This window comes from Lolium rigidum, chromosome 5, assembly GCF_022539505.1.
Source record: "Lolium rigidum isolate FL_2022 chromosome 5, APGP_CSIRO_Lrig_0.1, whole genome shotgun sequence".
In the NCBI taxonomy this organism is placed as follows: Eukaryota; Viridiplantae; Streptophyta; class Magnoliopsida; order Poales; family Poaceae; genus Lolium; species Lolium rigidum.
The window spans coordinates 19849518-19921606 of NC_061512.1; the positions used below are offsets into that span (position 1 = coordinate 19849518).

Below are 72089 nucleotides of genomic sequence, written 5' to 3' on the forward strand. Positions count from 1 at the left end.
CATGTGTAGCTCGTATATGACATCCAGCTGAGCATCGGTGCTTGCAAAATCCGACTCCACGAAAGCTGTGCTGGATGTCGTCCAACATCAAACTGGTCATTGAGTTGGCGCCGACTGCAGTTTCTGCTGCTGAACACTTTGAGGAACCAATCACGCTGAGCTCCAGAGCAAGCGTTGGCTAAAGCGGTCCCGTGATGGCCGTAGGCGCACTCCGATTGATCAGGCATGCCAACACAGAGTCGTCTTCGTCCCTGTTGTGGTTGAGGCCTCCCGTCGAGCAGATGGTGGGCATCGGTGCAGCACCACCAATAGTGAGTGCAGACACCAATGAGGCGGCTGTTTTGCTTGGGCAACTCGTGGAACTGGTGGTGGGCGTCCGAGCAGCGAGGCAGTTAGAGTTGGTGGAGGAGGGTGCAGTAGAAGTGGAGGCTGCAGTCGAGGCCGCGGAGGTGGCGCTCAAGGCCGTGCAGATTGGACCACGAGGAGGCCGGGCCGGAGTCCTCACTGACGAAGCCCTTGGGCGATCCATGGCGTTGGCGACCGCTTCCTGGATGGCCTGATGTCCAGCTACGGTGCCGCATCAGCAGCAGGGCCTCCTCGCTGCTCCTCCGTTGTCGCTACGAGGGGGCTGAAGAGAGCGGGGAGGCTAATTGGAAGGAGCCAGCGCCGGCCACGATGTACGTGCGTGCGTGCAGAGGTGCCATATCCGCTACGGGGGAAGACAACCACGATGCGAGTCTCCGCCATGGGAACAATGAGCTCGGTCGGGGATCTCCACCATGCGAGTCAATCAGCTTGGGTGATCTGGAGGGGGAATTTGAGACGATGGAGCGCAGGCGAAGAACTTGCGGCCACGAAGGGGAACAGGCGTCGTGGGCCGGAAACGGGCTAGCGGGCCGAAACCGGGTTTTCTTGAGGCCTTTGGTGCGGGACGCGAAATTAACCGTCCGCGTTTTTTTCTCTCGGTGGATTAGTACCACATCGGAAGTTTAGATATATATCCCGACCAGTTTATAAGACGAATTCCAGCAAACTCTATCGCCACCAGGGGAAGGTGCACGGCTGTCAGCTGAGAAAGATGCCAAAGAGCACAAAAAAAAGAGGCACAGCCCAGCCGTGATCATGCACAGATAAAATGTGTTCGCATGGCGAAAAAAATATTGCAGTGAAAAGATCTTCCCCAGATAGCGGGATGCACAGTCGTAAAAAAAATAGCGGAATTGGGCCTGGCTTTTTTGGTTCAACTTATTTTCTGCAATTTCTTTTGCTAAAAAGGACAAACGAAATTCAAATGCCACTACTTCACTAACATAAAAAAGGTAATCCCTCCGGCCCGAATTAATGGGCGTGGCGGTGTTTTAACTTAATTTTACAAAAAACCCCTTACTTGTTTAAATTCATTTCAAAATAGGTCCAGACCAAAGGGTCTTCTTCTTCCTTGCGTCGGGGCACACGGCACGCTGCTGCCGTCGGCAACTCCCCGGCGAGACGGAGTCCGCGCGGATCCGCTCGTAGTTGGGAGGCTCCCGCGGAGGAGTCGCGCTGGCCGGCCGCTTCCCATTTCCCTGCCCAGGCCGGCCGCTTCCCCTGACGGCACCCTCCAGCATCGAGCACGGCCGCCGTCGGCCATCGAGCTCCGGCTTCCTCTTTCGCTCCGCCGTCGCTACGCCTCCGTCGGACGCACTCGCTGCGCCCCATCCGTGCCCATCGGCGCTGCCCCTTCCTCGCCCCTCTGTGTTGTGTGCCGTGGTCCAGGACATCGCCCTCCTTGGACACGCCTTTGCCTCCCGCTCTACCGCTGCCTTTGTGTCGTGGTCCTCGATGAGTCATTTGCTCAAGCATGTAGTCATTTGCCCTGTGTAGGAATTGTAGGAATTGTAGTCATTTGCCCAGCACCTGTATTGACTCCAGTTGAGCCTGTTGCCACCATAGACTGTAGAGGATTGCCTGCAGTTTACCATAGACTGTATTGACTCCAGTTAAGCATAACTCAAATTGCCTGCAATTTATCATAAATCTGAACTTCTGAAGGAAATTTAGCTACCCAGGCAATCTTGAACAGAGATATATTTAGCTACACAGGCAATCTTGAACAGAGATATACACAATTGATGCCTGTATTAACGCCTGAATTGCAATGTACATCTGAATTTCCATTTATTAGTCATCTTGAACAGAGATATATTTCAGCAGTTTTAAGTTTTAAGTCTATGGCATTTGCAATTCCTGAAAACACAGCCAACTATGGAGCTAAAAATGCATAGTTTGCAACCAGAGACACACAGATCAGATAGCAGGAACAAGATGGCAAGAAAAACTGCGTCGTATGAGTGGGTCCAGATAGTTTCTTACAGCATCCTTCTTGGAGCAGACTTTTTGTGGGAAAACATACTCTGCAGTTTTATATACTACAGAGTGTCTTATGTGCCTCGTACTGGTAATAAACCAGCCCATGACCTAGCTGCTTTGGGTCTGGCTGGAGGTATGGGTTTCCACCGGGTTTGGGTGGAACATGCCCAGCCGCCAACGTTGCTACCCTTCAGGTTCCTTCCTCGGCGCACTGCCGCTATTGCTCCACCAGAGGTCCAGTGTCCGGAAGCGAACGAGGAAGAAGGAGAGGATACTGCGAAATACTCGTACGATGGCATACAGGTACAAGGAAAAATAAATACTACCAAGTTATTTGATTTATTCGCACGCAAGCCCGTCCGCCCAGGACGCATGCCCAGCCCGCGTCCCGCTCGCCATGTCTTATCTTCGGCTTCCCTTGTAGCCTTTTTTTTGGAATTTGGCTTCCGTTGGAGCCTTATCTCTCCACTGTTATATATACCCCCTAAGATCAATCAATAGAGTACATAATTTTTCTTCCCCGCCGGACCTGAGGTATGAAAGTGACTAGAATGCATCCTGGGCGCCGCGTGAACCGCACCCGCATCAGCTATGGATCACGCACTGCGGCAGAGCCGCCAACGACGCCTCGCGACTCTAGCTGGTAAAATCTCGATCTCAATCCGCCTTCGCTTGCATTCTCGATCCGGCCCGTCGTCCAAAAACCTTCTCTTATCATGTGGTCGCAGGAGGGACTGGACTAGTCTGGAGTTGGGCCGGCGATGCTGATCGCGGAGCGCCTCCTCTCTGACGACGTGTCCGACTATGTATGCTTCCGCGCCGCGGACCCGCAGGATAACGTCATGGACAACAATTTCTTGTTTGGGAGCCAAGGCCATGGACGTTTAGGAGCATGGTCCAGCGACGTGGGTAGAAATTGTTGTCCATGACGTTATCCTGCGGGTCCGCGGCGCGGAAGCATACATAGTCGGCCACGTTGTCAGTGAGGAGGCGCTCCGCGATCAGCATCGCCGGCCCAAACTCCAGGCTAGTCCAGCCCCTCCTGCGGCCACATGATAAGAGAAGGTTTTTGGACGACGGGCCGGATCGAGAATGCAAGCGAAGGCGGATTGAGATCGAGATCTTACCAGCTAGAGTCGCGAGGCGTCGTCGGTGGCTCTGCCGCAGTGCGTGATCCACAGCTGATGCGGGTGCGGTTCATGCGGCGCCCAGGATGCATTCTGGTCACTTTCATACCTCAGGTCCGGCGGGGAAGAAGAATTATGTACTCTATTGATTGATCTTAGGGGGTATATATAACAGTGGAGAGATAAGGCTCCAACGGAAGCCAAATTCAAAAAAAAAAGGATACAACGGAAGCCGAAGATAAGGCACGGCGAGCGCGCTCTGGGCGCGCGGGACGCGGACTGGGCGTGCGTCCTGGGCGGACGAGCTTGCGTGCGAATAAATCAAATAACTTGGTAGTATTTATTTTTCGTTGTACCTGTACGCCACCGTACGAGTATTTCGCAGTATCCTCTCCTTCTTCCTCGTTCGCTTTCAGACACCGGACCTCTGGTGGAGCAATAGCGGCAGTGCGCCGAGGAAGGAACCGGAAGGGTAGCAACGTTGGCGGCTGGGCATGTTCCACCCAAACCCGGTGGAAACCCATACCTCCAGCCAGACCCAAAGCAGCTAGGTCATGGGCTGGTTTATTACCAGTACGAGGCACATAAGATAATCTGGATACAACAAGACAATGCTAGAACGCATGCTCTGCCAGATGATTCCGCTTTTCTGGCTGCCGTTAAAGATACTGGATATCAAGTTGACTTACCAACCTCCAAATTCACCTGACTTGAATGCTCTAGATCTTTGCTTTTTCAGTTCAATTCAGTCCCTAGCATTTGAGAGTGCACCTAACACTCTGAAATAACTGATAGAATCTGTTGAACAAGCTTACGATGCTTACAAGGTGGATACACTTGAGAAAGTGTTTATAACCTTGCAATCTGTCTTGCTGGAGGTTATGAAAGACGAAGGTGGAAACAAATACAAGCCACCCCACATGGGCAAGGACAAACTCAAAAAGGAGGGAAAGTTGTCTGACACACTAGAAGTTGACGACAAACTCTATCAAAAAACCTTGGAGCTGATAGCCAACTATGAGCAACAATGCACACTACAAAACCGTGTGGCAGCATTGGCTCAACAAGAGGAGCAAGAGGAGAGGATCAAAGGAAAACAACCAGCCAAAGCATCAAAGAGAAAAGCACGCAGGACTGGCCCCCAAGTAATTGTGGATGATCACATAATTATCCTAGGAAATACATATGAGACATGGTTGAATGACCCATCAAGCCTTGTCCGTCAAAGGCGTCGAGTCGAGACACATAAAATTAACCTCATCCGGGAAACCAAAATAGGCGAATTCCAAGCTTCAATACAGGAGAAGCTTGGATAAGGAGGGCGCAAACAAACAGTCCTAAAATAGCTGGCATAGAGTACTGTACAATTGAACAGAGGAGAAGCAGGGTATATTGAACAAGGAGCAAACAAATGTAAAGTAGAAGCATGGTATATTGCAAAAAAATGTAAAGGTGAAGATGGCTGTATATAATTGTGTTTACTGTAATTGTTTGAACTCAAGTCATTATTCTACATCGCTACCTTCTAATCAAGGCATTATTCTACAACTGTATTTACTACTGTTCATATATGTACTTGATGGCATATACTAGTACATTGCAATGACAGAGACAAGGAGTAATAGATTGATGGAATATACTGGCAAGATCTTACACATAGTGCTTATAGAGGGGAATCTTTCCCCTCTATGTTGCTATAAGATATATAGAGAACTAGCTGGGACATTTTGTAAGATATATAGAGTTTAACACAAGGCTGGGACAACAATACACTGGGTGAAACCAAGGAGACCTAACACAAGGCTGTACTATATGCAAGGTTTACTTCTCTGTTGTATATGACATGTTTCTGATTGTATATGAGGTTCTGAAATTTAATTGGCACTGTACTACGATGTTGCAACTGAGCAACAGACAGGATCTAAAACTTTCTGAGCTAGGATGGGTATGATATTTTCTCCATACACCCTATGTTATTTTACAAAACTCCCAGTGTCATGGAGCCTATATGTTATTTTTCAACCATGATAGAAGAACCCAACTACTAGCACAGATAATGTAAAGTGTAGTGTCTACCATACATTTATTTTATAATCTGGATACATATGTAATGCTTCCTTGACAGAACCACGGTTCATCAGTAATATTGGGATCAGCACAAGCTTCCAACAAGCACTTGATGCAGTCAGCTAAGCCATCCGTTACAGCTATTGGTAATGGAGTTTCAGGGCTACCAGCATTGACATCAGCACCGGTAGAAGGGACTAGGAGAACCAGCTGCAGTTTACTCCAGCTCTTGATGCTACCGAAAATACCTTAATCCGAAAAGAAGTGAATTAGTATTCAGAGTACATGTTCAGTATGCAGCAATCTGCATTTCTTCAGGTTAGAAGTTTAATGTGTAGCAATCTGTGTCGCTGGGCTCTTTGCAAGCACAAATGAATCAAACTAAAAATCAAAGGCACTTGGTAGTATGTGTAGATACATCACGAATTGACCAGAGATAATTCCCCAAGATTCTCTTCTTTTGGCAGCAATTGGCTTCATATACTAATCGAAAGGCAAGAATAAAAGAGAGATGCGGCGGCTCCTATCTTACTTATCATGACGGAGCAGGCACCGAGGATGACCAGCAGCTAGCTCGTGGAGACCCCCAACTTCTTGTCCACCTGAACCAGCGACCCACCGGCGACGCAGCTGGCGCATGGCGTTCGGGCTTGCGCCATGGCCTTGCCGCAGGAGCTGCAGACGGTGGTGTGGCGGCAGGCCGTGCCGTAGAGGTCGGACGGAATGACCTTGATTTGGGATCAGCTCGGAGAGGAGGGGTGAGCGGTGGCGTGCTGGGTCAAAAGCAGAGCACGGATTTGAACTCATTCTAGCAGATCTAGCGGAGACAGTGTGGGAAAGCATGGCGGCGGTGATGTCTTGGGCGGGGAAAATCCAACCTTTCCCGGCGGCTGTATCTTCACAAGCGGCAACAGTGCGGGGACCAAGGCAACGGGGGAGAAAGGAGGCGGCAGCGCAACAGAGGTAAACAAGAAGGCGGCTTCGGGCGGAGGTGGGAGGGGCGGGGGCTGAGCGGCGCGAGAACGGCGTGAGAGCCAGCCACCGGAGCGAGAGAGACGGCCGAGGAAGACAACCGGACGCGATAAGCGGTGGGAGGATCTCCAGTTGTGTCGGAAATTCATTAAGGTGATTTTTGCAAAACAACCGTCGCGTCAACTAATTCGGGCCGGAGGGAGTGTTTGATGCCATTTAACAAGCGTAGAGGTGTCAACTTGTTTTTCAAACGCCAGGTGTCAACTTGTCATATGATACTGAAGAACCATATAAGCTTTTCCCATGAGCAAATACTGATTGTGAATAAGAGAAGGTTAAGACAATGAACAACAAAGCTATACACCAAACTCACCAGGTTCATCAGCTCGGATACTTTTGTGTGCTTGGTAATTTGCGACGACTCCTTGTTTCGGAGATCAAAGATATAACATACTCGTGTGAACCATTTACATAAACCAGCAATGAAACCTCTTCACCTCTCGTGGCATTGGCGACTGCATCCATAGAGGAATTATCCTTCACAAAAGCAGTGCTACCTCCTTTTGCCTGAAAGAAATGAGGAAGTACAAAGCTAAGCCTTAATACACTCCCTGGTCAATTCCCTTAGAAAGGATCATATATGCACAGTGGAGAAGAAACCAAACCATAAACAGAACCTAAACAACAAGAAAGTAAATTCAATGCTATCTAAGAAATAACCTGCTTGTTTGATTTGAATAATAGAACAGCTAGGTAAGAGCCTCCTCATCTCTCATAAGCGAAGGAAAATGTTGGCAGGGCCCATATTACCGAAATCATGACCCAAACCTATCCTAGGATGAGGTGGCCCCTTGATCCAAACAACCAATAACAGCGTGCATTACAAACCAAGAGGACAAAAAGATTTCACTTCTACTATATACATAGCACTTCAAAACTAGCTGGATTGAGATATAATAATTTAACTGAGCTCCATAATCGGGTTGTCAGATACAGGAAGTATAATACGTAGTACTAAAATACATGAAGTATAAAATGTACTATAACACTTATCATGAGGTACATACAATTTTCATGTAAATTTGGTATCACAATTTTGTACCTTCTGCAAAAAGGGTGTAAGACCATTGCATGGAAAGATTCGACGCAATCCACACAGCAACCTGTGGTTTTGAACTATGATATAGAGACATCAAATATGTCGATGTCCAATGAAAGAAAATTTGAGAAAGGGCTGCACATTCAAAGGTAAGATATATCAAAACACTACTGTAAGTAGAGCATGAAAATAGTAAAATACGGATAGTGCTTCTGCAGTTCTGTAATCACATCAACAAGGCATTGTTATCAGGGTCCCATAATGTGATGACACGCTCAGCTGCAACTGGAAGAACATTTGCCAAAAATTAACAAATAAAATAATCACTCTCTATATCATGATTATACAGGTCAGCAGACAGTTACAGCAAATACAATCATAAGCATTTAATATAAACAAGTATTGCTTAGAAGAAATCATATTCAACTCACTTGTATGAGCCAACTGATTGGCATCTCCATCCAGATTGACCTTTTTCATCACTTGATTGTAAAGACGAACTTTGGAACCACACCTACACATCAAAATATACTCAGGGAAATAAGGAGAGAATAAAAGAGGTCATCATCCAAAAAGCTGCCACGACAGGCATACCTTGAAATTGCCACCAAAAGAGAGCTCACGGCCATATTTTTCCTGGGCGGCAACAGCAGAAATCCCGGCAGCGCTGTATCGACAATCAAATATACGAGTGAGAGCACGTAGTACCACTATATATCTATCACAGCCCAAAATAATCATGTGCCTACCCGTGAAACTCAAAAATGACGGTGCACAAATGAAACTGTATGACACAAGACACATAGTTCCAAAATTTTAGTGTAACAAGGCCACCTAATTCTTCTTCAGGAAGCTGACATCCACAGTGCACACAAAATCACCAACAATGGATAACAAAACTAACGAAATGCACATCTATGGTAAGGAAAAAAGAAAAACATGACAAATTATGACCAAACATAAATGAATGACTTATGCAGGCACAACGGATAGAGAATAGTTTATGCCAGAGAACCCATTGAAAGAAAACTATAATACTCCCTCCAATTCATATTACTTGCCACTAGTATGGATGTATGTAGTACTAAAATGTGTCTAGATACATCTATATTACAGGCAATTGATATGAATCGGAGGGAATACTAAATATGACACAGGACGTGTATCAACAACATTTAGAGGATTGCAGCAGATTATTTGGTGTTTTCAAACATTATCATGAATAAGATACAAACATAGCCATAAGAAGAAAGATGAGTAACATAAACATAAAGAAGGATATAATGAAGATAACTTAAGTTATTTAGCATTGGCGGTATGGGACAAAGGTATCGCACCATAATATCATCAACAGGCTGAAAGTTCCTGTCGCAAAGTTGCACCTGAAGAGGTTAACAATATTGGGGTCAATCCTATTAGAATGTTCCATGTATTGCTGACAGAGTGACAGTAGGGAGGAACTGATTCTGCTGATAACTGAACTTGCTGCCTGGATATGTGCATAACCATGTAGAGCAGCATAGTCTATGGTGTACAACTGAATTTTATCCTGAAATAATTTGTTGTCCGATAGATCTGTTGTAACTGGAGTATACATAAGGTGACATGACAGGAAACCTTGCAATGTGCAACAACGAAAGCCCCTTGCAATGCCTGAACCCCATTGTTCCATTGGTCCCTTCACTGGTTAAATTTCCATAGACGAGTACTCGGACGCTGCAAGATACTTGGGGTGAAAAATCTTCAAAAAACCAGAGAAAGATTCCAGCAGGAAGTCCTCAGAGTGCACTGTTCTACACGTTTTGCAGGATATGCAGGAGCACAAGGAGGAAGACGTTCCATGTATTGCAGACAGAAAGGGCCAGCACAGTTGAAATGGTGCAGAAGCAGCTCCACGGAGATGTTTTGACAGAAACATTTGCCTATCCCATTCTCACTCAAACAGACAATTGAATAAGAAGCTAATGCTTTAGTATTTGCACACCCCAACTTCTGATGATAGCCATGACTGCCAGATAAATCTGCATCCAATCGCTTAACACATGCATTGCAAGCGATACCTCAGCTAAGTACAGAATCCCTTGATACCCCTTTGAGTGGTGACCATTGTTCCATTGAAAACACTGCTCCTAGTCTGCAGTTGCAGTTAACAAGTACCCTCCGCCATTGGCAATTCCAAGCACAAGAACATAAACCTCCAGGATCCCATATTTTCTCGTGATGAAAACCGTTGATCAGTTTGCAACTGTGCACTGGAGCAGAAGACATGAATTCACTGTAACTCGTGTTATTTTCTACCATGAGCCACCAATAAGTTCCAGTAATACGACAACATAACCAAACTTCAAGTGAACAATCATATTCGTACAGCAACAGTTCTAACCAAGACTGGAACCATGCATTTCTTTCACAGGCAGGTACAAACTCATGTATAAATGGAGGTCGTGGCCATGGCTTTCTCACAATAGCAGGAGACCACCCTTCACTTACAGTTGATGTACCCACCTTGCAAAGTACTTGATTCCTTGGTAGCCAGGAGCTACTACCTCCATTGACAACACATGAACGATGGCCAAGGAAGTGGTCACAGTTCATCTTCACTGCCAATAGAACTCGTGCATGCCACCCTGTAAACCTTGACTGGGCATCCATGTGTAGCTCGTATATGACATCCAGCTGAGCATCGGTGCTTGCAAAATCCGACTCCACGAAAGCTGTGCTGGATGTCGTCCAACATCAAACTGGTCATTGAGTTGGCGCCGACTGCAGTTTCTGCTGCTGAACACTTTGAGGAACCAATCACGCTGAGCTCCAGAGCAAGCGTTGGCTAAAGCGGTCCCGTGATGGCCGTAGGCGCACTCCGATTGATCAGGCATGCCAACACAGAGTCGTCTTCGTCCCTGTTGTGGTTGAGGCCTCCCGTCGAGCAGATGGTGGGCATCGGTGCAGCACCACCAATAGTGAGTGCAGACACCAATGAGGCGGCTGTTTTGCTTGGGCAACTCGTGGAACTGGTGGTGGGCGTCCGAGCAGCGAGGCAGTTAGAGTTGGTGGAGGAGGGTGCAGTAGAAGTGGAGGCTGCAGTCGAGGCCGCGGAGGTGGCGCTCAAGGCCGTGCAGATTGGACCACGAGGAGGCCGGGCCGGAGTCCTCACTGACGAAGCCCTTGGGCGATCCATGGCGTTGGCGACCGCTTCCTGGATGGCCTGATGTCCAGCTACGGTGCCGCATCAGCAGCAGGGCCTCCTCGCTGCTCCTCCGTTGTCGCTACGAGGGGGCTGAAGAGAGCGGGGAGGCTAATTGGAAGGAGCCAGCGCCGGCCACGATGTACGTGCGTGCGTGCAGAGGTGCCATATCCGCTACGGGGGAAGACAACCACGATGCGAGTCTCCGCCATGGGAACAATGAGCTCGGTCGGGGATCTCCACCATGCGAGTCAATCAGCTTGGGTGATCTGGAGGGGGAATTTGAGACGATGGAGCGCAGGCGAAGAACTTGCGGCCACGAAGGGGAACAGGCGTCGTGGGCCGGAAACGGGCTAGCGGGCCGAAACCGGGTTTTCTTGAGGCCTTTGGTGCGGGACGCGAAATTAACCGTCCGCGTTTTTTTCTCTCGGTGGATTAGTACCACATCGGAAGTTTAGATATATATCCCGACCAGTTTATAAGACGAATTCCAGCAAACTCTATCGCCACCAGGGGAAGGTGCACGGCTGTCAGCTGAGAAAGATGCCAAAGAGCACAAAAAAAAGAGGCACAGCCCAGCCGTGATCATGCACAGATAAAATGTGTTCGCATGGCGAAAAAAATATTGCAGTGAAAAGATCTTCCCCAGATAGCGGGATGCACAGTCGTAAAAAAAATAGCGGAATTGGGTCTGGCTTTTTTGTCACTAACATAAAAGCGCAATTACAGAATGAGCTGCGGAGGGCAATCCCTAAATAAGACTACAAAAAGAACTCACATTCAGCAAAGATGAACTGCAAAGGGCAATCTCAGTTCTTTTCACTCATTTGTGACGGGTCTCTTCTCCAGCAATGATGCAAACAAAGCAGATCACACTTTCGTGAGAGGCGGAAGAACGTGATATGATCCGGTGAATATAGTTTCCAAAGGTCTCTTTGACACGATAAACGGACATCTGAAACCTCTTTCTCCATTTTCAGTTTTGGGAGTTGGCCATAGATAGAACCATAACCAATTCGTGCTGCAAAAACAGAGATGAGAATAAGTACATTTTCTACAGGTTCTAGAGCGGCAAAGAAAATTGCTTTCACAAGGCAGAAAGTAATGATATTCAGAAACAGCCTCTTTAAGGTATGATACTGTTTAACAAGAGAAGAGTTGTCAACTTGCCATGTGATATTCAAGTACCATATAAACCGTTCTGCTAGCAAATACAGATTGCAAATGAGAGCAGGTTGTGGCAATCAACATCAAAGCCATACAACAAACTCACCAGGTTCCTTGAATATTTTTTGCTGTGCGCTTGCTAATTTGAGACTCCTCGTTGTCTCGGGGATCAAAGATAACATATTCATGTGAACCATTTAGATAAACCAGCAATGAAGCCACTGCACCTCTCATGACATTGTTGTATGCATCCAAAAAAGGATCATCTTTTACAAAAGCAATGCTACCTCCTTTTGCCTGAAACAGAAAAGGAAAAGGAAATCATAATTTTGCATCAATACACTCCCTGGTAAATTCCCCTTACAAAAGATAGATCCACCCAGAGAAGAAGAAACTAAACCAAAAACAGCAGAACCTGAACAACAGGAAACTAAGCACATGGTGGGCTAGCAGTGTGGCGTGGCGATGAATGGGCCATTGAATGCAAACTATGAACATAACCCACTTGTTTGTTGGTCAAGAGCCACCTCAACTCTCACAAGCCTAGAAGAAAATTTTAGGTAGGGCCATCCCACCAAAATTCAGACACATTCCAGACAACAACCAGTGGATAGATGAAGCGACCCGACATATTACAACGATAGTAATATGCAAGTCTTCGACATATTGCAAGGGAAGTGAAGTATCTCGAACAATATGTCGATCAGAGTAGCACAGATAAGCATTGCAGTGGTCCATAGTACAAACTTGTATTACAAGATTCAAACAAGATCCAAACTGTGATATAATACAAAGGATCTGATACCAAGTACTACAAGAACTCCAAAAGAACAAGGAAATATAAAACTGGGTTTATACTACAACGGTACTCTCAACCACTCTCTTATTGCAATCTACACCACCAACTCTATGGATCAACACCAGGCTGCTCATTGAAGTTCATGTAGTAGTTGACTCCTTCTCCTTGGATGGTTTCCTTCTTCTCGAACTCCTCCTCCTGGACATCTGGGTAATCCACTCCCGCATCTACCGGTTCACAATCTAAGAAGGGAGATTTTGTAGGAGGGGATGAGCACACGAAGTACTCAACAAGTCCAGGATATATAACAAAACAGTTTTCATGCACAATCAACTAGTCGGACCAATGGTCCAGCAACTCACTGATTTTCGAAAACATTTTTAGGAAAGAGTTCAAGTTTTATTTCTGAAACCTATGATCTTCTTGCCTCGCGAGCTGTAGAATCCATGTGGATTCCTTTCTCGCCACGTTCGCAGCTCCTTCCTGGAACAGGGAGTCACAATGCCACAATTTTATACACTCTGCAGAGGTGCGTTACTTTACCCACAGACGACAACGGTTGTGTTTCCGAGGTAGCTAGCCCCATTCACACACCCATGGACACGAAGCCTTTTCACCCAACTTCTTTGACATATCTCACATCGTAGCTGGCAAAACCAGCTACCTGCCCGGTCAGTTTAATGCCTTCAGTAGAGGCCTTTAGTTTGTTTAGACAGTTGGTCGCCTACAGTAGAGGTCACACCCCAACTGCCATCCCTGGGAGATATGCCATAAGATGGAATTACTTCAGCTTCGCCCTTCCCAGTCAGGGTCATGTGGTCAACGCGGTCACTACGGCGCTTGAGCTCAAGAAGGCAGTTGTTGATTAAATCCTAATGGTGATATCCCTTGTAGTCGAACCCGCCTTCCAATGGCTTCACAGCGTCCACACAGGGTTCGACTACCAGCCATAATAGTTCACCGGCTGCTCCATCAGCCAATCAACATGCATGTCATATTATTTATAAGATACATTTTTGTTTGATGCAGATGATATACAATAGTAGAATGGCAAATACTTTGATAAAAATAAAGGATATGCAAGAATGGACTTGCCAGATGTAAGATAAGAAGTGCAGTTCAATGGGTTGGCTTCTGTTTCTGAACAAATCAATAAGTCCAATAAGGACTAACTCCAGAAGATTCAACATGAATGCAATGATGATGATGATGAGAAGATCATAATGGTAAAGATGTATGCATTTTGATTTAGTTTCAAGTCAGTTGCAGCTATAGATACCCCCTCAAATATTATTTCAGTTCAATAGCATATTCCAGTTCATATGGTTCAGGAGAATAATTGGTGAATGAGTCTCAGGTTTTTCCTTAGCTTTCTCTCGCTGACAAACAATTGGGTAACAGAGAGCATGAAGTACTTTGATTCAGCAATAAAGCTACAGCCAAGTAGAGGAAATAGTCTGCTAATTATTCATGTGACTTAACCAAGCACACAAGTTATATTGGTTCTGGCGAAGTGTCAATTTGTGGTTCCAGAAATACACAGTTCAGTAATTGTGCAAATTCGTAACATGGAGCTACAGGAACCAGTAAAACATGGCTTGTCACTTCTGATACCACACTACAGGTTTGGTCGCTGCAACAAAACTACTCTGAGATGAACAACAAGTGCATGTCTAATATGTGCTAGCTAACGAATTCAATTTCAGCTCCCAGGTGTTTGCTTACTGATAGTTAATATGTGTTGCCAGGCTTACTGAACAAGCATCATAATAGAGTACTAGCAGAATACCCAAAACAGAGCAATACTACAAATGTTTTCAGCTTCAGATTATGCCCCGTTTAGTTCTCAGATGCAGAGATGTTAACTTCCATAGTATACTAGGTGAAATGCCCCAGAGTTATACTATGGTTCAGCTTTAGCTCTCCTTACTCTTGAGAAATGAACAAGCAAGCAAGCATTGATTTACTAGATTTCATACTGTATTTGCATAGACAAGCCAACGCAGTACAGCTACTGCTAGCTGAAACTGTAGTATAGGTTGCTTTCTCCCTGGTTCCAGAATAGTGATCTTCGATTTACCCGCTACTCTGAACTTTATTCAAACAGGAAAACACTACAGCAGTTTCAAATTCTAGAACACGTATTTACTACATTTTCGAAGACAAACAGTAGTAATTATCAGAGAATGAGTACAAACATTATTCACTGATATTGTTGGGACATGATTCCTATGGTCTCTCTCTCATCTACCCATATGGAGATACGACAGCAACATAGCCATTTGAACTACAGGACAGAGTACACCTTGGTTTAAAAATTCAGAGTATAACCTAACATGATACGTACTTGTTATGATCTTAGTGGTGTTGCTAAGCATACACACTAACCAAGCTTTTGTTTATATCGCCTGACCACAACTCTCAGCATATACTGTAATTTCCAAGCTCCCTCAGATTCTCACATGAGTATGACCTTATACACTACTGAAACCTGATTAAAACAGCAGTGTATGTGTGAAAGCATAAATGTTCAGATGTCCAAACTGAGTGTGGAGATAGCACTAGCAAAGACCCATGAGTATGCCTAGCGGGCCCAAACCGGGTTATCCGGAGGCCTTTGGCGCGGGACGCGAAATCTACCGTACGCGTCTTTTTCTCTCGGTGGATTAGTACCATACCGGAAGTTGAGTAAAATCGTGACCAGTTTATAAGACGAATTCCAGCAAACGCTATCGCCCACCACGGGAAGGTGCACGGCTGTCAGCTGCGAAAGATGCCAAAGAGCACAAAAAAAAGAGGCACAGCCCAGCCATGATCATGCACATAATAATATGTGTTCGCATGGCGAGTAAAAAATGCAGTGAAAAGATCTTCCCTGAGAGCGGGATGCACAGTCGTAAAAAAAAAGCGCAATTGCATCTTCCTGTGGTGGCATGCCCTAGACATTAGGGCCTGGCTTTTTTGGTACAATTTCTTTTGCTAAATACGACCACACTGCCCTCTCAGGTGGATGTTTTTGCATATCTGGCAAATGATAGTGCAGTTCCCTGAACATCTATCGATGCTACCTCTTCTCTTCATTATCATTACGCCCTGTGTATTGACATTCGCAACTGGCAAATACTCCATTATATGGCCAGACAAAACTTCAGTTCTTCTCAGTCGTTTACCACCATTATATGGCCTGACAAAACATCCGAAAACCTCTTTCTTCATTTCCAGTTTGGTAAGCTCACAATAGATAGAAGCATAACAGATTCATGCTGCAAAAACAGATATGAGAATAAGTATATTTTCTACAGATTCTAGAGAGGCAAAGAGAATTGCTTTCACCAGGCACAAAGTAATGATATATGGTAACACAAAAAAAAGGTATTTCATGCCATTTAACAGGCACAGAGGTGTCAACTTGTCATATGATATTCAAGAACCATATAAACTTTTCCCCTTAGCGAATACTGATTGTAAACAAACAAGCAGGTTAAGAAAAAAGCCATACACCAAACTCACCAGGTTCATCAGTTTAGATACTTTTCTGTGTCCGCTTGCTAATTTGCGGCTACTCATTGTCTCGGGGATCAAAGATAACATACTCATGTGAACCATTTACATAAATCACAATGAAGCATCTTCACCTCTCATGGCATTGGTGGCTGCGTCAATAGAGGAATTATCCTTCACAAAAGCAATGCTACCTCCTATAGCCTGAAAGAACAAAAGGAGAAGGTAATCAAAATTATGCATTAATGCGCTTCCTGGTCAATCCCCCTTAAAAGACATACACAGGGGAGAAGAGGCTAAACCAAAAACAAAAGAACAGAACCTAAACAACATGAGACTAAGCACGCGATGCACTAGCAGTGCTTGTTAGAAGAGCCAAACGGCGAATGGAGCATTTAATGCTAACTACAAGCATAACCCACTTGTTTGATTTCAATAATAGAATGAATTGGTCCTCATCTCTCATAAGCCTAGAAGAAAAATGTTGGCAGGTCTAGCGACCTGACATATTACAAGGATAGTAATATGCAAGTCTTCGACATATTGCAAGGGAAGTGAAGTATCTCGAACAATATGTCGACCAGAGTAGCACAAACAAAGCATTGCAGCGGTTTCAGCGGTCCATAGTACAAACTTATATTACACAAGATTCAAACAAGCTCCAAACTGTGATATAATACAAAGGATCTGATACCAAGTACAACAAGAACTCCAAAAGAACAAGGAAATATAAAACTGAGTTTATACTACAACGGTATTCTCAACCACTCTCTTATTGCAATTTACATCCTCTAACTCTATGGATCAACAAGCTCATTGAAGTCCATATAGTAGTTGACTCCTCCTTCTTCTTCGGTGGTTGCCTGCACATCCAACTCCTCCTGGACGTCTGGGTACTCCACTTCCGTATCTACCGACTCATAATCTAAGAAGGGAGATTTTGTAGAAGGGTATGAGTACACGAAGTACTCAACAAGTCTAGGATATATAACAAAACATTTTTTTATGCACTATCTACTAGCAGGGGCGGATCTATAGGGTGGCCAGGGTGGTGCATGGACCACCCTGGAATTTCTACTTGGTTCAGCCATAAAGCTACAGCTAGGTGGAGGAAATAGTCTGCTAATTATTCATGTGACTATACCAAGCACACAAGTTATATTGGTTCTGGTGAAGTGTCAATTTGTGGCTCCAGAAGTACACAGTTCAGTAATTGTGCAAATTGGTAACATGGAGCTACAGGTACCAGTAGAACATGGCTTGTCAGTTCTGATACTGCACTACTGGTTTGGTCGCTGCAACAAAACTACTCTAAGATGAACAAGTGCATGTCTAATATGTGCTAGCTAACGAATTCAATTTCATCTCCCAGGTGTTTGCTTACCGATAGTCAATATGTGTTGCCAGGCTTCATCGAACAAGCATGACAGCAGAGTACTAGCAGAGTACCCGAACAGAGCAATACTACAAATGTTTCCAGCTTCGGATTATGCACAGTTTAGTTTTCGGATGCGATGATGTCAACTTCCATAGTATATTAGGTGAAATGCCCTTGAATTTATAATATGGTTCAGCTTCAGCTTTACTTATCCTTAAGAATAAACAAACAAGCAAAGAATTGATTTACAGGATTTCATACTGTATTTTTCTTAGACAGGCCAACACAGTATAGCTACTGCTAGCTAAAACTATAGCAGAGGTTGCTTGCTCCCTGCTTCCAGAATAGTTATTTTCAATTTACCCACTATTCTGAACTTTATTCAAACAAGAAAAAAGTACATCAGTTTTAAATTCAGAACACATATTTACTATATTTTCGGATATGAACAGTATTAGTTTTCAGAGAATGAATGCAAAACATTATTCATTGATATTGTTGGGAATAATTCCTATCGTCTCTCTCATCATACAACAGCAGTGTATATGTAGGAACAGCAACTATGAACTCTGGGTGAATAGACAACAAGAGATGTGTGAAAGAGAAGCTAGTGAATCATTCAAATTGGCAGAGAAATGATTGCCCCATCTATAAGACCAAATGTCATTACCATCCGCATTCCTAGCAGACCTTGTTTGTTCGATGAGGTGGTTAAATTCATGGAAATCCTCAAAAGCTTGGTTTGATAAAGGAAGGTGGAAAGCATCAATGGGGTCACTCAGGTCAAGGATGTTCTTAACTGAGGCAAGTTTGTTAATAGCAAAGGAATGGAGCCTAACCTTCAGTACAGAGTAGTATGTGCATAAATCCTAGCAATGAGATTCTTGACTGCAAAATCGATGGTATAAATATTTAGCACACTACTAAAATGTATATTAGCAGCAACTAATTTTACTTTCCATAGAAATAAATTACTTATAAAATCTTCAAGGTTAAATTAGTTCGGTTCCGCAGCCGGTTTCCATTCGCCCTCACGACTACTGCCACACATGAGGCAAAATTATATCGATGGAATAACTCATATCGTAATATAGTTTTTTTTGCAAATCTCATATTCTCGAGCGTGTGTGCTCGACGCTCACACCAAAGTAATTGCCCCTTCAAATGCCCAAGTTTCCTATCTGCAACAATTAACACTCCAGCGAAAAGTGATTGATAATAGGTGAAATTTATTTAATCGAATTCTTCGACTTTTATTTACTTTTGCGTTGCTTTCATGTTTTTTACTTGAGTTTAAATTTCTTATGCTTGTATGAGATCCATGCAATGCATGATGCACAAACAGATCTACAGCTAGCCAAGGACGACGTGTAAATTAACCTAAGAGCCTATCCAAGGATGAGGTGGTCTCTTGATCTAAAGAAACTATATTTCACTTCTGCACAGTCTATCTTTATTGCATTTTACAACTGGCTGGTCATGAGATATAAAACTGAACATACCTTCTGTACAGAGAAGGACGATACCAGGCTCGAATTTTCTGCATCGAATAGCAGTATTGCACTGTCTTGCTCTGCTGGTGTTCCTCCTTGAGGACAGCTTAGAAGAGAAAGTTCACTCTTACTTGAAGAACAACATGAAGCTGCCAAAGGCACAAACATTAACATGAGAACAAGATTAAATATGGTTGCTTGTCCAAGGACATAGACCATCAATTTGAATCATTACTGCGTGCAACCGTTTTGGTACGAGGAACCAGCAATTTGAATCATAACATGAGAACTAATTGGCATCTCCATCCAGATTGACATTTTTCATCGCTTAAGATGAACTTTGAGACCACACCTACAGGTCAAAATATACTCAGGAATCCCAGCAGCACTGTATCGACAATCAAATATACGAGTGAGAACATGTAGTACCACTATATATTCATGTGCCTACCTCTGAGACTCATAAACGTCGGTGGACAAATGAAACTGTCCAGCACTAGACACGTAGTTCCAAAATTTTAGTGTAACAAGGCCACCTAATTCTTCTTCGGGAAGCTTGACGTCCACAGTGCCCATAAAATCACCACCAATGGATAACGAAACTAACGAAATGCACATCTATGGTCAGGAAAAAAGAAAAACATGGCAAATTATGACCAAACATAAATGAACGACTTATTCAGGCACAACAGATATAGAATAGTTTATGCCCGAGAACCCAATGAAAGAAAACTATAATAGTCCCTCCATCCCACGAAACATGTCGGAAGTTTGTCAAAATTTAGATGTATCTACATACTATTTAGTGTCTAGATACATCTAAATTTAGACAATTCTCAGACAAGTTTCATGAGACGGAGGGAGTACTAAATATGACACAGGACATGTATCAACTACATTTAGAGGATTGCAGCAGATTATTTGGTGCTTTCAAACATAATCACATGAAAAAGATACAAACATAACCATAAGAATAAAATTGACTAACATAAACATAAAGAAGGATATAATGAAGATAACTTAAGTTATTTAGCATTGGCAGTATGGGACAAAGTTATCGCACCATAATATCATCAAAAGGCTGAAAGTTCCTGTCGGAAAGTTGCACCTGAAGAGGTTAACAATATTGGGTTCAATCCTATTAGAATGTTCCATGCATTGCTGACAGTAGGGAGGAACTCATTCTGTCCATAATTGAGCTTGCTGCCTGGATATGTGCATGACCATGTAGAACAACATGGTCTATGGTGTACAACTGAATTTTATCCTGAAATAATTTGTTGTGTGATAGATCTGTTGTAACTGGAGTATACATAAGGTGACATGACAGGAAACATTGCAATCCTGAGTGCAAATGAAAGCCCCTTGCAATGCCTGAACCCCAATGCTCCATTGGTCCCTTCAACGGTTGAATTTCCATAGAGGAGTACTCGGACGCTGCAAGATACTTGGGGTGAAAAATCTTCAGAAAACCAGAGAAAGATTCCAGCAGGAAGTCCTCAAAGTGCACGTGTTCTACACGTTTTGCAGGATATGCAGGAGCGCAAGGGGGAAGAGGTTCCATGTATTGCTGACAGAAAGGGCCAACACAGTTGAAATGGTGCAGAAGCAGAGCCACGCACATGTCTTGACAGAAACATTTCTCTATCCCATTCTCACTTGAACAAGCCAATTGAATAAGCAGATACGTTTTAGTATTTGCATACCTCAACTTCTGATGATAGTCATGAGTGCCAGATAAATCTGCATCCAATTGCTTAACACATGCATTGCAAGTGATATGTAGGCTAAGGACAGAATCTCTTGATGCCCCTTTGAGTGGTGACCATTGTTTCGCTGAACTCACTTCTCCCAGTCTGTAGTTGCAGTTAACAAGTACCCTCCGCCACTATGAATTCCAATGGAGGTTGTGGCCACGGCATTCTTTCAATAGCAAGAGACCACCCTTCACTTACAGTTGATGTACCCACCTTGCAGAGTACTTCACTCCTTGGTAACCAGGACCTCCTACCTCCACTGACAACACATGAACGATGGCCAAGGTAGCGGTCACAGTTCATCGTCCCTGCCAATAGAACTGGTGCAGGCCACCCTGAAAACGTCGACTGGGTCAGGCAGCCGTGTGTAGCTCGTATGTGACATCCAACTGAGCATCAGTGCTTGCAAAATCTGACTCCACGGAAGGTAGAGAGCTGTGCTGGATGTCGTGTCCAACATCAAACTGGTCATTGAGTTGGCGCCGACTGCAGTTTCTGCTGCTGAACAGTTTGAGGAACCAATCACGCTGAGCTCCAGGGCAAGCGTTGGTTAAAGCGGTCCCGACTCCCGAGGTATGATGATGGCCGTAGGCGCACTCCGAGTGATCAGGCACGCCAACACAGAGTCGCCTCCGTCCCTGTCGTGGTTGACGCCCTCCCGTCGAGCAGATGGTGGGCGTCGGTGCAGCACCACCATTGGTGTCGGTGGCCTCATCATCTACCACAAGGTTCAACGAGCTCTGGGACGCCGCTGCCAGAAGTCGTAGGCGAAGTTGGTGCTGGGGCCGAGGTGAGTGCAGACGCGGCTGCTTTGCTTGTGCAACTCGTCGAACTGGTGGTGGGCGTCCGAGCAGCGAGGCAGTTAAGAGTTGGTGGACGAGGGTGCGGTAGAAGTCGAGGCTGCAGTCGAGACCGCGGAGGTGCCGCTCGCGGTCTGTGTACATGGGCGTGCAGATCGGGCCGCGAGGAGGCCGGAGTCGTCGCTGAAGAAGCCCTTGGGCGATCCATGGCGTTGGCAGCGGCCGCTTCCTGGATGGCCTGGTGGTGCCTCTCGAACGCAGCGTGTAGCCACACTCGCTGCCGCTGCTCCTCCGTTGTCGCTACGCGAGGGATTACGAGAGCGGGGAGGCGACGGCGCCAGCGCCGGCGACGATGTACGTGCGTGCAGACTGCAGAGGTGCCAGATCCGCTACAACCTACGAGGGAACACAACCACGATGCGTGTCTCCGCCGTGGGTACCATGAGCTCGGTCGGGGATCTCCGCCATGCGAGTCAAGCAGCTTGGGTGATCGCCATCGTCGTCTAACCTCGATCTGGAGAGACAATGGAGCGCAGGCGAAGAACTTGCGGCGACGAAAGGCCGGAAACGGGCCTAGCGGGCCGAAACCGAGTTTTCCGGAGGCCTTTTGGCGCGGGACGCGAAATCCGTCCGCGTCTTTTTGTCTCGGTAGTTTAGTACCACACCGGAAGTTTAGATAAAACGTGACCAGTTTATAACACCGAAACCTGCAAACGCTATCGCCACCAGGGGAAGGTGCACGGCTGTCAGCTGCGAAAGATGCCAAAGAGCGCAAAAAAAAGAGGCACCGCCCAGCCGTGATCATGCACAAATAATACGTGTTTGCATGGCGAAAAAATAATGCAGTGAAAAGATCTTCCCCAGATAGCGGGATGCACAGTCGTAAAAAAAATGCGCAAATTGCATCTTCCTGTGGTGGCATGCCCTAGACATTAGGGCCTGGCTTTTTTGGTTCAACTTATTTTCTGCAATTTCTTTTGCTAAAAAGAACAAACGAAATTCAAATGCCACTACTTCACTGACATAAAAGCGCAACTACAGAATGAGCTGTGGAGGGCAATGCGCAAATTGCATCTTCCTGTGGTGGCATGCCCTAGACATTAGGGCCTGGCTTTTTTGGTTCAACTTATTTTCTGCAATTTCTTTTGCTAAAAAGAACAAACGAAATTCAAATGCCATTACTTCACTGACATAAAAGCGCAACTACAGAATGAGCTGTGGAGGGCAATCCCTAAATATGAGTACAAAAAGAACTCACATTCAGTAACGATGACGCTGCTATCTCCGCCGGGTGGTTGTTTCTGCGTATCAAAAGAACTCACATTCAGTAACGATGACGCTGCTATCTCCACCATGTGGTCGATTCTGCGTATCTGACAAAGCGTTGATGTCAATGATACTGTTTCTCAGCAGCTTCTGAATATGAGTTTGTGCTATCGCTTCTCTTCATTATCATTTGGGATTCACATTTGCAACTGCTAAGAGCTTGTGCATTGACATTTGCAAGTATAACATTATACGGCAGCACAAAACTTCAGTTCTTCTCACTCATGGGCTACACGAGCCCCGGCGAAGCAGATAAAGACCTCCGAATCTTTTGTCACTCTCGCAAAGAGACTAAGCTTTCGAGGCCATCTTGGGAAACCAAGATCCCAATTGTAGTAGTGGAGTAGCGTGATCGCCGGCGGGAGATCGGCATGGGCACCGGTGATCGGATTCACCACCCAGATGTAGTCGGTCTTCTTATTCAGCAGGACGAGGAGGCCCGTTCGCGTGGGCGCGAGGAACGTGCGTCCGTCCAGCCCTCGCATCGTCATCCGGATGGTCTTGCCGGTGGTGATGTTCTTGAAGCGGTTGTAGCCACGGCCATGGACGTTCGGGAGCATGGTCCAGGGACGGTGGGTAGAAATTGCTGTCCATGACGTTGTCCTGCGGGTCCGCGGTGCATCGACGCCACGATCTACAAGCAGCGCTGAAGCATACATAGTCGGCCACGTCGTCAGTGAGGAGGCGCTCCGCGATCAGCATCGCCAGCCCAAACTCCAGCTAGTCCACTCCCTCCTGCGGACACATGATAAGAGAAGGTTTTTGGACGACGGGCCGGATCGAGAATGCAAGCGAAGGCGGATTGAGATCGAGATCTTACCAGCTAGAGTCGCGAGGCGTCGGCGGCAGCTCTGCCGCAGTGCGTGATCCACAGCTGATGCGGGTGCGGTTCACGCGGCGCCCAGGATGCATTCTGGTCACTTTCATACCTCAGGTCCGGCGGGGAAGAAGAATTATGTACTCTATTGATTGATCTTAGGGGGTATATATAACAGTGGAGAGATAAGGCTCCAACGGATGCCAAATTAAAAAAAAAGGCTACAACGGAAGCCGAAGATAAGGCACGGCGAGCGCGCTCTGGGCGTGCGTCCTGTGCGGACGGGCTTGCGTGCGAATAAATCAAATAACTTGGTAGTATTTATTTTTCCTTGTACCTGTACGCCACCGTACGAGTATTCCGCATATCCTCTCCTTCTTCCTCGTTCGCTTCCAGACACCGGACCTCTGGTGGAGCAATAGCGGCAGTGCGCCGAGGAAGGAACCGGAAGGGTAGCAACGTTGGTGGCTGGGCATGTTCCACCCAAACCCGGTGGAAACCCATACCTCCAGCCAGACCCAAAGCAGCTAGGTCATAGGCTGGTTTATTACCAGTACGAGGCACATAAGACACTCTTTAGTTGTTGCGGTCAGAAACCCACCGGCGAGCAGCGACGGGCAACACAGGAGAGCCGGGAGCAACTTAGGGCTGCGGCTGGCCCTGGTCCCTCCGAGCGACGGCCCGCAAAGACTCCGGCACGCACGTCCGATGCTTGGTGCAAGGGCGTGCCACCCGACCTATACATCGGTCGAGAAGGTGATGGAGATGCCTCGCTTAGTTTCCTGCATGGCATACACGTAAACATTAAATACGAGCCTCGATCGGCTCTCGAGTTGTCTCGTGAATCGGCTCAAGGAGCCGATCCACCCATGATTCGTACGAGGTGCACGAATATATGGTGGTCCTGCTTGATCAAGATAAAGCTAAAGCAATCTACTACGATTTAGGGTTTTCACCGCATAATCGGAACATCCTACTCACGATTGGGCCTCGCGGCCACGCACGGTGATCGTAAGCCGATCCTAGACAGGGCCTAAAAACCAACACGAGGTTGATCCCGGAACATCCCTGTCTAGGGCTAGCAAACTACATCCTACGCGCCGCTGGATCCTCCAACCCTTTGTAAGGCCTAACTATTGCGAGATATTAAACTAATCCTTGAAGAACAAGGAGCAACCGTAACGGATCGGATCTACTAAATAATGATCAAGCGGGGTGCCGCCCCTACGCCTAAGATAGGCGTAGGGCGGCTAGATGTATAAGGGTTGCACGACGACGACGATATGATACGAAGAACAATGCTAACCCTAACACATCTAAGATAACTACGTTGCTCGCCATCAAAAAGGCTTCAAGTACGAGCAACGCATGAACAACAAATAAGCTTGTGCTGCCTAGATCGCAAGATGCGATCTAGGCAGCATGATGCTTACCTGGAAGAAACCCTCGAGACGAAGGAGTTGGCGATGCACCTAGATTGATTTGTGGTGAACGTTGGTTGTTGTTTATTTCATAAACCCTAGATACATATTTATAGTCCGTAGACTTTCTAACGTGGGAATAATCCCAACCGTGCACGAGACAAACTCTAACTAACCGACACGTATCCTACTATGTTACAGATACACGGGCCAACTAGCCCAAACTTTGCATATAAAGGCCGATTCACGTATTTCTTCCATGTATATTTCTTCAAGTCCATCTTGATCGCGGCCCACCTCTGACTCGGTCAAATTCTGGTGATAACAGTAGTATATAATCTAGATACAATAAGACAATGCTAGAACGCATGCTCTGCCAGATGATCCCGCTTTTCTGGCTGCCGTTAAAGATTCAGGACTGGATATCAAGTTGACTTACCAACCTCCAAATTCACCTGACTTGAATGTCCTAGACTAGATATTTGCTTTTTCAGTTCAATTCAGTCCCTAGCATTTGAGAGTGCACCTAACACTCTGTAAGAACTGATAGAATCTGTTGAACAAGCTTACGATGCTTACAAGGTGGATACACTTGAGAAAGTATTTATAACCTTGCAAACTGTCTTGCTGGAGGTTATGAAAGACGAAGGTGGAAACAAATACAAGCCACCCCACATGGGCAAGGACAAACTCAAAAAGGAGGGAAAGTTGTCTGACACACTAGAAGTTGACGACAAACTCTATCAAAAAACCTTGGAGCTGATAGCCAACTATGAGCAACAATGCACACTACAAAACCGTGTGGCAGCATTGGCTCAACAAGAGGAGAAGAAGATCAAAGGAAAACAACCAGCCAAAGCATCAAAGAGAAAAGCACGCGGGACTGGCCCCCAAGTAATTGTGGATGATCACATAATTATCCCAGGAAATACATATGAGACATGGTTGAATGACCCATCAAGCCTTGTCCGTCAAAGGCGTCGAGTCGAGACACAGAAAATTAACCTCATCCGGGAAACCAAAATATGCGAATTCCAAGCTTCAATACAGGAGAAGCTCGGATAAGGAGGGCGCAAACAAACAGTCCTAAAATAGCTGGCATAGAGTACTGTACAATTGAACAGAGGAAAAGCAGGGTATATTGAACAAGGAGCAAACAAATGTAAAGTAGAAGCATCGTATAGTGCAAAAAATGTAAAGGTGAAGATGGATGTATATAATTGTGTTGGCTGTAATTGTTTGAACTCAAGTCATTATTCTACATCGCTACCTTCTAATCAAGGCATTATTCTACAACTGTATTTACTACTGTTCATATATGTACTTGATGGCATATACTAGTACATTGCAATGACAGAGACAAGGAGTAATAGATTGATGGAATATACTGGCAAGATCTTACACATAGTGCTTATAGAGGGGAATCTTTCCCCTCTATGTTGCTATAAGATATATACAGAACTAGCTGGGACATTTTGTAAGATATATAGAGTTTAACACAAGGCTGGGACAACAATACACTGGGAGAAACCAAGGAGACCTAACACAAGGCTGTACTATATGCAAGGTTTACTTCTCTGTTGTATATGACATGTTTCTGATTGTATATGAGGTTCTGAAATTTAATTGGCACTGTACTACGATGTTGCAACTGAGCAACAGACAGGATCTAAAACTTTCTGAGTTAGGATGGGTATGATATTTTCTCCATACACCCTATGTTATTTACAAAACTCCCTTGTGTCATGGAGCCTATATGTTATTTTTCAACCATGATAGAAGAACCCAACTACTAGCACAGATAATGTAAAGTGTAGTGTCTACCATACCTTTATTTTATAATCTGGATACATATGTAATGCTTCCTTGACAGAACCACGGTTCATCAGTAATATTGGGATCAGCACAAGCTTCCAACAAGCACTTGATGCAGTCAGCTAAGCCATCCGTTACAGCTATTGGTAATGGAGTTTCAGGGCTACCAGCATTGACATCAGCACCGGCAGAAGGGACTAGGAGAACCAGCTGCAGTTTACTCCAGCTCTTGATGCTACCGAAAATACCTTAATCCGAAAAAGAAGTGAATTAGTATTCAGAGTACATGTTCAGTATGCAGCAATCTGCATTTCTTCAGGTTAGAAGTTTAATGTGTAGCAATCTGTGTCGCTGGGCTCTTTGCAAGCACAAATGAATCAGACTAAAAATCAAAGGCACTTGGTAGTATGTGTAGATACATCACGAATTGACCAGAGATAATTCCCCAAGATTCTCTTCTTTTGGCAGCAATTGGCTTCATATACTAATCGAAAGGCAAGAATAAAAGAGAGATGCGGCGGCTCCTATCTTACTTATCATGACGGAGCAGGCACCGAGGATGACCAGCAGCTAGCTCGTGGAGACCCCCAACTTCTTGTCCACCTGAACCAGCGACCCACCGGCGACGCAGCTGGCGCATGGCGTTCAGGTTGCGCCATGGCCTTGCCGCAGGAGCTGCAGACGGTGGTGTGGCGGCAGGCCGTGCCGTAGAGGTCGGACGGAATGACCTTGATTTGGGATCAGCTCGGAGAGGAGGGGTGAGCGGTGGCGTGCTGGGTCAAAAGCAGAGCACGGATTTGAACTCGTTCTAGCAGATCTAGCGGAGACAGTGTGGGAAAGCATGTCGGCGGCGATGTCTTGGGAGGGGAAAATCCAACCTTTCCCGGCGGCTGTATCTTCACAAGCGGCAACAGTGCGGGGACCAAGGCAACGGGGGAGAAAGGAGGCGGCAGCGCAACAGAGGTAAATAAGAAGGCGGCTTCGGGCGGAGGTGGGCGGGGCGGGGGCTGAGCGGCGCGAGAACGGCGTGAGAGCCAGCCACCGGAGCGAGAGAGACGGCCGAGGAAGACAACCGGACGCGATAAGCGGTGGGAGGATCTCCAGTTGTGTCGGAAATTCATTAAGGTGGTTTTTGCAAAACAACCGTCGCGTCAACTAATTCGGGCCGGAGGGAGTGTTTGATGCCATTTAACAAGCGTAGAGGTGTCAACTTGTTTTTCAAACGCCAGGTGTCAACTTGCCATATGATACTGAAGAACCATATAAGCTTTTCCCATGAGCAAATACTGATTGTGAATAAGAGAAGGTTAAGACAATGAACAACAAAGCTATACACCAAACTCACCAGGTTCATCAGCTCGGATACTTTTGTGTGCTTGGTAATTTGCGACGACTCCTTGTTTCGGAGATCAAAGATATAACATACTCGTGTGAACCATTTACATAAACCAGCAATGAAACCTCTTCACCTCTTGTGGCATTGGCGACTGCATCCATAGAGGAATTATCCTTCACAAAAGCAGTGCTACCTCCTTTTGCCTGAAAGAAATGAGGAAGACAAAGCTAAGCCTTAATACACTCCCTGGTCAATTCCCTTAGAAAGGATCATATATGCACAGTGGAGAAGAAACCAAACCATAAACAGAACCTAAACAACAAGAAAGTAAATTCAATGCTATCTAAGAAATAACCTGCTTGTTTGATTTGAATAATAGAACAGCTAGGTAAGAGGCTCCTCATCTCTCATAAGCGAAGGAAAATGTTGGCAGGGCCCATATTACCGAAACCATGACCCAAACCTATCCTAGGATGAGGTGGCCCCTTGATCCAAACAACCAATAACAGCATGCATTACAAACCAAGAGGACAAAAAGATTTCACTTCTACTATCTATATAGCACTTCAAAACTAGCTGGATTGAGATATAATAATTTAACTGAGCTCCATAATCGGGTTGTCAGATACAGGAAGTATAATACGTAGTACTAAAATACATGAAGTATAAAATGTACTATAACACTTATCATGAGGTAAGTACAATTTTCATGTAAATTTGGTATCACAATTTTGTACCTTCTGCAAAAAGGGTGTAAGACCATTGCATGGAAAGATTCGACGCAATCCACACAGCAACCTGTGGTTTTGAACTATGATATAGAAACATCAAATATGTCGATGTCCAATGAAAGAAAATTTGGGAAAGGGCTGCACATTCAAAGGTAAGATATATCAAAACACTACTGTAAGTTTAGAGGCAGTAGAGCATGAAAATAGTAAAATACGGATAGTGCTTCTGCAGTTCTGCAATCACATCAACAAGGCATTGTTATCAGGGTCCCATAATGTGATGACACGCTCAGCTGCAACTGCAAGAACATTTGCCAAAAATTAACAAATAAAATAATCACTCTCTAAATCATGATTATACAGGTCAGCAGACAGTTACAGCAAATACAATCGTAAGCATTTAATATAAACAAGTATTGCTTAGAAGAAATCATATTCAACTCACTTGTATGAGCCAACTGATTGGCATCTCCATCCAGATTGACCTTTTTCATCACTTGATTGTAAAGACGAACTTTGGAACCACACCTACACATCAAAATATACTCAGGGAAATAAGGAGAGAATAAAAGAGGTCATCATCCAAAAAGCTGCCACGACAGGCATACCTTGAAATTGCCACCAAAAGAGAGCTCACGGCCATATTTTTCCTGGGCACAAAGCAACAGCAAAAATCCCGGCAGCACTGTATCGACAATCAAATATACGAGTGAGAGCACGTAGTACCACTATATATCTATCACAGCCCAAAATAATCATGTGCCTACCCGTGAGACTCATAAATGACGGTGCACAAATGAAACTGTATGACACAAGACACATAGTTCCAAAATTTTAGTGTAACAAGGCCACCTAATTCTTCTTCAGGAAGCTGACATCCACAGTGCACACAAAATCACCAACAATGGATAACAAAACTAACGAAATGCACATCTATGGTAAGGAAAAAAGAAAAACATGACAAATTATGACCAAACATAAATGAATGACTTGAGAACCCATTGAAAGAAAACTATAATACTCCCTCCAATTCATATTACTTGCCACTAGTATGGATGTATGTAGTACTAAAATGTGTCTAGATACATCTATATTACAGGCAATTGATATGAATCGGAGGGAATACTAAATATGACACAGGACGTGTATCAACAACATTTAGAGGATTGCAGCAGATTATTTGGTGTTTTCAAACATTATCACATGAATAAGATACAAACATAGCCATAAGAAGAAAGATGACTAACATAAACATAAAGAAGGATATAATGAAGATAACTTAAGTTATTTAGCATGGGCAGTATGGGACAAAGGTATCGGCGTATCGCACCATAATATCATCAACATGCTGAAAGTTCCTGTCGCAAAGTCACCTGAAGAGGTTAACAATATTGGGGTCAATCCTATTAGAATGTTCCATGTATTGCTGACAGAGTGACAGTAGGGAGGAACTCATTCTTTTGATAACTGAACTTGCTGCCTGGATATGTGCATAACCATGTAGAACAGCCTAGTCTATGGTGTACAACTGAATTTTATCCTGAAATAATTTGTTATCCAATAGATCTGTTCTAACTGGAGTATACATAAGGTGACATGACAGGAAACCTTGCAATCCTGAGTGCAACAATGAAAGCCCCTTGCAATGCCTGAACCCCATTGCTCCATTGGTCCCTTCACTGGTTGAATTTCCATAGACGAGTACTCGGACGCTGCAAGATACTTGGGGTGAAAAATCATCAAAAAACCAGAGAAAGATTCCAGCAGGAAGTCCTCAAAGTGCACTGTTCTACACGTTTTGCAGGATATGCAGGAGCACAAGGAGGAAGACGTTCCATGTATTGCAGACAGAAAGGGCCAGCACAGTTGAAATGGTGCAGAAGCAGCTCCACGGAGATGTTTTGACAGAAACATTTGCCTATCCCATTCTCACTTGAACAAGCCAATTGAATAAGAAGATAATGCTTTAGTACTTGCACACCCCAACTTCTGATGATAGCCATGACTGCCAGATAAATCTGTGTCCAATTGTTTAACACAAGCATTGCAAGTGATATCTCAGCTAAGGATAGAATCTCCTGACATCCAGCTGAGCATCGGTGCTTGCAAAATCTGACTCCACGGAAGGTAGAGAGCTGTGCTGGATGTCGTCCAACATCAAACTGGTCATTGAGTTGGCGCCGACTGCAGTTTCTGCTGCTGAACAGTTTGAGGAACCAATCACGCTGAGCTCCAGGGCAAGCGTTGGTTAAAGCGGTCCCGACTCCCGAGGTATGATGATGGCCGTAGGCGCACTCCGAGTGATCAGGCACGCCAACACAGAGTCGCCTCCGTCCCTGTCGTGGTTGACGCCCTCCCGTCGAGCAGATGGTGGGCATCGGTGCAGCACCACCATTGGTGTCGGTGGCCTCATCATCTACCACAAGGTTCAACGAGCTCTGGGACGCCGCTGCCTGGATATGTGCATGACCATGTAGAACAACATGGTCTATGGTGTACAACTGAATTTTATCCTGAAATAATTTGTTGTGTGATAGATCTGTTGTAACTGGAGTATACATAAAGGTGACAAGAAACCTTGCAATCCTGAGTGCAACAATGAAAGCCCCTTGCAATGCCTGAACCACATTGATCCATTGGTCCCTTCACTGGTTGAATTTCCATAGACGAGTACTCGGACGCTGCAAGATACTTGGGGTGAAAAATCTTCAGAAAACCAGACAAAGATTCCAACAGTAAGTCCTCAAAGTGCACGTGTTCTACACATTTTGCAGGATATGCAGGAGCACAAGGAGGAAGACGTTCCATGTATTGCTGACAGAAAGGGGCAACACAATTGAAATGGTGCAGAAGCAGCTCCACGGAGATGTTTTGACAGAAACATTTGCCTATCCCATTCTCACTTGAACAAGCCAATTGAATAAGAAGATAATGTTTTAGTATTTGCACACCCCAACTTCTGATGATAGCCATGACTGCCAGATAAATCTGTGTCCAATTGTTTAACACAAGCATTGCAAGTGATATCTCAGCTAAGGATAGAATCTCCTGACATCCAGCTGAGCATCGGGGCTTGCAAAATCTGACTCCACGGAAGGTAGAGAGCTGTGCTGGATGTCGTCCAACATCAAACTGGTCATTGAGTTGGCGCCGACTGCAGTTTCTGCTGCTGAACAGTTTGAGGAACCAATCACGCTGAGCTCCAGGGCAAGCGTTGGTTAAAGCGGTCCCGACTCCCGAGGTATGATGATGGCCGTAGGCGCACTCCGAGTGATCAGGCACGCCAACACAGAGTCGCCTCCGTCCCTGTCGTGGTTGACGCCCTCCCGTCGAGCAGATGGTGGGCATCGGTGCAGCACCACCATTGGTGTCGGTGGCCTCATCATCTACCACAAGGTTCAACGAGCTCTGGGACGCCGCTGCCAGAAGTCGTAGGCGAAGTTGGTGCTGGGGCCGAGGTGAGTGCAGACGCGGCTGCTTTGCTTGTGCAACTCGTCGAACTGGTGGTGGGCGTCCGAGCAGCGAGGCAGTTAAGAGTTGGTGGACGAGGGTGCGGTAGAAGTCGAGGCTGCAGTCGAGTCCGCGGAGGTGCCACTCGCGGTCTGTACAGGGGCGTGATTCCGCCAAAAACGTGCGCACAGAGATTCCAGATCCGCCATGGGAGGACATCGGGCGGTCGCTTCCGTCCTCGAGCCTGGACCTGGAGAGAGATTTTGCGGCGACGAAGGGGAACAGGCGTCGGGGACCGGAAACGGGCCTAGCGGGCCGAAACCGGGTTTTCCGGAGGCCTTTCGGTGCGGGACGCGAAGAAATAAACAGACCGCAGCTTTTCTCTCGGTGGATTTGTACCACACCGGAAGTTTAGATAGATCGCGACCAGTTTATTAGGCGGAATCAGGCCAACGCTATCGCCACCACGGGAAGGTGCACGGCTGTCAGCTGCGAAAGATGCCAAAGAGCACACAAAAAAGAGGCACCGCCCAGCCGTGATCATGCACATAAATATGTGTCCGCAGATAGTGGGATGCACAGTCGTAAAAAAAAATAGCGCAAATTGCATCTTCCTGTGGTGGCATGCCCTAGACATTAGGGCCAATTTTTTTTGCTAAATACAATGACCCAGTTGGTTGTCTTGCGTATCTGACAAAGCGTCCATGTCAATAATATTGCAGCTTCGGAACATCTTCTGATGCTACTGCTCCTCTTCATTATCATTTGGCCTTGTGCATTGACATTTGCAACTGGCAAGTATACCATTATATGAACGTACAACACTTCAGTTCTTCTCAAGGGTTTGCAGTACATTTTCTACAGATTCTAGAGTGGCTGTTCGCTCGAAAGCTAGGATCGGGATGAGAGTGTTAGGGAAAAACGATGAACAGAGGCTAGGGTTTTTGTGCTACTCAAACTACCGCAGCTTTTCTGCTCGTTTCTACTTCCTTTTATTCAGCTTACAGAAGGGAAAACGTGACCACGATCTCCACGTTTGTGCCATCCCACGAACAGATCGAGGGCCGCGTGAGACTCACTTCGAGTCGTTGCCAAAACGATCGGAGCTAAACACTAGCTTACAACGGCTAAGACTAAACCTGACGAAACTGAACCTAAGTAACAGCAGCTGGGTTTATTCAACAATCACCCCCTAAACGCTGCTGCTCTACTGAATCTTGCCCATGTCGATCTTGTCTCGCAGCTCCTGGAATCGGACTCGCCCAAGGGGCATCGTCAGAATGTTCGCGAGTTGCTCAACAGCTGGTGTTCTCGACGTTGATCTTGCCATCTTCCACACACTCCCGAATGAAGTGATAGCGGACGTCGATGTGCTTGCTTCGATCGTGGTACACCGGGTTCTTGCAGAGAGATTTGCAGACTTGTTGTCCACCTTGATCGTCGCCGGAGCTGGTTCCTCTCCGGTCAGATCAGCTAGTAGACGTGAGAGCCAGATGCCCTGGCATGCCGCTGTGGTGGTGGCGATGTACTCAGCCTCGCACGTGGAGAGTGCCACCACCTTCTGCTTCGTGGATTGCCAGCTAACTGGACAGCTGCCGAGGAAGAAGAGCACGCCGGATGTGCTCTTGTGGTCGTCGAGGTTGCCGGCCATGTCGTTGTCGCTGTAGCCGATGAGGTGCTCGTCCGTGAGCGCATCGCGACCCATGAAGCAACCCAGCATGCGCGTGCCTGCAACATATCGTAGTATGTTCTTCACCGCCGCCAGATGCTCGACGGTGGGCTTCTCCATGTAACGGCTCACGTATCCCACGGCGAAGGTGATGTCCGGCCGCGTGTGTACGAGGTAGCGCAGGCCGCCGATGATGCTCCTGTATGCCGTGGCGTCCGTTCCTGCCGCCGTGCTGCATTTGCTCAATTTGAGCCTTGCCTCCATTGGTGATGTGCTCGCGTTGCAGCCCTTCATCCCGGCCCGCTCCATGAGTTTGTCAGCGTATGCCGTTTGCGCGATGGCGATGCCGTCCTTGTCCTGACGCACTTCGATGCCGAGGTAGTAGCTGAGCAAGCCCAGGTCGCTCATGCGGAACTCGTTCTGCATCTCAGCCTTGAACCGAGAGATCTCAGCATCGTCGACGCCGGTGATGATGAGGTCGTCAACGTACACCCCCACAAGGAGTCACTCTGGCCCTTGACCCCGCGTGTAGACAACGTGGTCTGAGATACTGCGACAGAACCCGAGCGAGTCGAGCGTCGTGTCTAGCTTCGCGTTCCATGCTCGTGGCGCCTGTCGGAGACCATAAAGGGCTTTGTGAAGCCGCATTACCTTGGTCTCCTGTCCGTCGACGACGAACCCTGGAGGTTGCACCACGTACACCTCCTCCTGCAGCTCGCCGTTCAAGAAGGCGGACTTGACGTCCATGTGATGCACGGCCCATCCGCGGCGCGCCGCGAGGGCAAGCATGAGCCGCACGGACTCCAGCCGTGCGACAGACGCGAAGACTTCCTCGAAATCGATGCCCTGCTGCTGCACGTAGCCCTTGGCTACAAGGCGCGCCTTATGCTTGACGACGACGCCGTTCGAGTCCTTCTTGAGCTTGTAAACCCACTTCATGCCGATCGGGTCGACGAGGGACCAAGTGTTGTTCTCCTCGATGGAGGCAAGCTCTTCGCGCATGGCGCGCCTCCACACTTCCTCCTTCTTAGCCTCGGCTAGCGTGCGTGGCTCGTCACCCGTTGTCAGGTGCAGTTCCTCGCTGTCCATGTCAAGGACATAGTCATCGAGTTGCTTGTTAGGCATGTCGATACCTTGCTTGCCACGCGTGATCATCGGATGCCGTCATCGCGCTGCTGGGTGCGCGTGTGCTGCGGTGCTCGCTGCCGATCCTCGCGAAGTTGCCGGTGCATTAGTAGCTCGAGTAGGTGGAGTTGGTGGCACAGGCGATCCTTGATCGAGGGCGCCGGCGGGTGAGGGCGTTGGAGTTGCAGGGGGGTGTGCCCGCTCAGCTGCTGGTACAGTGTTGGCAGCCGCTGGCACAGAAGTGTCGTGCACCAGGTACTCCACGTTGAACGGCGTGTTCACCGCCGTGGTCTCCTCCTCACTCCAGTTCCAGGAGGCGTCTTCGTCGAACACCACGTCGCGTGTGACGTGCACACGCTTCGCCGCCGGATCATACACGCGGTAGGCTTTCGAGCCAACCTCGTACCCGATGAACACCATCGGAGTGCTCCGATCGTCGAGTTTCTTCAGCTGCGGCCGTGCACTCTTCACGTGCGCCACACAGCCGAAAGTGCGCAGGAAGTGCACGTCGGGCTTTCGCCCGAACCAGGCCTCATACGGCGTCATGCCGGAGACGCTCCGCGTGAACGAGCGGTTCAGGACGAAGATCGCCGTGAGCACGGCCTCGCCCCAGAAGTAGTTCGGCATGCCCTTTGCCTTGAGCATGCTCCTTGCCGTCGCCACGACAGTTTGATTGCGCCGCTCGACCACCCCGTTCTGCTGTGGCGAGTACGGCGCAGTGAGGTTCCGCTAGACGCCGGCATAGTTGCAGTACGAGGTGACTGTGGCGGACGTAAACTCGCCGCCTCAGTCGGTTCGGAGGGTGCGCAGTCTCCGGCCAGATTCATTCTCTGCCAGCGCCTGAAAGCGAATGATCGCCTGGGCTGCCTCGTCCTTGGATGCCAGGAGCAACGCCCACATATACCTGCTATGGTCATCGACCAACAGGAGGAAGTACCGGCGCCCTCCAGGAGTGGCCGGCGCGATGGGGCCGCACAGATCCCCATGTACCAACTCGAGCGGATCGTCCGCCTGGAACCTCGCCTTCTGCGGGAACGACATGCGCTGCTGTTTGTCGGCGAGGCATGCCTCGCAGAGCTGCTCCACCGGTTCGATGGGTAGCATCCCCCGCACCAGATCGCCACGCACCATCTTCTGCATCGCATCGAAGTGGAGGTGGCCAAACCGGGTGTGCCAACGCCACGACGCTGAATCATGCTGAGCTGCAAGGCACACAGGTTGCACCGGCCGAAAGGTGAGCTTGTATAGCCGGTTTGATGATCGCGATACCTTGACGATGAGCTGCTCATGTGCGTCGCGGATGGAGAGGATGTCGCGCCTGATCTTCACCTCAAACCAGTTTTCGTCCAACTGTCTGAGGCTGATCACGTTTGACTTGAGCGCTAGGATGTAGAAGACGTCGGTGAACGCGCGGTGCGCACCCCCGTCGACGGTGAACAGGACGGTGCCTCGTCCACGGATCGCGACCACCGAGCCGTCTCCAAACCTCACCTTGTCGGAGACCTTTTCGTCCAGCTCAGCGAAGGCGCTATTGTCCCCCGTCATGTGGTTCATGGTGCCGGGGTCCAGGTACCATGCCAGATCCTAGACGTCCCCGGCGTGCATTGGCTGGAGCTTCGCCCTCTCCTCGTTGCAGAGGAAGTGCGAACCGGAGCGGATCGGGGCGTCTCCCACGGCAGGGAATTCGCCTGTTTCGGCTGCCTCGGTGTGGACTCCACTCCAGGTTTCGTCACCTCGATGACGTGTGCCATCATCATGGTGGGATCGGCGTCCTCCTCGACGTCCAGGTTCGCCATGCCGCGCTACGCGTCGTCGCGCTTTTTCTTGCAACAGTCACGGGCCCAGTGGCCCTTTTTCTTGCAGTACCTGCAGGTGTAGCGGTCGTCGTTGTCTCCCGCGGTGGGCGGTGTCGTTGGGTTCTGCCGAGCCTGGCCGCCCTTGCGCCTGGTGTCCGCGCGGTCGCGGCCTCCGCCGCTGCCACCGCTGCTGGAGCCACCGCTGCTGGAGTCGCCGCTGCGGCCCAGCTTCCTCCTCTCCTCCCACTGTTGCTCCGTGAGAAGGAGTTGTCCTCCCGCCGTCCCTTGATCGCCGTCCAGGCGTTACTCCACCGCACGCAGGTGCCCGACCACCTCCTTGACGGTCATGGTGGACGGATTGAGCAGGGTCTCGATGGAGAACGCAATCTGTATAAAGCGCATTGGCATAACCGAAAGGAATTTTCTTATGATTTTCTCGTCGTTCACGGCGTCGCTGAAGGACCGCAGGGTCGAGGCGAGGTTCAAGATTATCATCCCAAACTCATCGACGCGCTCGCCGTCCTTGAAGACGATCGTCTCGAACTCGGTGCGGAGCCGTCGCACGCGCGCGTCGCGCACGCGGTCGCTCCCATGGTTCTGCAGCTTGATGGCCTCCCAAGCCGCCTTCGCCGACCCCTTTCCGATCTGCATCGGATGCATCTCGGGTGGGGTTGAGAGGAGCAGGGCCGCCAGGGCCTGCTTGTCCTCGCGACGGGACACGCCATCGTCCTCGATCGCGTCCCACATGGATGCAGCCTGGAGGTTTACCTCCATGACCATGGACCAGTTGACGTACTCCCCGCGCTGGAGCATCGGGAAGACGAGGCCGCCGCCCCCGCCGCTGCTGATCTCCCGCACTACCTGTTGCTAAACGACGATCTCACCACCCGCCGATCTCCTCGTCCTGCTCCGGCCACGGCTTGGGGAGCGCACGCGCCGCGAGCCTCCCGCTGGTGACCTAGACGCAGACGGTGATGCGGATGGGGTCTTGACCTCCTTCGCAGGTGCAGGTGGTGGTTGTGATCCTACCATCTCTCCACGGCTTTGATACCAATTGTCGCTCGAAAGCTAGGATCGGGATGAGAGTGTTAGGGAAAAACGATGAACAGAGGCTAGGGTTTTTGTGCTGCTCAAACTGCCGCAGCTTTTCTACTTCCTTTTATTCAGCTTACAGAAGGGAAAACGTGACCACGATCTCCACGTTCGTGCCATCCCACGAACAGATCGAGGGCCGTGTGAGACTCGCTCCGAGTCGTTGCCAAAACGATCGGAGCTAAACACTAGCTTACAACGGCTAAGACTAAGAGCGAGTCGTTGCCAAAACGATCGGAGCTAAACACTAGCTTACAACGGCTAAGACTAAACCTGACGAAACTGAAACCTGACGAAACTGAACCTAAGTAACAACAGCTGGGTTTATTCAACAGTGGCAAGGAGAATTGCTTTCACCGTGCACAAAGTAATGATACTTGGAAACACACACAAAAAAAGGAATTTGATGCCATTTAACAAGCGCGGAAGTGTCAACTTGTAATATGATTTTCAAGAAACATATGCACTTTTCCCATCAGCAAATACGATTGTAATTAAGACAAGGTTAAGGCAACGAACAACAAAGCCATACACCAAACTCACCAGGTTCATCAGCTTGGATACTTTTCTGTGTGTGCTTGCTAATTTGAGACTCCTGGTTGTTCCGGAGATCAAAGATAACATACTCATGTGAACCACTTACATAAACCAGCAATGAAGCATCTTCACCTCGCGTGGCATTGGTGTCTGCATCCATAAAGGAATCATCCTTCGACAAAAGCAATGCTACCTCATTTTGCCTGAAAGAAAGGAGAAAGTAATCAAAGTTAAGCCTTAATAGACTCCCCTGGTCAATTCCCATAAAAAGCATAGATGCGCACAGTGGAGAAGAAACCAAACCAAAAGCAGAACCTAAACAACAAGAAAGTGAACACACGATGGGCTAGCCATGTGGTTAGAGCAAGCAGACGGTGAATGTACCATTTGATGCTAACTATGAACATAACACATGTCAATATAGCACTTCAAAACTAGCTGGCATGAGATATAATAATTTAACTGAGCATACCTTCTTCACAGACGAGAACGGAACTGAGCTTCAAACTTATGCATCAAATAGTAGTATTACCCCATCTTGCTCTGCCGGTGTTCCTCCTTCAGGGCAGCTTAGAAGAGAAAGGACCGCAAATTCACTCTTACTTGACAAACAAAATGCAGCTGTCAAAAGCACACACATAAACATGAGAACTAGATTAAATATGCATGTTTGACCGAGGACATGGACCAGCAATTTGTATCATTACTGCCCGCAACTGTTTTGTCACATTGCTAACCAGGCTAAAACAACTACTTTAATTACAGGGAACTACTTTACCCAATTTGATGCAAGTGCGCAACTATTCGACCATGAAAAACATTACCTTGCAGTATTATACTGGAAATGAGTTACTTCAGCTATCATTTGGTTTCCCTTGAAGATTTCCAAACTTATCTGAATGGTCATACTGGGCGTGCATTACTTAAGGAGTATAGTTGTGCAACCAGTAATAGAAGGTGCAACAAGGTTGCACTAGATCATTTTAACATGCCACCAGGTTAAGCAGCTTTATACTTCTCCATGATTGTAAAGACAAACTTTGGACCCACACATACAGATCAAAATATACTCGGCAAAATAGGAAGAGAATCAAAGAGGGTAGAGAATAGTTTATGCCAGAGAACCCAATGAAAGAAAACTATAATATTAAATATGACACAGGACATGTATCAACTACATTTAGAGGATAGCAGCAGATTATTTGATGCTTTCAAACATTATCACATGAATAAGATACAAACATAACCATAAGAAGAAAAATGAGCAACATAAACATAAAGAAGGATATAATGAAGATAACTTAAGTTATTTAGCATTGGCAGTATGGGGCAAAGGTATCGCCCATAATATCATCAACAGGCTGAAAGTTCCTGTCGCAAAGTTGCACCTGAAGCGGTTAACAATATTGGGGTCAATCCTATTAGAATGTTCCATGCATTGCTGAGAGTAGGGAGGAACTCATTCTATCCATAACTGAACTTGCTGCCTGGATATGTGCATGACCATGTAGAACAACATAGTCTATGGTGGATTAAAAAACATGGTCTATGGTTCACAGCTGAATTTTATCCTGAAATAATTTGATGTTGATAGATCTGTTGTAATTGAAGTATACATAAGGTGACATGATAGGAAACCTTGCAATCCTGAGTGCAACAATGAAAGCCCCTTGCAATGCCTAAACCCCATTGCTCCATTGGTCCCTTCAATGGTTGAATTTCCATAGAATAGAAGAGTAACACTGTTGCCAATGACGAGTACTCAGACGCTGCAAGATACTTGGAGTGAAAATTCTTCAAAAGAATAGAGAAAGATCCCAACAGGAAGACCTCAAAGTGCACGTGTTCTGCACATTTTGCAGGATATACAGGAGCACAAGGAGGAAGACGTTCCATGTATTGCTGACAGAAAGGGCCAACACAGTTGAAATGGTGCAGAAGCAGAGCCACGCACATGTCTTGACAGAAACATTTGTCTATCCCATTCTCACTTGAACAAGCCAATTGAATAAGCAGATACGTTTTAGTATTTGCATACCCCAACTTCTGATGATAGTCATGAGTGCCAGATAAATCTGCATCCAATTGCTTAACACATGCATTGCAAGTGATATGTCGGCTAAGGACAGAATCTCTTGATGCCCCTTTGAGTGGTGACCATTGTTTCGCTGAACTCACTGCTCCCAGTCTGTAGTTGCAGTTAACAAGTACCATCCGCCACTGTGAATTCCAATGGAGGTTGTGGCCACGGCTATCTTTCAATAGCAAGAGACCACCCTTCACTTATAGTTGATATGTGCCCACCTTGCAGAGTACTTGCTTCCTTGGTAGCCAGGACCTCCTACCTCCATGACAACACATGAACGATGGCCTAGGTAGCAGTCACAGTTCATCTTCCATGCCAATAGAACTGGTGCAGGCCACCCTGAAAACCTCGACTGGGACAACCCAGTGCGACGCAGCCGTGTGTAGCTCGTATGTGACATCCAGCTGAGCATTGGTGCTTGCAAAATCTGACTCCACAGAAGACAGAGAGCTGTGCTGGATGTCGTGTGCAACATCAAACTGGTCATTGAGTTGGCCCCGATTGCAGATTCCCCTGCTGAACACTTTGAGGAACCAATCACGCTGAGCTCCAGGGCAAGCGGAGGCGTTGGTAAGTTCTCCGAGTGATCAGGCACGCCAACACAACACAGAGTCGTGTCCGTCCCTGTCGTGGTTGATGGCCTCCTGTCGTGGTTGATGCCGGGCGCCGGTGCGGCACCACCATTGGTGTCTGGCCTCATCATCTAGCACAGGGTTCAACGAGCTCTGGGACGCCGCTGCCAGAAGTCGCGGTGGGCGAGGTGAGTGCAGACACCAATGAGGCGGCCATGCTGCTTTGCTTGGGCAACTCGTCGAGCTGGCGGTGGGCGTCAGAGCAGCGAGGCGGTTAAGAGTTGGTGGAGGAGGGTGCGGTAGAAGTGGAGGATGCAGTCGAGGCCGCGGAGGTGACGCTCGCGGTCTGTACAGGGGCGTGCAGATCGGGCCAAGAGGAGGCCGGAGTCGTCACTGACGAAGCCCTTGGGCGATTCATGGCGTTGGCGGCGACCGCTTCCCGGATGGCCTGGTGGTGCCTCTCGAGCGCAGCATCTAGCGCGCTCGAGCTGGCCTCCTCCTCAGTGTCGCTTCCCGCTACGGTGCCGCATCAGCAGCAGGGCCTCCTCGCTGCTCCTCCGTTGTCGCTACGCGGGGGATGACGAGAGCGGGGAGGCTAATTGACCCGGGTGCATACAAGGAAGGAGCCAACGAAGACGAAGGCGGCGTCCATGCTGTTGGCGGCGCCGGCGCCAGCGCCGGCGACGATGTACGTGTGTGCAGAGGTCTAACCTCGATCTGGAGAGACAATGGAGCGCAGGCGAAGAACCTCCGGCGACGAAGGAGAACAGGCGTCGTGGGCCGGAAACGGGCCTAGCGGGCCCAAACCGGGTTTTCCGGAGGCCATTTGGTGCGGGACGCGAAATCCGTCAGCGTCTTTTTTTCTCTCGGTAGTTTAGTACCATACCGGTAGTTTAGAAAAAACGTGACCAGTTTATAAGACGAATTCCTGCAAACGCTATCGCCACCACGGGAAGGTGCACGGCTGTCAGCTGCAAAAGATGCCAAAGAGCACAAAAAAAGAGGCACAGCCCAGCTGTGATCATGCACAGATAAAATGTGTTCGCATGGCGAAATAAATATGCAGTGAAAAGATCTTCCCCAGATAGCGGGATGCACAGTCGTAAAAAAAAAGCGCAAATTGCATCTTCCTGTGGTGGCATGCCCTAGACATTAGGGCCTGGCTTTTTTTGTTTAAACTTATTTTGTGCAAGTTCTTTTGCCAAATAAAACGACGCTGCTATACCCACCAGGTGGTGGTTTTTGTGGCATGCCCTAGACATTAGGGCCTGGCTTTTTTTGTTTAAACTTATTTTGTGCAAGTTCTTTTGCCAAATAAAACGACGCTGCTATACCCACCAGGTGGTGGTTTTTGCGTATCTGACAAACATACAATGCTATCTCGGCAGCTTCTCAACATTTGTCAACGTGCCGGACAAGAATTTTTGTCAAAAAGGACCACCCTCCTCAATTCATTGACAAAAAGGACCACCTGTGAGTAGAATTGACAAAAAGGACCACCTCCTGTGTGGCGGCACAGCCCCCAGGCGACACGTGTCGCCTGCCGCCACAGCCGGAGGCGGCAGGGCCTGCCGCTGTTGCCCATGGCGGCATGTCCACATTATCTTGATCTATGAATAGTAGCCCGTTTTGAATTTTTTTAAAACATCTCAAAAAAATTCGAAAAAATACCTACATGTAGCTAACTCTATGCACTACAATCGTGCAAAAATTCACTGTAAAATACGTTGTATTTTAGGCTCAGCAAAAAAGACAAATTCAACAAATTTTGTAGCTAACGTGCACTGTTCATCGATCAGGACACTATTCATTGTCGCCTGGGGGCTCTGCCGCCACATATGAGGTGGTCCTTTTTGTCAATTCTACTCACAGGTGGTCCTTTTTGTCAATGAATTGGGAAGGATGGTCCTTTTTGACAAAATTTCGCCGGACAAAACTTCAGTTCTTCTCAATCGTTCGCCACCATTATATGACCTGACAAAACATCTGAAACCTCGTTCTTCATTTTCAGTTTTGTAAGCTCACCATAGATAGAAGCATGACAGAATCGTGCTGCAAAAACAGAGACGAGAATAAGTACATATTCTACAGATTCTAGAGTGGCAAAGAGAATTGCTTTCACCAGGCACAAAGTAATGATATTCAGAAACACAAAAATGGTATTTGATGCCTAGAGGTGTGAACTTGTCATATGATGTTCAAGAACCATACAAACGTTTCCCATTAGCAGATACTGATTGTAAATAAGAGCAGGTTAAGACAACGAACAACAAAGCCATACACCAAACTCACTGGTTCATCAGCTTGGATACTTTTCTGTGTCCACTTGCTAATTTGCGACTCGTTGTCTCGGGGATCAAAGATAACAAACTCATGTGAACCATTTAGATAAATCAGCAATGAAGCATATTCACCTCTCATGGCATTGGTGGCTGCATCAATAGAGGAATTATCCTTCACAAAAGCAATGCTACCTCCTATAGCCTGAAAGAACAAAAGGATAAGGTAATCAAAATTATGCATTAATTCAGGTGGTTGTTTTTGCGTATCTGAAAAAGCGTTGATGTCAATGATAGTGCAGTTCTCTGAACATCTATCGATGCTACCTCTTCTCTTCATTATCATTAAGCCCTGTGTATTGACTTTCGCAACTGCCAAATACTCCATTATATGGCCTGACAAAATTTCAGTTCTTCTCAGTCGTTTGTCACCATTATATGGCCTCACAAAGCATCCGAAACCTCTTTCTTCATTTCCAGTTTGGTAAGCTCACAATAGATAGAAGCATAACAGATTCATGCTGCAAATACAGAGATGAGAACACACGATGGGCTAGCAGTGTGTGGTTAGAACAAGCAGACGGTGAATAGACCATTTAATGCTAAGAGAGTGGATTTGGTGTTCAGGAGGGTACGTGCGCACCCCCTAGCCACCGTTGGATCAACATTGAGATTCAATTGCTGGCTGACGGCGACCAACGGCGTGAAACCACTTTTTGGCTGCTTCCCTTGCTTCCCCGCATCACTTCCCAACCCCTCCTTTCCCCTTTTTTGACTGCTTTCTCTGGCTCACAGACGAATTGCATGGTACAGTACCAGATTAGAAATCATTTGATGTCCAGCCGCAAGCTTCAACCAGAAATCATTTGGTGGAATCCGGTGATGCCTCCACCTACTCGCTGCTCAAGAGCTCGTCAGATCCGCCGATGTTCGCAGCGCGAACCAAGTATCTCATGCAATCAGTTTAGGAACGCTCCAAGACCAGTCTAGAAAGAGGAAAATAATCACAGAGAAAAATAAAAAAATCAAATAATTATGGCTATGTAGTGCTCGTATCTGTCCAAACACGGCAAAAATTGGGAGGTGACCTGAAAGAAGTTAAGGAGGTAGCTGAGGTGATCCTCTCGTTCCCCATCCTGCGCCCTCGTATTTGCCAATTTGCAAACAGCTCCGCCGTGTGGTTCGAGGCCGCCGGAGAGAAGCCACACAGATGACCGGCCTGCAGGGGATGGAGTCGTGGCCCCTGGCTTAGCTCGAGACGAGTGCACCATAGCGACACCGCGAACTCCCGCCGCCGGCACGTGCTCGACGCGCCCAGACTCACAGAAGACGGCGCTCCCTCTACGGCGGCGCTCGACCTCCATCGGAAGAGAAGGCCGCGCTGGAGGCGCCCAGACTCGCAGAAGACGGCGCGACCTCTACGGCGGCGCTCGACCTCCATCAGAGGAGACGGCCGCGCTAGAGGCGCTCGGACTCGCAGAAGACGGTGCGCGCTCTGATGCGGTGGAAGTAGCAGACGACCGGCACGGAGCCATCCACGTGTGGGCGAACCAGCCACTCGCGGAGGCCGACGCGAACATGCTTGGGCAGCAGCGGCGTGGATGGTTGCGTGGGCGGCCACGGTCGCGCTCTCGTTCTGGCTGGATGAGAAAAGGGGATAAGAAGAAGAAGCTCTTTGCAAAAGAAAAGGATAAGAAGAAGAAGCGACCTTTATTTAGGACAACACAGTCGTTCCCACAATCCAACCTCATCACGGACAAACAGCGGAGCACACGGCGTTAGACACGTGTTGGCCCGAAACCGCGTGCTCACCTACCCATGTGTTCACCAGGATTCATCCGTTAATGCTAACTACAAACATAACACATGTCTGCATAGCACTTCAAAACTAACTGGCATGCATGAGATATAATAATTTAATTGAGCATACCTTCTTCACAGACCAGGATGGAACCGAGCTTCAAACTTATGCATCAAATAGTAGTATTACCCCATCTTGCTCTGCCGGTGTTCCTCCTTCAGGGCAGCTCCGCAAAATCACTCTTACTTGACGAACAAGATGCAGCTGTCAAAAGCACACACATAAACATGAGAACTAGATTAAATATGCTTGTTTGACCGAGGACATGGACCAGCAATTTGTATTATTACTGCACGCAACTGTTTTGTCACATTGGTAACCAGGCTAAAACAACTACAGTACTTTAATTACAGGGAATTACTTTACCCAATTTGATGCAAGTGCGCAACTATTTGACCGTGAAAAACATTAGCTTGCACTATTATACTGAAAATGAGTTACTTGAGCTATCCTTTGGTTTCCCTTGAAGATATCCAAACTTATCTGAATGGTCATACTGGGCCTGCATTACTTAAGGCGTATAGTTGTGCAACCAGTAATAGAAGGTGTAACAAGGTTGCACTAGATCATTTTAACATGCCACCAGGTTAAGCAGCTTGATGCTTCTCCAAATATCAAAAAATCAGAGCTCCATAATTGGGTTGTCCAACACATGTAGTATAATACGTAGTACTCCAATACGGGAAGTATAAAATGTATACCACCTATCATGAGCTACATGCTATTTTCATGTAAGTTTGGTACCAGAGTTTTGTACTACCTCCTTGCCAAAATATAGTGCATATAATTTATTTGAAAATTCAAACGATGTAAAGTTTGCCAACATCTAGAGTACCAAATCAATAGCATTAGATTCATCATAATGTCTATTTTCATATGGTATACATTTGATATTATAGATATAGACAATTTTCTTAAGAAACGTAGTCAAACTTTACATCATTTGATTTAAAAAGATCTTGTATGCACTACACTGTGACAAGGAGGGAGTACCTTCTGCACAAAGGGTGTAAGAAATCATATTCAACTCACTTGTACTGTATGAGCCAACTGACTGGCATCTCCATCCAGATTGACCTTTTCCATCACTTAATTGTATAGACAAACTTTGGACCCACACATACAGATCAAAATATACTCGGCGAAATAGGAAGAGAATCAAAGAGGGCATCATCCAAAAAGCTGACATGACAGGCATACCTTGAAATTGCAGCCAAAAGAGGAGCTCACGGCCATGTTTTTTTCTGGGCGGAAAGCAACAGGTGTATCGACAATCAAATATACGAGTTAGAGAACGTAATACCACTATATATCTATAACAGCTCAAATAATCATGCGCCTACCCTTGAGACTCATAAAGGACGGTGGACAAATGAAACTGTCCAGCACAAGACACATAGTTCCAACATTTTAGTGTAACAAGGCCACCTAATTCTTCTTCGGAAGCTTGACATCCACAGTGCACATAAAATCACCAACAATGGATAACGAAACTAACGAAATGCACATCTATGGTAAGGAAAAAAAGAAAAACTTGTCAAATTATGACCAAACATAAATGAACGAATCATTCAGGCACAACGGATAGAGAATAGTTTATGCTAGAGAACCCAATGAAAGAAAACTATAATATTAAATATGACACAGGACGTGTATCAACTACATTTAGAGGATAGCAGCAGATTATTTGATGCTTTCAAACATTATCACATGAATAAGATACAAACATATCCATAAGAAGAAAAATGAGCAACATAAACATAAAGAAGGATATAATGAAGATAACTTAAGTTATTTAGCATTGGCAGTATGGGGCAAAGGTATCGCACCATAATATCATCAACAGGCTGAAAGTTCCTGTCGCAAAGTTGCCCCTGAAGAGGTTAACAATATTGGGGTCAATCCTATTAGAATGTTCCATGCATTGCTGACAGTAGGGAGGAACTCATTCTGTCCATAATTGAGCTTGCTGCCTGGATATGTGCATGACCATGTAGAACAACATAGTCTATGGTGGATTAAAACATGGTCTATGGTGCACAGCTGAATTTTATCCTGAAATAATTTGTTGTGTGATAGATCTGTTGTAACTGGAGTATACATAAAGGTGACATGATAGGAAACCTTGCAATCCTGAGTGCAACAATGAAAGCCCCATTGCAATGCCATTGAACCTATCATTGATCGCATTGGTCCCTTGCACTGAAGTGTGACACTCTTGCCAATAGACGAGTACTCGGACGCTGCAAGATACTTGGGGTGAAAAATCTTCAGAAAACCAGACAAAGATTCCAACAGTAAGTCCTCAAAGTGCACGTGTTCTACACATTTTGCAGGATATGCAGGAGCACAAGGAGGAAGACGTTCCATGTATTGCTGACAGAAAGGGGCAACACAATTGAAATGGTGCAGAAGCAGCTCCACGGAGATGTTTTGACAGAAACATTTGCCTATCCCATTCTCACTTGAACAAGCCAATTGAATAAGAAGATAATGTTTTAGTATTTGCACACCCCAACTTCTGATGATAGCCATGACTGCCAGATAAATCTGTGTCCAATTGTTTAACACAAGCATTGCAAGTGATATCTCAGCTAAGGATAGAATCTCCTGACATCCAGCTGAGCATCGGGGCTTGCAAAATCTGACTCCACGGAAGGTAGAGAGCTGTGCTGGATGTCGTCCAACATCAAACTGGTCATTGAGTTGGCGCCGACTGCAGTTTCTGCTGCTGAACAGTTTGAGGAACCAATCACGCTGAGCTCCAGGGCAAGCGTTGGTTAAAGCGGTCCCGACTCCCGAGGTATGATGATGGCCGTAGGCGCACTCCGAGTGATCAGGCACGCCAACACAGAGTCGCCTCCGTCCCTGTCGTGGTTGACGCCCTCCCGTCGAGCAGATGGTGGGCATCGGTGCAGCACCACCATTGGTGTCGGTGGCCTCATCATCTACCACAAGGTTCAACGAGCTCTGGGACGCCGCTGCCAGAAGTCGTAGGCGAAGTTGGTGCTGGGGCCGAGGTGAGTGCAGACGCGGCTGCTTTGCTTGTGCAACTCGTCGAACTGGTGGTGGGCGTCCGAGCAGCGAGGCAGTTAAGAGTTGGTGGACGAGGGTGCGGTAGAAGTCGAGGCTGCAGTCGAGTCCGCGGAGGTGCCACTCGCGGTCTGTACAGGGGCGTGATTCCGCCAAAAACGTGCGCACAGAGATTCCAGATCCGCCATGGGAGGACATCGGGCGGTCGCTTCCGTCCTCGAGCCTGGACCTGGAGAGAGATTTTGCGGCGACGAAGGGGAACAGGCGTCGGGGACCGGAAACGGGCCTAGCGGGCCGAAACCGGGTTTTCCGGAGGCCTTTCGGTGCGGGACGCGAAGAAATAAACAGACCGCAGCTTTTCTCTCGGTGGATTTGTACCACACCGGAAGTTTAGATAGATCGCGACCAGTTTATTAGACGGAATTCAGGCCAACGCTATCGCCACCACGGGAAGGTGCACGGCTGTCAGCTGCGAAAGATGCCAAAGAGCACACAAAAAAGAGGCACAGCCCAGCCGTGATCATGCACAGTTAAATATGTGTTCGCATGGCGAAAAAAATATTGCAGTGAAAAGATCTTCCCCAGATAGCGGGATGCACAGTCGTAAAAAAAATGCGCAAATTGCATCTTCCTGTGGTGGCATGCCCTAGACATTAGGGCCTGGCTTTTTTGGTTCAACTTATTTTCTTTTTTGGTTCAACTTATTTTCTGCAATTTCTTTTGCTAAAAAGAACAAACGAAATTCAAATGCCACTACTTCACGGACATAAAAGCGCAACTATAGAATGAGCTGTGGAGGGAAATCCCTAAATATGAGTACAAAAAGAACTCACATTCAGTAACGATGACGCTGCTATCTCCGCCGGGTGGTTGTTTCTGCGTATCAAAAGAACTCACATTCAGTAACGATGACGCTGCTATCTCCACCATGTGGGTGTTTCTGCGTACCTGACAAAGCGTCGATGTCAATGATACTGTTTCTCAGCAGCTTCTGAATATGAGTTTGTGCTATCACTTCTCTTCATTATCAATTGGGATTCACATTTGCAACTGCCAAGAGCTTGTGCATTGACATTTGCAAGTATAACATTATACGGCAGCACAAAACTTCAGTTCTTCTCACTCATTTGTGACTGGTCTCTTCTCCAGCAATGATGCAAAGAAAGCAGATCACAATTTCGTGAGAGGCAGAAGAACGTGAGATGATCCGGTGAATATAGTTTCCAAAGGTCTCTTTGACAGGATAAACAGAACATCAGAAACCTCTTTCCTCATTTCCAGTTTTGGGAGTTAGCCATGGATAGAAGCATAACCAATTCGTGCTGTAAAAACAGAGATGGAATAAGTAGATTTTCTACAGATTCTAGAGTGGCAAAGAGAATTGCTTTCACCAGCACATAGTAGTGATATTCAGAAACAAAAACAAAATGCAATGACATTTAACAAACGGAGAGGTGTCAACTTGTCATATTATGATATTCAAGAACCATATACACCTTTCCCATTGGCAAATACTGATTGTAAAAGAGCAGGTTAAGACAATGAACGACAAAGCCATACAGCAAACTCACCAGGTTCATCAGCTTGAATACTTCTCTGCGTGCTCTTGCAAATTTGCGACTCCTCGTTGTTTCGGGGATCAAAGATAGCATATCCGTCTGAATCATTTACAAAAACCAGCAATGAAGCCACTTCACCTCTCGTGGCATTGATGCCTGTATCCAAAGAGGGGTCATCCTTCACAAAATCAATGCCTACCTCATGTTGCCTGAAAGGAAAAAAAGGAGAAGGTAATCAAATTATGCATTAATACACTCACTGGTCAATTCCCCTTAAGGCCTTTTTGGCACAGGTGGTTTTGGGAGATTTTTCTTAGTATTTCTTAAAGTAGATTCGGTGACATCCACAGTGCACATCAAATCACCGCCAAATGGACAACGAAACTAAAGAAATGCACATCTATGGTAAGGAAAAAAGAAACACATGTCAAATTATGAATACCAAACATAAAGTGATGGTTTGTTCAGGCACAATGTATAGAGAATATAGTTTATGCCAGAGATCACAAATTCACAATAAAAGAAATCTATGATAGTAAATATGACAGAGGAAGCATTGTCAAATATAGTACTCCCTCCGTCCCATGGAACATTTCTACGGAATACTATATTTAGAGGATTATAGCAGATTATGTGGTGCTTTCAAATATTATCACAAGCAAGATACAACATAACCATTATACGAAAAATGATAAATAGCAACATAAATAAAGGATAGAAGTAAGATACTCCCTCCGATCCAGATTAATTGTCGCCAATGTAGATGTATATCTAGATGCATCCATATTAGCGACAAGTAATATGAATCGGAGGGAGTAACTTAAGTGATTAAACATTGGCAGTATAGAACAAATGTATCACACTGTAAACTAGCTGAAAGTTCCTCTCCCAAACTTGCACCTGAGAAGGTTAACAGTATTGGGGCAAATCATACTACAATGTTCCACATAATAAAGCTCTAAAACTGATTGTCTTACCTCTAAAACCTCAGTGTTTTCAAATAAACTGTAGAACTGCATGCAGTAATCTTCGGTAGGTATAGCAGCAAGGACATTAGTGCAATCAAATCCATACACATCTTGTCTACTCAGATCCGGGAAAGCAACAGTTAGCTGGGGAATAAACACAGAAATATATAACCATAAGGCTTAAGCATACTGAATAATCAACAGACAAAGGTGAACAAAAAATTGGTTATCCCATATGCTGGCATTAACTAAAGAACTGCAGATTTTGATGTACAAACCTTAATTTCAGAAATTAATGGTTTTCAGGACCTCCATATTAGGCATTTTAAGAAGATGAACTTGGTTATTTGTACATGACATTTGAAATAAAGTCCAGTAGTAACTGACAGTGAGTAACAAAAAATGGTAACAAAATAAATGTGTAGCTTGTCGGCCCAATCGTGTTAAAAAATACTGTCAAGTGTCAACCTCACTATCAATTATCATCCTCATCCGAGACCAACATACAAGTAAATACATTTAACGTTTATACAACAAGGTGAAAGATCGATGGACTCACTTTAGTCATTCCTTCCAATTGCATCGCTTAATCAGTTCTTAATGAAGCAGTACCAGCCTAAATTCATAAAAGCCTGATCCTCTAAAAGTAAATTTTACTGCACTAGCTCAATCTATGTCCTACTGATGTGACAGGGGAGCACCTGATATTAGCAGAAGAACACAATTCTCCAGATCCTTCTCTTCTCTGCATCCACCAAATCCTCCCAACGTGCAGCCGCTCCTCCCTCAAATCACCAAAATCAGTAGCTCAATCTTCAAATCTTCCCCGTCAGCAGCACCAATGAGCAGACCAAATCATCATGCCGCGAGTCCGACACTGGTCGCTGCCCGCTAAGGTGCCCCAGCAGCCGCAGCAGGGCCTCCTCGCTGCTCCTCCGTTGTTGTTCCGCGGTGGATGACGAGAGCGGGGGAGGCTGATTGACCTAGGTGGAGACAAGGTCTTGACAAGCGACAACGATTATGCTGTCGACGGCGGCGCGCCGGCGACGATAACGTGCGCGCAGAGGTGCCAGACCCGCCACGGGGACTATGAGCTCGGGGACACCGACGATGCGGCTCTTCGTCGTCTAGCCTCGATCTGGAGAGACAATCAAGCTCCAACGGCAGACGGGGGAGATTTTCGGCGAACAGGAGATATCGGAAGGAGAACTCTAGCTCGAGTTAGAGCCAAACCTAGGGCGGGTTTGCTTGCGTAGCTAATTCCAGCACCACTGGCGCACTGCGAAGGCTCCTGCGCGATCTAAGACAGACCATGGCCATAAAAACGATTTTGTTCGGTGGCATGGAGATTTTTTGATTCCGTGGAGATTTGGGTTTTGGTTGTTTGGTAGGTCGCTTTTCAGGTCTTGTAGCAGCTCAGAACGGTGCCCTATTGTTTGGTTGCAACGTATAATCTGGTTATGGTAACCTCTTCCCTTCAGTGGTGAGTTTACCAGCGATCAATAGCACAAGTAAGAACACAATCATAGACGATAGAGAACTTAGCAGTGATCATAGATGACTCAAGTTCACGACACAACATTTTGCATACACGATCATAGTTCTCTACACGGCAGACAGTATCATAGTTCAACACACTAGACACGAACAGGAAATAGAGGCGACATGGTACCAGGTTAGCTTCAGACATGATGCTCGAAGACGACACACATGGTGTCATCGCCATGGTACGGGCACCTGCTCACCACTTCAGTGCAGGTGTAGTCGAAGATGACCACACTGTACTCAAAGGAGGACACCTTCCTGAAGGTGACGAATTGGCCTACCTTGAGCTGATGGGCGACGTCGAAGGCCGTCCATCCCTGGTCGATGAATGTGTCATTGTCTTCTCTCCTCGTAGTCATCCTCCAGTTGCATCCGGTGTTGGTGGTGACGATGATGTTGAAAGGAATTTCTCCGAACCAATTGACGAAAGTTTTAGGGATCATGAGCCGGCCGAAGGTGGGCTTGAAGATGATTTTGAGGAAGTGGTCTGGCACTGCCTCCTCGTGGAAGTGGCCGACCTTAGCCAGTCTTCCACGCCGCTTCTTCGTCGGTCCCTCGCCGGGAACCTCAGTAGGTGACCCAAGCATGATCTTCTCAGTCTTCCAGAAGAACACAAGCAATTAGAGGTGTGCCTGCTCACAGGTAGTTAAGATGAAAATGGACATTGATAACATTAGTAAGGCCTCGTACATTTGTTCACACGGCAGGCATAGGGAGTGGCCAGGCACACACGACTAAGTTTGAGGCCACCACCTAGCCTTCCATTGTGCCTTTTTTGTTGAATCATTGGCCAATGCACCAGACATACCAAAACGAGGCCTCATATGTAGAATCACACAGTAGGCACAGGGAATGTCCCCAAACTAAGTCTAGTGTGCTAGTAATATGGCACACATGACTAAGTTTGAGGGCAGCACCCTGCCTGCCGTTGTGTCATAGTTGAATCATTGGCCAATGAAGAACTGAAGAAGCAGAAACATGCAAAGAAGGTATCAGAGGCATCATACAATGAGGACATATGTAGGAGATGTCTAAACATAATCAATGGCATGGTCATGTTAAGTCATGTCATAGGTTCTGATCAATCATCTCCTCATACTATGATCCCAGGTTATAATCATTGCCCTAGTTCAATCAAGAAACAACACAAGTACAAGATCAAATTGAGTACATTACGAGTGGTACTTAGGGTATATTACAAATTCTACTTAGGCCGCATTACAAATTCTCCTACATTACATCTACAACACATTCATCACTCGTCACAAGTAGTCCTGATCCTCTTAACCTTGTCCTTGATTCAAAGTTCACTTGAAGCAGATCGTATATGTCATACTCTAGCTTTCCCTTCCAAAGCCTTTTTTCTGCCTCTCATTCTTGTTTCTTAGCCCTCATCACTTGTGCTTGTGTTCTCTGCAGATTCTTGAGCATAGCAACTTCGTTCTTCAAGTTCTCTCACTCCTCTTGCGTCTGAACAAACTAGCGCAACTCATCTTAATCTTTCACACAACATGGTAAACCCGAACACAAAAAAACCCTTCTCCTCTATGCATGCACAGTAAAATCTGCCAGTTTCACCAATTCAAAGTCTGGTCTATGAAGAATCTACCGCGATTGGAGATTGGAGTAACAGATCTAAGCAAATCGAGACCATGAAAAGCAAGAATTGGACAAGAACAACAAGAAATAGGGAGGAACTGATACGGGCATGGAGGCCTATGTGGAGCCCAGATTCAGGACTCCACCAGCTTAATTATCTTAGTTTATGTAATGTTCATATGTGGGCCAATTAGAGTTTTTATTGATTTGAGTCATTTTGGTTTGGGCCTGTCCAAACCAAGTTAGGGAGGCCCACTAGGGTTGGCCGGCCACCACCCCCTCATATAAGGTGGAGGGATGGCTAGGGTTTATGTAGACAAGTTTAGACTAAAGATTAGGGTTTACCCCATTGCGTGTGTTCACGTGTATCATCCCTTCGGGGGTACGGTGTTGCCGTTTATCTATTATATCCGCTGCGAAGGTTCTTGTGTTCATCAAGGATTGTCTAGCTCAAGGTTTGAGGCGTATCGTTCATCGATTCGTTGCTTGCTGGATTCGTTCCCTCTTCTCCAGGCTGCGTTCATCGCGTTGTTAGGAGGATTTACTACCCCGTGTTCTCGCTGTGAAAGATCGGGCATCAACCTAGGAGGATCTAGTGGGATCCCCCTTATCAGGTGGTATCAGATTTCTGGGTTGCTCACGGCGAGGTTTTGTTGATCGATCGCATCTAGATCGGTTTGCATCGGAGAAGTTTGGCTCTAGATCGGAGGAGATTTGTTCTCGGTCGAAGGAGGTTGAGTTGGCGGAAGTTTGGAGCTGTTTGGGCGAAGTTTCTCCATTGTTTCGGCCAGTTTCTGTGGCCAGAATCGCGAATTTTTTGAGTTGGAATCGGGGAAGAAGATGGCTTTTCGGACCCGTCCGGCGCCTGATCCGGTCAACCAGACCCACAACCAGACTGGCTGGCCCAGAACCCGGTCGGACCGGCCATACAACCGGCCGGCCCGGTCAAAACCGGCTCTCAGGCCGGTGCCAGCCGGAGTGATGTCCAGGGGCCTCCGCTCCTTCGCCCAGTTGGCCGCCTAATCAAACCGGCCACCGGACCGGACCAACCGGTCCCCAGCCCGGTTCAACCGGCTGCTGGGCCGGATCGACCAGTTTTAGCTCCTGTGCAACATGCAGATTCACATTTTTCCGCGACGGTTTCGGCTGTTGTTTTTGATGATGATGCTGCTGATGTTGTTGCTTCGTTTACCGACGATGTGCTTGGCATACGGTGTTCGCGTGGCATAAAGTCCAGTTATGTTTTCAATGATTACCTTGACATACGGAAGGGAGTACAGCGTCACGTGTCCAAACTGAAGTGGTATTTACACCATTATGCGACAGTTGAGGAATATGAACATTGGGAAAGGAACATGGAATTGGGTTTCACTCGTTGTCGTCGATACCAAGTAAAGTTCACTGATTATGATGCATATATTCTCGCTCACCGGCGTGTGGACGTGGAGTTGGATGATTATTGGTGTGATGCGGTTGACAGAGGAGAGTTTGCTTGTACTTGGAAGGACTTCAAAACGTTTCTTCGTGTTGGTTTATGGTTACCGTTGGAGGAACGTGAGCAACCGTCCAGAGTTGTACACGCAATAGAGGAAGTGGGCAACAAGTGCATAGTTCCTATTCGGGAGGTTGTTCCACTACCGACAGTCACTAAGGTCGAGGTGATATCTTCAGAGGAGAGGAAACCTGGCTCTGATACCAAGAGCACTACTGTGACTGTGGAGGAGGATGTACCATTGAGCGGGCTGAATATGCAACTCAAGAAGGTACAAGATGATGCTTGCAAGGCAGTTGACAAGGTTCAGCGGTGGAGTTTGTTTCAGACTCAGTGCATGATACGTCCAAAACGTATCTACTTTCCCGAACACTTTTGCTATTGTTTTGTCTCTAATTTGTGTATTTTGGATACAACTAACACGGACTAACGCTGTTTTCAGCAGAATTGCCCTGGTGTCTTATTTTTGTGCAGAAACTCAACTTTCAGGAAAATCCCCGGAAATAATTGCGAAGGGCCTATTTTCCCAGAAGATTCACGGAGCCAGAAGGGCAGGCCTTGGGGAGGCCCACGGCCCCCACACCATAGGCTGGCGCGGCCAAGGAGGGGGGCGCGCCGCCCTATGGTGGGGACGCCTCGGCCAGCCCCCGACGCTCCCCTCTGGACTACTTAAGGCTTTCGACCTAAAAACGCACGGGGGTTCGACCATATTTCGAGAAGACATCCAGAACTCCGCCGCCATCGCGAAACTCCATCTCGGGACCAGAAACTCCGTTCTGGCACCCTGTCGGGATGGGGAATTGGAGGAGATCATCGCCATCATCACCACCGACGCCTCTCCATCGACCATCCATGCTTCCCCCATCCATGTGTGAGTAATTCCCCCGTTGTAGGCTGAAGGGGATGGTAGGGATTGGATGAGATTGATCATGTAATAGTCATAATATTGTTAGGGCATAGTGCCTAGTATCCGTTGTTGGTACTTTTATGATATTGTTGCAACTTGTTATGCTTAATGCTTGTCACTAGGGGCCGAGTGCCATGATTTCAGATCTGAACATGTTATTGTTTCATGATGATATTCATTGTTTTACGATCATACCAGCAAGTTGTATACACATATTGCTGTCCGGAACCCGAGGCCCCAAAGTGACAGAAATTGGGACAACCGGAGGGGAAGGCTGTGATATGAGGATCACATGTGTTCACGGAGTGTTAATGCTTTGCTCCGGTACTCTATTAAAAGGAGTACCTTAATTACCAGTAGTTTCCCTAGAGGCCCGGCTGCCACCGGCTGGTAGGACAAAAGATGTTGTGCAAGTTTCTCATTGGGAGCACGTACGACTATATACGGAACACATGCCTATGATTGTTTAGTACTTGGATATTGTTTTATTACTATCTGCAAATGCCCTGCCTTGATTGTTACATGAGTTCTCTTATCCATGCAGCGCCCGTTCATCCATCCCTGTGCCTACAGTATTTTAATCCTGTTGTTTACTATAATCACTACTGCTGTCTTTGTTACACTGCTGCTTATATTTCACTACTGCTATAAAACTGTTGCTACTGATAAACTCTTGCGAGCAAGTCTATTTCCAGGTGCAGCTGAATTGACAACTCCGTTGTTAAGGCTTACAAATATTCTTTGGCTCCCCTTGTGTCGAATCAATAAATTGGGTTTTACTTCCCTCGAAGACTGTTGCGATCCCCTATACTTGTGGGTCATCAAGACTATTTTCTGGCGCCGTTGCCGGGGAGCATAGCTTTATTTGCAATTTCACCTGGATTGATATTGTTAGCTGCAAATCCTCCATCATGGGCAAACCTCGCGATACTAAAGTTGCCATATTACCATCCACTACAAGAAAAGGTACAACTCTGAGTACCTCTGCTACTCCTGATTCACCATCTGTGATAAGTCAACTTGTTTCACCACCACAAGCTTCACGTGTTGGTACTTCTGCTGAAACTGAAAATTCTTCTGATAATTTTGATGATGCTTCTACTGTGCTTGATGATAATGGTTCATTAGGACCTTATCTAGATGCTACAATTGCTACGTCTAGACAAATTGAAAATACTGAAATTCCTAATGAAAATACTGTTACACCTATTAATTCACCTGAGTCTGTTGAACACTCTGATACGTCTCCGACGTATCGATAATTTCTTATGTTCCATGCCACATTATTGATGATATCTACATGTTTTATGCACACTTTATGTCATATTCGTGCATTTTCTGGAACTAACCTATTAACAAGATGCCGAAGTGCCGACTGTCGTTTTCTGCTTGTTTTTGGTTTCGAAATCCTAGTAAAGAAATATTCTCGGAATTGGACGAAATCAACGCCCAGGGTCCTATTTTGCCACGAAGCTTCCAGAAGACCGAAGAGGAGACGAAGTGGGGCCACGAGGTGGCCAGACTACAGGGCGGCGCGGCCCAAGCCCTGGCCGCGCCGGCCTGTAGTGTGGGCCCCTCGTGCCGCCTCTTGACCTGCCCTTCCGCCTACTTAAAGCCTCCGTCGCGAAACCCCCGTACCGAGAGCCACGATACGGAAAACCTCACCGAGACGCCGCCGCCGCCAATCCCATCTCGGGGGATTCTGGAGATCTCCTCCGGCACCCTGCCGGAGAGGGGATTCATCTCCCGGAGGACTCTACGCCGCCATGGTCGCCTCCGGAGTGATGAGTGAGTAGTTCACCCCTGGACTATGGGTCCATAGCAGTAGCTAGATGGTTGTCTTCTCCTCATTGTGCTTAATTGTCGGATCTTGTGAGCTGCCGAACATGATCAAGATCATCTATCTGTAATTCTATATGTTGCGTTTGTTGGGATCCGATGAATAGAGAATACTTGTTATGTTGATTATCAATTTATATCTATGTGTTGTTTATGATCTTGCATGCTCTCCGTTACTAGTAGATGCTCGGCCAAGTAGATGCTTGTAACTTCAAGAGGGAGTATTTATGCTCGATAGTGGGTTCATGTCTCCGTGAATCCGGGAAAGTGACGAAATCTCTAAGATTATGGATGTGTCTGTTGCCACTAGGGATAAAACATTGGTGCTATGTTCAAGGATGTAGTCACCGATTACATTACGCGCAATACTTAATGCAATTGTCTCGTTGTTAGCAACTTAATACTGGAGGGGGTTCGGATGATAACTCTGAAGGTGGACTTTTTAGGCATAGATGCATGCCGGATAGCGGTCTATGTACTTTGTCGTAATGCCCAATTAAATCTCACAATACTCATCATAATATGTATGTGCATGGTCATGCCCTCTCTATTTGTCAATTGCCCAACTGTAATTTGTTCACCCAACATGCTGTTTATCTTATGGGAAAGACACCTCTAGTGAACTGTGGACCCCGGTCCTATTCTTTACATCGCATACAATCTACTCGCAATACTTGTTTTATCTGTTTTCTCGCAAACAATCATCTTCCACACAATACGGTTAATCCTTTGTTACAGCAAGCCGGTGAGATTGACAACCTCACTCGTTTCGTTGGGGCAAAGTACTTTGGTTGTGTTGTGCAGGTTCCACGTTGGCGCCGGAATCCCTGGTGTTGCGCCGCACTACATCCCGCCGCCATCAACCTTCAACGTGCTTCTTGGCTCCTCCTGGTTCAATAAATCTTGGTTTCTTTCTGAGGGAAAACTTGCTGCTGTGCGCATCATACCTTCCTCTTGGGGTTCCCAACGAACGTGTGAGTTACACGCCATCAAGCTCTTTTTCTGGCGCCTTTGCCGGGGAGATCAAGACACGCTGCAAGGGGAGTCTCCACTTCCCAATCTCTTTACTTTGTTTTTCTCTTGCTTAGTTTTATTTACTACTTTGTTTGCTGCATTAAATCAAAATACAAAAAAAAATTAGTTGCTAGCTTTACTTATTTACTGTCTTGCACTCTATATCAAAAACACAAAAAATTAGTTACTTGCATTTACTTTACTTGATTCATCATGTTTCCTTTTAATTTTACCATGAAAGACATACCGGTAGGACGTGGGTCTATAGTTGGGAGAAATAATATAGAGGAATTTTTCAACCATGTTTGTACCATTGACGATTTTGAGGATAGACACTTGGTAGACCTTGCTCCCACTTATGAAATTGCTGCTGCTGCTTTAGTTCGCATGTTGGAAACTAAATTTGTTAATCTTAATCCTATAATCCAACACATGTTTCTCACACTTGGTGATATGGAAGAAGGGAAAAAGAAAGATTTTGTTTTAGAAACCCTTCTTAGAGAATTTGGTGGTGTAGCAAGAGAGGCTAGAAAGGTCTTTATCAAATATGATATGCTTGGTTCTTATACCAATTTTGTTAGTCTCCTTGAAAAGATGGATATGGATAGAATAAAGTACACTAATAATATTAATGATGGTGGGGAGATCAAAGCGCCGATACCATGTAAGCTCCTAGCGATAAATGAAGCGCTAGAAAATAACTATGCTTGGCTTGTTCCTGAAAATTTGTTTGATGAGAGTAGCAAGCCCAAGACTAATGAAAAGGGAGCCACTGAAACTTATGTATCCAATATACTATGCATGGTTGAGAAAACTCCAAACCCCGCTGAAGATTCACCGTCTCTCGATAATACTTGATATACACTTTCTGCGCCAAGCTGAAAGGCGTTAAAGAAAAGCGCTTATGGGAGACAACCCATGTTTTTACTACAGTACTTGGTTTTTATTTTGTGTCTTGGAAGTTGTTTACTACTGTAGCAACCTCTCCTTATCTTAGTTTTGTGTTTTGTTGAGCCAAGTAAAGTCTTTGATAGTAAAGTTCATACTAGATTTGGATTACTGCGCAGTTTCAGATTTCTTTGCTGTCACGAATTCCAACCTGCCTCCCTGTAGGTAGCTCAGAAAAATATGCCAATTTACGTTCGTGATCCTCAGATATGTACGCAACTTTCATTCAATTTGGGCATTTTCATTTGAGCAAGTCTGGTGCCATTTTAAAATTCATCTTTACGAACTGTTCTGTTTTGACAGATTCTGCCTTTTATTTCGCATTGCCTCTTTTGCTATGTTGGATGAATTTCTTTGATCCATTAATGTCCAAGTAGCTTTATGCAATGTCCAGAAGTGTTAAGAATGATTGTGTCACCTCTGAACATGTTAATTTTTATTGTGCACTAACCCTCGTAATGAGTTGTTTCGAGTTTGGTGTGGAGGAAGTTTTCAAGGATCAAGAGAGGAGTATGATGCAATATGATCAAGGAGAGTGAAAGCTCTAAGCTTGGGGATGCCCCGGTGGTTCACCCCTGCATATATCAAGAAGACTCAAGCGTCTAAGCTTGGGGATGCCCAAGGCAACATTATCAGGTTCCTCCCCTGAAACTATATTTTTATACCATCACATCTTATGTGCTTTTGCTTGGAGCGTCGGTTTGTTTTTGTTTTTGTTTTTGTTTGAATAAAATGGATCCTAGCATTCACTGTATGGGAGAGAGACACGCTCCGCTGTAGCATATGGACAAGTATGTCCTTAGGCTTTACTCATAGTATTCATGGCGAAGTTTCTTCTTCGTTAAATTGTTATATGGTTGGAATTGTAAAATGATACATGTAGTAATTGCTATAATGTCTTGGATAATGTGATACTTGGCAATTGTTGTGCTCATGTTTAAGCTCTTGCATCATATGCTTTGCACCCATTAATGAAGAAATACATAGAGCATGCTAAAATTTGGTTTGCATATTTGGTCTCTCTAAAGTCTAGATAATTTCTAGTATTGAGTTTGAACAACAAGGAAGACGGTGTAGAGTCTTATAATGTTTACAATATGTCTTTTATGTGAGTTTTGCTGCACCGCTTCATCCTTGTGTTTGTTTCAAATAACCTTGCTAGCCTAAACCTTGTATCGAGAGGGAATACTTCTCATGCATCCAAAATCCTTGAGCCAACCACTATGCCATTTGTGTCCACCATACCTACCTACTACATGGTATTTCTCCGCCATTCCAAAGTAAATTGCTTGAGTGCTACCTTTAAAATTCCATCATTCGCCTTTGCAATATATAGCTCATGGGACAAATAGCTTAAAAACTATTGTGGTATTGAATATGTATTTATGCACTTTATCTCTTATTAAGTTGCTTGTTGTGCGATAACCATGTTTCTGGGGACGCCATCAACTATTCTTTGTTGAATATCATGTGAGTTGCTATGCATGTTCGTCTTGTCCGAAGTAAGAGAGATCTACCACCTTATGGTTAAGCATGCATATTGTTAGAGAAGAACATTGGGCCGCTAACTAAAGCCATGATTCATGGTGGAAGTTTCAGTTTTGGACATATATCCTCAATCTCATATGAGAATAATAATTGTTGCCACATGCTTACGCATTAAAGAGGAGTCCATTATCTCGTTGTCCATGTTGTCCCGGTATGGATGTCTAAGTTGAGAATAATCAAAAGCGAGAAATCCAAAATGCGAGCTTTCTCCTTAGACCTTTGTACAGGCGGCATGGAGGTACCCCATTGTGACACTTGGTTAAAACATGTGTATTGCGATGATCCGGTAGTCCAAGCTAATTAGGACAAGGTGCGGGCACTATTAGTATACTATGCATGAGGCTTGCAACTTGTAAGATATAATTTACATAACTCATATGCTTTATTACTACCGTTGACAAAATTGTTTCATGTTTTCAAAATCAAAGCTCTAGCACAAATATAGCAATCGATGCTTTCCTCTTTGAAGGACCATTCTTTTTACTTTTATGTTGAGTCAGTTCACCTATTTCTCTCCACCTCAAGAAGCAAACACATGTGTGAACTGTGCATTGATTCCTACATACTTGCATATTGCACTTATTATATTACTCTATGTTGACAATTATCCATGAGATATACATGTTACAAGTTGAAAGCAACCGCTGAAACTTAATCTTCCTTTGTGTTGCTTCAATACCTTTACTTTGAATTATTGCTTTATGAGTTAACTCTTATGCAAGACTTATTGATGCTTGTCTTGAAGTGCTATTCATGAAAAGTCTTTGCTTTATGATTCACTTGTTTACTCATGTCATATACATTGTTTTGATCGCTGCATTCACTACATATGCTTTACAAATAGTATGATCAAGGTTATGATGGCATGTCACTCCAGAAATTATCTTTGTTATCGTTTTACCCGCTCGGGACGAGCAGTAACTAAGCTTGGGGATGCCGATACGTCTCCGACGTATCGATAATTTCTTATGTTCCATGCCACATTATTGATGATATCTACATGTTTTATGCACACTTTATGTCATATTCGTGCATTTTCCGGAACTAACCTATTAACAAGATGCCGAAGTGCCACTGCTCGTTTTCTACGCTGTTTTTGGTTTCAGAAATCCTAGTAAAGAAATATTCTCGGAATTGGACGAAATCAACGCCCAGGGTCCTATTTTGCCACGAAGCTTCCAGAAGACCGAAGAGGAGACGAAGTGGGGCCACGAGGTGGCCAGACTACAGGGCGGTGCGGCCCAAGCCCTGGCCGCGCCGGCCTGTAGTGTGGGCCCCTCGTGCCACCTCTTGACCTGCCCTTCCGCCTACTTAAAGCCTCCGTCGCGAAACTCCCAGTACCGAGAGCCACGATACGGAAAACCTTACTGAGACGCCGCCGCCGCCAATCCCATCTCGGGGGATTCTGGAGATCTCCTCCGGCACCCTGCCGGAGAGGGGATTCATCTCCCGGAGGACTCTACGCCGCCATGGTCGCCTCCGGAGTGATGAGTGAGTAGTTCACCCCTGGACTATGGGTCCATAGCAGTAGCTAGATGGTTGTCTTCTCCTCATTGTGCTTAATTGTCGGATCTTGTGAGCTGCCAAACATGATCAAGATCATCTATCTGTAATTCTATATGTTGCGTTTGTTGGGATCCGATGAATAGAGAATACTTGTTATGTTGATTATCAATTTATATCTATGTGTTGTTTATGATCTTGCATGCTCTTCGTTACTAGTAGATGCTCTGGCCAAGTAGATGCTTGTAACTCCAAGAGGGAGTATTTATGCTCGATAGTGGGTTCATGTCTCCGTGAATCTGGGAAGTGACGAAATCTCTAAGATTATGGATGTGTCTGTTGCCACTAGGGATAAAACATTGGTGCTATGTTCAAGGATGTAGTCACCGATTACATTACGTGCAATACTTAATGCAATTGTCCGTTGTTAGCAACTTAATACCGGAGGGGTTCGGATGATAACTTCGAAGGTGGACTTTTTAGGCATAGATGCATGCTTGGATAGCGGTCTATGTACTTTGTCGTAATGCCCAATTAAATCTCACAATACTCATCATAATATGTATGTGCATGGTCATGCCCTCTCTATTTGTCAATTGCCCAACTGTAATTTGTTCACCCAACATGCTGTTTATCTTATGGGAAAGACACCTCTAGTGAACTGTGGACCCCGGTCCTATTCTTTACATCGCATACAATCTACTACAATACTTGTTTTACTGTTTTCTGCAAACAATCATCTTCCACACAATACGGTTAATCCTTTGTTACAGCAAGCCGGTGAGATTGACAACCTCACTCGTTTCGTTGGGGCAAAGTACTTTGGTTGTGTTGTGCGGGTTCCACGTTGGCGCCGGAATCCCCGGTGTTGCGCCGCACTACATCCCGCCGCCATCAACCTTCAACGTGCTTCTTGGCTCCTCCTGGTTCGATAAACCTTGGTTTCTTTCTGAGGGAAAACTTGCTGCTGTGCGCATCATACCTTCCTCTTGGGGTTCCCAACGAACGTGTGAGTTACACGCCATCACACTCTAGTGATGATCTTGATGAAGATTATGTGGAACTTGATGATGATTTTATTGATAAATGTAATGCTACTACTGATGCAAGTAACATTAAAAAGCTTCTTGCACAACGTGCTGTTAGATATAAATTGTCTCCTGGTCCTAAATTTGCCACATCTCCTATAAACATTAAGGATAAGGATTATGATTTTCTCTTGATTTATCTCATATATATATTGTTGAGAAAACACCTTTTTGTGGTACTAAAACAGAAAGCGTTGTAGAGCACATGAATGAGCTTTCTACTTTGAGTAGCTTGTTTTCTGATGATATTAAGAAGCGTACTTATTTTGTTGCTAAATTTTTTCCTTTCTCATTAAAGGATGATGCTAAAATTTGGTATAATAGTTTGCCTCCTGATTCTATTAATAGTCCAAAAGGTTTGCTTGATGTTTTCTTTCGGAAATACTTTCCTGCTAGTGCTCAACATATTGCCTTGCAGAAAATTTATAGTTTTGACCAGGAAGATGGAGAGAAATTGCCTGAAGCTTGGGCAAGGTTTTGCTCTCTTCTCAGAGCTCGGCCTGGACATGAATTGGAAAAGCACGATCTACTTGATATATTTTATAGTGGACTAACCATTGAGTCTAGGGCATACCTGGATAGTTGTGCTGGTTGTGTTTTCAGGAAAAGAACTCTAGACGAAGCTGAAGAATTATTGGCTAGAATAGGCCGAAATCATGATGATTGGACTACACCTGAACCAACCCCAACACCAATATTGAAGAAGAGGGGTATGATTAAATTAAATGATGAAGATATGAGGGAAGCCAAGAAATCTCTTAAAGAGAAAGGTATTAAATCCGAAGATGTGAAGAATTTACCCCCCATTGAAGATTTATGTAAGATAACTCCCCCTTCATCCACAATTGAGGTACATTCTCTTCAACGCTTTGATAGAGGAGACATTCCTTATTCAAAACCTCCTGATCAATGTTTAGATGAGTTTGATAATTATATTGTTAAGCAAGATAGCTTTAATATGAGAGTAGAGAATCATTTAATGGAAAATTCTCAAGCTATTAGTAAATTGCATGATATTGTGGAGAGAACCTCCAATGATGTTAAGATGCTTGTTAAACATTTTCATATGGTTCAAACTCAAATTGATCAACTTACTAAAGTGCAAAATGACTTGTTAAAAAAATACTCATAAAGAAAAACATGCTTATGAAGTAACAACTAGAGGTGGTGTTTCTACTCAGGATCCTCTATATCCTGAGGGGCATCCCAAGAGAGTTGAACAAGATTCTCAACGAAATAAAGAAATTAGTGCTCCTTCTAAGAAAAAGAAGAAGAAACATAAAATTGTTGTAGAATCTTCTGAACCTGTTAATGATCCTAATAGTATTTCTATTTCTGATGCTGAAACTGAAAGTGGTAATGAACATGATAAAGATAATGATAAGAATGATGTTTCTGATAAAGAAGAGGTTGAAGATGAACCTGAAAAGCATGCTAAAAATAAAAAGTACACTAAAGAAGATTTTATTGCTAATAAACATGGTAATGAAACAGAACCTTGGGTTCAAAAGAAAATTCCTTTTCCTGCTAAGAAACTAAAATCAAAGGAGGAAGAACATTATAATAAATTTTGTGATTGGATGAAACCTTTGTTCTTGCAAATTCCTTTGACTGATGCTATTAAATTGCCTCCTTATTCAAAGTATATGAAAGATATTGTCTCTAACAAAAGGAAAATTCCTAATGAGGAGATTTCCACTATGCTTGCTAATTACTCTTTCAATGGCAAGGTTCCAAAGAAGCTGGGAGACCCATGTATACCGACTATCCCTTGTTCCATCAAGAATAATTATGTTAGAACTGCTCTATGTGATTTGGGAGCAGGAGTTAGTGTTATGCCTTTTTCCCTTTACAAGAGACTTGATCTAGATAAGTTGATACCAACTGATATATCTTTGCAAATGGCTGATAAATTTACTGCTGTTTCTGTTGGTATATGTGAGGATGTTCCTGTTCAAGTTACTCAAAATTGCTTAATATTAACTGATTTTGTTGTATTGGAAATGCCTGAAGATGATAACATGTCTATTATTCTTGGAAGACCTTTTCTTAATACTGCAGGGGCTGTTATTGATTGCAATAAAGGAAAAGTCACTTTCAATGTTGATGACATGGAACATACAGTTTATTTTCCCAAGAGGATTGATAAAGTATATGGAGTTAATACAATTTCTAATTTGAGATCTATCAAAGTGGGAGATATTGATTGTCCAATATATGAGCCTAAAGAAGGATATCAAACTATTGTGATTGGATCCATATCAATACAATATAAGGTAACATGATTGATTTGAGGTTTATTTCTTCTTATGACATGTAAAATTTATTTGGTGGCAAGACTTGATCAATCTTGTTAACAAGTATATTTTATATGCATATAAGAGCTAAACAACATTTCTTTCTTTCTCCAATTGTTGTACTTGCTGTAGTACTACTTGTTTTGCAAGATGCTTTAGTTGTTTAGAAGTTTGAAAATCTTTTTCTGTCCTGAAATAGTAATTTTAACACCCAGAAATGTGCGTTTTTCGAAGTTCTCAAAAATTTACAAAAATTATACCGTTTGTCTTATTTTTCGAAATGCAACCTGGGAGTGCCTAGGGCTGACCAGTGGGGCACCCCAGGGCTGGACCCCATGTGCCGGCGCGACCAGAGAGGGAGGCGCGCCACCCTGTGGTGAGGGCCCCACCTGGCCCCACTCAATCATCCCTTTCACTCATTCCACTCTCTCTCCCGAAAAAACTCGTACCAGTTCGTTCTCACTCACGTTTTCGCCTGAGAGCTCAGGATTTTTCGATCTCCTTGCTCAGCCCAGATTTCAGTCTGAAATTTGGCACATTTGCTCTCCGGTATGTGACTCCTCCGATTATCCAAATAGAATTTTGTTTGGTTGAGTATATCTTGAATATTTTGCTGCTGTAGGTAACATGTTAAGTGAGTTTGCATGCTAGATTCAAGTTGTAAAAATTAGTTTTGATGCATGTTTAGTACTCTACCAAGTTCCTATAGTAGTTCCCTTCAATTATATGTCTCAAAATCAACTTTTATAATGATTGTTGAAAAATTTCAGAAAAGGAAAATGCATAACCACACCTTTGGAGAAGTGTTCGAGAGGGATACGACAAGAGCGGCAAGGCCTTCAAGGGCAGCTACTCGAGTTAGGCGATCCTATGATGAGGATATCATCGCACCTAGCTTTGAAGCTGAAGAGGATAATGGGGTTCCTAATGCCTCATCCTTTCCATGCTTTGATTTTGTGCGTAATGCAGGGCTACTTGATGATTTCCTGTTTCTCATCAATAATGTGGGCTTGTCTACCTATATGGAAGATGAGAGTGATCATTTTTACAGGCTAACTAAAATCTTTGTTGAAAGCTTTAAATTCAGCAACTCAGCCTTCTCACCAACGGTTAAATTTAGGATTTATGACGAGCCTATTACTATGAAGTTGAAAGATTTTTGTGCTGCATTGAATATTGCTCCTATAGGTACAGCGAAGAAGATCGAGAACCGTCCCAAGGCTTTGACGGAACTCTATCGAGAAGTTACCAATGATGATAGCCGTACCATTCAGCGCGGCAAGATAAGGAACATTCAGCTCCCTGCCATTAGATATTTCGCTTACTATCTTGCTACTAGCATTCTTGGTAGGGAGAATACTAGCAATATTTCTGGTTATCATCTTGCTTTTCTGGTTGCTGCACTGACTGGAGGTACTCCTTATCATCTTGGTGCTCTTATTGCTCGTCGCTTATCTAATAAGGGACCTATTTATGGAGGGATTATTGCTTCGCGTATTGTTGCATATCTAGGTCTTTCTGTTGAACCTAGTGATACGAAATTAGCTCCTATTAAGCTTGATATTGCTGCTATGAAGAGTCACCAATTTGTCACAACTGACTCTAACTTAGAAAATATTGTTTATAGAATGTTGTTTATTGATGGGGATGAGAGGGAAATCCCCTTGCCGCAAAACCGATTTGTTCAGTGTTCGCAGGAGACCATGGTCGCGCTCCAAGGAGGAGGTGGATGAGCAGCTGAGGATACGTGGATTTCACCAGCAGCACGACTCCGAGGAAGCCGGGCCCTCTGATGGGTACAATGTCACATATCCTGGTGCGTCCTCCAGTTCGTACCAAGGACAGGATCCTCCTTCATCATATTATGGAGGCGCTACTTCATGGGCACCGTGGGATTGACCTCCACTTAGGCCAAAAGCCTAAGCTTGGGGGGAGGTATGCCGGCATCACTCATTCATTGCATATTACAATTTCCGGATATATGTATATACTTGTTTCGCTTCTTATGGTTGCCTCTAATATGAGGAAGATGATATTTGGGGAAGTGCTGTCTAAAAACAGATTCTGGACTGATACTGAAAAAATTCCTGTGCGTAGCCAGAACGTTATTTTGAGCTGCAAATTTTTGTGCATGTTCCCCAGGTTATTATCTAACTTTCATTAGTTGAGCACTTTTCGAGTTGAACAGCATAAGATTTTCGAAAAAATTGATTACTGTACTGCTGTTAAGTTTTGGCAGATTTCTGCCACTTTGCTTTCCTGTGATTCTTTTAGTTTTCATTCTCTTGTTTTTGCTTTGTTTCTTTTCTAAAACACAAAAAGACCAAAAATATTTCTGTTATTTCTCTTCATTATTTGTTTATTTGGTTTCTTGTTCTTATTTTGCTTTATTTGCTATCGTTAGTTTGCTATGAGAAAATCCAAAAAGATTTTGCTTTGTTTGCTTGTTTCCTTTTGTTCTTGTTTCTAATTTGAAAACACCAAAAATATTTGTTGTTCTTCTTTGGTTTTGTAAATTTCACTATGGAGTTCAGCGGTCTCCGGTGGTTGGAGCTTGGTTTTCACTTCATATTATTCAAGCTACACAAGTGAAAGGCAATAATGACGATCTACGACAACTCGACTGTGGTGAGAGGCTGGTATGAACTCTATTTGTTTTCATTTTTGTACATATACTCATCCATGTGAGCATGCTTAGTTGGTTCATGTGATGTATATGTCATTTAATGAAAGTCTAGTAGTTCATGATCTCTCATGTTTAGCTCCAATTTATTAATATGAGTAGCATGTCATAAATATTTGCTTGCATTGTTTTATTCATAGATAGGTATGACATTGTGGTATCCTCCTCTGAATAATCCATTTGAATCGACTTGGCACATGCTCACGCATGCATATGACTAAACAAAGTCAATTAAGCCTCGATGATTTACTTTGCTTCAGAGTTCTTGTATCACTTTTATGCCTCCGTTAATTCTATTTTGTCGCAAGCATGATTATGACAGTTATTGCTCTCTTGATTGTCGCTTCCCAGTCTATTGCTAGCCTTCACTTGTACTGAGCGGAAATGCTGCTCGTGCTTCCAAACCCCTGAAAACCAAGTTATTCCAAAGTGTCCACCATAAATACCTATGCATGGCATTTCAAACCATTCCAAGTAAATTCTCATGTGCTACCTTTAAACCTTCAAAGTACTTCTCAATTTGTGTCAATGTTTTATAGCTCATGAGGAAGTATGTGGTGTTTTATCTTTCAACCTTGTCATTTACTCCTGACAGACTTTCACCAATGGACTAGTGGCACATCCGCTTATCCAATAATTTTGCAAAAAGAGCTGGCAACGGGGTGCCCAGCCCCAATTAATCAACTTTCATTAATAATTCTCTTCACATGTTTTGCCCTGATTTATCAGTAAGCAACTTAAATTGCAAATAGACACTCCTCCATGGTATGAGAATGTTGGAAGGCACCCGAGGATTCGGTTAGCCATGGCTTGTGTAAGCAAAGGTTGGGGGAGTGTCATCCATAATGAAACTAAAATACATGTGTAAACAAAAGGGAAGAGGGATGATCTACCTTGCTGGTAGAGATAACGTCCTTCATGGGAGCCGCTCTTGAAAGTCTGGTTGACAAGGTAGTTAGAGTACCCACTATCATTCGTTGACAACAACAAACACCTCTCAAAACAATTTTACTTCTGTCTTTAGAAAAATGAAAAGCTCTAGCACATGTTAATCCCTGCTTCCCTCTGCGAAGGGTCAATCTTTTACTTTTATGTTGAGTCACCATCCTTTCTTTGAGCACCTTCTTGAGAGCATAATTGTCATTCTTAGTGTAATATGCTTGTCCCAAAATATGATCAGTTGTGGTATAACTTTGATGCTTTTATCTTTGATAATCTTTACTTCTAGTCTTTCCATGAAATTCAGAGGTGCCTGGGCATTTATGTTTTGCTGTACAAATACAGGCAAGTGAGATACCACTTTATCATATCTTTTTATGAACATTGCAATCCTGCTGATAGATATGATTCATGATGCTTATTTATTAGTTTGTTGGTACCTTTTTCATGATTGACATAACTATTAGATGACTTTATTTGCATGTATCTTATTATGAATTGCCTAAGTACTCGTCCATATCATGAGAATATTTACATCATATGAGCAAATGTGTTCGTGAAAGTTCTTTTATCGCACTCAGTTGTTAACCGAATTGCTTGAGGACAAGCAATAAGCTAAGCTTGGGGGAGTTGATACGTCCAAAACGTATCTACTTTCCCGAACACTTTTGCTATTGTTTTGCCTCTAATTTGTGTATTTTGGATACAACTAACACGGACTAACGCTGTTTTCAGCAGAATTGCCCTGGTGTCTTATTTTTGTGCAGAAACTCAACTTTCAGGAAAATCCCCGGAAATAATTGCGAAGGGCCTATTTTCCCAGAAGATTCACGGAGCCAGAAGGGCAGGCCTTGGGGAGGCCCACGGGCCCCACACCATAGGCCGGCGCGGCCAAGGAGGGGGGCGCGCCGCCCTATGGTGGGGACGCCTCGGCCAGCCCCCGACGCTCCCCTCTGGACTACTTAAGGCTTTCGACCTAAAAACGCACGGGGGTTCGACCATATTTCCAGAAGACATCCAGAACTCCGCCGCCATCGCGAAACTCCGTCTCGGGACCAGAAACTCCGTTCTGGCACCCTGCCGGGACGGGGAATTGGAGGAGATCATCGCCATCATCACCACCGACGCCTCTCCATCGACCATCCATGCTTCCCCCATCCATGTGTGAGTAATTCCCCCGCTGTAGGCTGAAGGGGATGGTAGGGATTGGATGAGATTGATCATGTAATAGTCATAATATTGTTAGGGCATAGTGCCTAGTATCCGTTGTTGGTACTTTTATGATATTGTTGCAACTTGTTATGCTTAATGCTTGTCACTAGGGCCCGAGTGCCATGATTTCAGATCTGAACATGTTATTGATTCATGAAGATATTCATTGTTTTATGATCTTACCTGCAAGTTGTATACACATATTGCTGTCCGGAACCCGAGGCCCCAAAGTGACAGAAATTGGGACAACCGGAGGGGAAGGCTGTGATATGAGGATCACATGTGTTCACGGAGTGTTAATGCTTTGCT

The 72089-nt window shown here is 45.4% G+C and overlaps 1 pseudogene; it reads right to left on the minus strand.

Moving 5' to 3' along the window:
• Nucleotides 1–11617: 11617 nt before the first annotated feature.
• LOC124658379 lies at nt 11618–51526 on the minus strand (annotated as a pseudogene).
• Between the last annotated feature and the right edge of the window lie 20563 nt (nt 51527–72089).